The sequence below is a fragment of the Cupressus sempervirens genome, chromosome 5 (assembly GCF_028749045.1).
Source record: "Cupressus sempervirens isolate cs-2001-9-10 chromosome 5, ASM2874904v1, whole genome shotgun sequence".
NCBI classification, from domain to species: domain Eukaryota; kingdom Viridiplantae; phylum Streptophyta; class Pinopsida; order Cupressales; family Cupressaceae; genus Cupressus; species Cupressus sempervirens.
In genome coordinates, this window is record NC_143122.1 from 839,841,874 (window position 1) to 839,913,962 (window position 72,089).

Here is a 72,089-nt window from a genome sequence, read left to right on the forward strand (position 1 = left end):
CAAAGAAATAATGTTGGCCCCTACAACAACAATTTTAGTTAGAATTACAATAGGAACTTCAATGGGAGTAACAACAACAATGCATGAAACAATGGTGGAGGAAACAACTTCAATCCTCTAATCACAACAATGGCTTCCAAAGGAAAAATTGACAATAGAACACTCGTCCCAATAATAGAAGCATTCCTATTGACAACAACAACAACAACGTGCAATACACTGATAGCAATCAGTATGACAATAGCTAAAATGTGCCTAACGATGATGGTTCGTACTACAATGGTAATCAAGAGGTGAATCAAAACTCACAAGTAAATGACAATCCTCCTCCTATTCAATTCAATGCTATGCTATTGGAATCTTACGATTCTACACAGAATCCACAAGTGGAAAAACAAGCAAATGAGGAATTCTCATTCCCGTTTAGCCAAGAACTAGACCTTCAACATGATGAGATTTTTTCCTTTCGAAATGATAATTAGAATACATACAATCTTAGAAATAGAAAGGATCTCTTGATGGATGGGATTCCTCCAGGTTTGCAACCAACTCCACCTAATCTAAGAGCAAGTAACAATCTGCCACTGGTAAGACTAGTGTAGGGAGGACAACAATATTAGAACCCAGTTAATGTACTGACAATACTGAAGAACCCCACTTGGTCCACTGAAAAATACAATGTAGTAGAAGATTTGAAGAAAACTAAAGCCAATATGTCCATGTTTGAAATGTTACAAAATTGTCCACAACAATGAGAAACTCTTATGAAGAAATTAGATAATACAAAGGTTTCCCACAATATGAATACTGTCCCTCAAAAGATAGTATCTCAACAAGTAAATGCTGTAGAAGCAATGCCTACTATGTTCAAAGACAAAGTTGAGGTACCCCCATTTTTGTTGAGCGTAAGGATATATGGGAAGAATCTTCCCAATTTCCTCATTGATTTAGGAGCTTCATGTAACATAATGCCATTATCAATAGCCCAAAGGCTAGGAGTTAGTCCTCAACCCTCTAATCGAGTGGTGATTTAGTTGGATAAAACAAAGGTAAAAGTCATTGGTGTATTGAAAGATGTGCGGATACAGTTAACAATTGACCCTCAGATCCAAGATGTTATTGACATACATGTGGTAGATATCCCAAAAATGTATGGATTGCTTCTAAGTAGAGAATGGATGAAATGTCTGAGAGGATTGAACAATCAAATCAAGATAGATGCTAAGCTGAAATTGAAAACAATGATCATAGATTACAATGTCATGAATGAGATAGAATTCTTACAATCAAATTTGGGTTGATAAAAAGTGATGGTATTGGATATGGTTCCAAAAAATACACCTCAAGATCAAAAAGGAGAACCTAAGGTGCTAGTACCCAAAAGTGAAACCATGACACAGTTCATAGATAGTATGGTGACTAATTTACAATGGTTAGGAGAGGAAGCTGATCCTAGCATTCTTCTCCTTCCAGGATTTTATCGATTATACAAAGTTAGTCACTCTAAATTTGAATGTTCATCATGTCAAGAAGTAGTTGCAAAGGTATTGACCCACATGATGGAAAACAAGGATACAAAGAGCTCAACAGATGAACTCACAAAAACTCAAAATTTTGTGAAGTCATCCCATCTTGTTGAAAAGATTGAAGGAGAAAGTGAAGATCTAAATGTTTCATATAGTGATACCTCTTTAGATGGTGGAGGTCTGTCTTCTCCTCCTCCAAGGATGATCAAATTCCAAAGAAGAAGACGATATCTGAAAGGTAAAGGATGGACTTCAATAGTCATTTATCCTAAACCTAAAGTTAAGGAAATCAAAGAGATGATAGGGGAAATTCAAGATAAACAAGAAAAATGTACATTGCCTCTATCTAAAAATTATGAAGGAGATTCATCAAGTCCTCCACGAGAAAAGTTATAATGGGTTCCTAAGAAATAATAATTCAAGGCTCAAGTGAAAGAGAAATTAAGGATGAATAAGCATAAAATCAGAAAGCCCAAGGAATATGCAATTTGGACACTCCACTTTGATGGTTCTGGGTGCAAGATGGGAGTCGGTGTAGGTATCAAATTGGTCAACCCAAAAGGTAGGTCTTTCTATGCTATGTATTGGTTACAGTTTAGATGTACTAACAATGCTACATAATATGAGGCACTAATATGCGGACTCCTCTTTACACTGGAGAAAGGAGTCACAGCTCTTAAAATCGAAGGGGATTCCCAATTGGTCATACGACAAGTAAAATCCATATACTCTTGCAATGACAAATGATTACTTGCTTACAGGAAAAGGGTATGGGATATATTGGATGAATTTGAAGCCTTAAACATCAAGTCCATTCCAAGAAGAAAGAATATGGTAGCAGATGCTCTCGCCATCTCAGCTAGTACATTGCAACTAGTTGAAAGAACCAAGTTGAAAAGATTTTTAGTAGAATTGATCGTTGTTCCATCCATCCCTAATACTATCACAAAATTTTAGGTCTTTCAAGATGATCAACATATACTTGAGTTTATCATGTGTAGTCACTATTTTGAGGGACAAGAAATTGATGATACACTAGATGACAGACCTAAAGATGATGGACTTGAAGATGAAGATGGGATCCTGAATTTAAAAACTAACACTATTCCAAAAGAATGGTTAAACTTGAATGCATCTTTGATCGTAATGAATTGACACTCAATAGAAGGGAAACTCAAGAAAAGGGAATCAAAGAATGTGATTTGTACAATTTGGGTACTGATGAAGAACTAAGAATGGTATAGATAAGAAAAGCGTGCAACTCAAAAGAAAGGGATGACATGCTCAAATTACTTATTGAGTACAAGAATATCATTGATTGGAGCTATGAAAAGTTGAAGACTTATGATCCTAAGATTATCACACATGACATCCCACTAAAGCCTGATGGCAAGCCATTCCGACAAAGACAAAGATCGGTAAATCCTCTCATTGAACCACTTATCCTGAAAGAAGTAAAGAAGTTCCTAGATGCTAAGATCATATTTCCCATCTGCCATTCCACATGGGTGGTGAATTTGGTTCCTGTGCAGAAGAAGATAGGAGAGATTTGTCTTTGTGTTGACTTTTGTAACTTGAATCTAGCATCTCAGAAGGATAACTACCCTCTACCCTTACTAGATGAGGTATTGCAGATTGTTAATGGTTTGAAAATGATATCATTCTTGGATGGTTACTCGCGATATAATCAGGTGATGGTTGACAAAGAAGATAGGCTAAAGATGACTTTCACAATGAAGTGGGGAACTTTTGCCTACAAAAGGATGCCCTTTGGACTAATTAACACAGGAGCTACATTTCAACATGCAATGGATGAAGCTTTCAAAGGATTGATTAATAGGTGTATAGTTATCTACATGGATGACTTGACTATTTTCTAAAAAAATTGAAGTACTCACATTGCTGATCTAAGACATGTATTCAATAGGTATCATAAATACAACATATCTCTCAATCCCAAGAAATGTTCATTTGGCGTTACTAAAGGAAAGCTCCAGGGACATGTTATTTCTGAGGCTAGAATCTCCATTGATCTGGATAGAGTTGAGTCTATTTTAAAGCTAGCACCTCCACATAGTCGGAAGGAATTGAAGTCTTTCTTCAGAAAGATAAACTTTGTGTGAAAATTCATAAGTGGATTTGCAGGGATAGTTCGTCCCCTTAATGAATTACTAAAGAAAGGGGCTAAGACAGAATGGGTGCCTAAGATAAAGAAGTCATTTGAAGATATCAAGGTTTCCATTTCAATGGCCCCATTTTTGGTGAGTCTAGATTACGAGTTAAATCCTAATCATAATTATGAGTTACCTTTCAAGATATATTCCTTTGCTTTCGAACACTCTTGCATAGGGATCCTGACACAGAAAAGGGAAAAGGAAGATGAGAGACCAATTGCTTTTATGAGTTATCCTTTGAAGAATGTAGAATTGAAATATTCAAACCTTGATAAATAGTCCTTTGCATTGATCAAGGTAGTAAAGAAGTTTCGTCACTACATACTTAGAAGTAAGGTGTATGCAATTGTACTTGATCCAATAGTAAAGATGCTTTTGATGCAGAATGAACTTGGTGAAAGGAGAGGAAAGTGGATGGCCATACTTCAAGAATTTGATCTCGAAATTCAATCTATGAGATTAGTCACAGGTCAAGGGTTGTCAAAAATAATAGCTGATAACTAGGATGGTAATGAAATGGAATTCAAGTTTGATGATGAAACAAATGAGGCTGATAAAAAGAAGATGGTTGTATCACAAGTTGACATTAATCGGGGAGTAGTGATAGATGTTTGGTATCAAGACATTGTCTATAATCTCCTACAGGACCAATGCCCCAAGTGGATGAATAGTTCACAATGTAGGGGACTTAAAATGAAGTATGAATCTTATATGCTGCATGACAACAAGTTGTATAGAAGAAATTATGAAGGGATTTATTTGAAGTGTTTAGGCTATGAGGAAGCAAAAGAAGTCTTCGAACACTTTCATGATAAGTATGGTACAAGACATGGTTCAACAGAAGCAATAGTTCACATGATTCTAAGATTGGGTTTTTTTGGCCCTTGACATTCAAAGACACTTTCGAGCATGTACGCTCTTTTCATTTCTATCAAACCAGTGCCAACAGGGAAAGGAATTTGGAAATGCCCTTACAACCTGTGTACGAGATACGTCCCTTCACAAACTGGGGGCTAGATTTCATTGGTCTGATCAACCCACCATCATCAACTGGACATGCATTTATTCTTACAGCTATGGATTACTGCACACGATGAATGAAAGCAAAAACATTCATAAATTGTACTGCAAAGGTGGTGAGAGACTTTTTGGAAGAACACATTGTTACTAGATTTGAAATGCCATTCACTCTTGTATGCGATAACAAATTTGCTTTCACATTTGCATTCTTGACCTAATGAGCATTTGAAAACAAAGTCATTATCAAGTTCTCTTCAAACTACTACCCGTAAGGAAATGGGGTAGCAGAATCCACAAACAAGAACTTGATCATAGTAATAAAACAACTATTGAAGGAGAATCCTAGGGATTGGCATACACAACTGAAATATGCCCCATGGATAGATCGAGTGAGAGTCAAAAATGCCTTGGGTACTTCTCCATATTTGTTTGTCTACGGACAAGAATCGGTGTTCCCACTTAATCTCAAAATTTCAGTTTTGAAATTCATGAGTGGGTATGCTGAAGATACTGACAAATTACAAATCAAATTGATGAATCTTTTAGAGATGGATGAAAAATGAATAGTTGCATTGGAACACATGGCTAAACATCAGGCTATTGTGAAAAGATGGTTTGATAAGAGAGCCATGATCAAATCATTTAGGATTTTTGACCTTGTTCTACTTTAGGATAAGGCCAAAGAAAAGCTGGGTAGTCATACCAAGTTTCAACGCTTGTGGATAAGCCCTTATCAAATTGCAGAAATTCTCAAAGAAAACACTTTTAGGCTCAGTTCCTTATAGGGGGAATTTCTTCCCTTGCTTGTAAATGGGCAGTTTCTCAAGCATTATTTTGAAGCCTAAAAGACACAAAAAAAATTAAAATTAGTTAAATTTTCATTTCAGCAAGTGTTTATTTCAGTAAGTGTGTTTGCTTTCATGTTGTGTGTTTTCTTCCAAAGTTGTGTCAGTCCTGGGGGGTAAGGCGTACTTGATATTTTCTCAAATATTTCACTAACCACTCTTTGGTTCCGATTTTAGGAAGAGGTATTTCTTTGTCAAAACATTTTGACGATTGTGTGTCTTATACCAACCAAGAAACAGGTATTTCTTGTGGTAATAGGAGATTTTCAGTTCGAAAATCAGAGGCCTAGACCAACAAGTTCTCAACACTTTGCAAATATTTAAAATTTGATTGTTTTAGGTGTTGTCAATTTGAAGTCAAAGATGGCAAGAGATGATCCAAACATCAACTAGTTCGAATAGGAGGGGTCTCCTCAAAAGGTTGCTAAGATCATTGTTTGGCGTGAGAGTTTCCAAAAAGTTCTAAAAGAGGAACGCAAGGGATGTTCACAAGAGATCAAATTCAAGAAACGACGCCGATGTCTTGACTACACAGTCTAAGCATAGTTAGGATACAAAAAAGAAAAAGAAAAAGGAGGAAATGTAGTGTTAAGTCTAAAGGATTCTAAAGATCTAAAATGGCAAAAGATACGTTCTCAAAACAAAGTATCTTGTATTCAAGGAATTGTTTCATCAAAAGTAACATTTTGAATGATGTGGAGCAATTATTCAAATAGCCAAAAAAAAAAACGAAAAAAAAAAAACATGGCATCCTGTTAAGATCCCTTGAACTGATTCTCTCATCTGGTCAAGCAAGTGATTGATAAAAAGCCTTTGTCGAGATTTCAAATGATAGAGCTGGGAAGAGTGGAAGATTGTTTTCTAGTTGTTAGAAAACTTTAATTGACTACATCCTAAAATGCCAAAGAAAATAAATACATAATACACACATTGAGTTTGAAGGTTTTGAATTCTGAGGTTTTGATGGAAGAGTCCTCTGAAAGACGCTCAAGATGGTCAAAGTCTGGTTGGTGTTCAATAGACTTTGGAGGAATGTTCGCTAATGAGGAAATGCCTTGGTCATTTCTTCCTTTTTTTGGGGCTATTTTTTGTGGTGTCCACAACACACGCTCCATTCTTCACTAGGAATGGGGACCCCCTACTTTTTTTGACTCTCGAACTCATAGTTTAAGAGTCAGGAGAAGAAAATTTGGTTAAAAGTTAGAATTTTAGAGTCAAAAATTGAAAAAACAAAAAAAAATAGAAAATTGAAAAATCACAAAAAAATACAAAGTTCAAAAAATCACAAAAACATTAAATTTTTTATAAAAATTGAAATGGAAATTTCTATTTTTTTAAAAATTACAAGCGCATAACCCCTGCACGTGCGAGTGAAGTGCATGCTGTGCACCGGTGTACGCATCAAGGTGCATTGCGCATCTCACTCGACGCACGATGGGGGGATGAGTTATAAAACCCTCATTCCTTTTCCCATTTCATTCATTCTTTTTGTTTGTGTTTGTTTGGCATAACTTTCGCAGTGCCCGCGCAAGGTAGACAAACTCCCCTTCATGCTTGGCGCCCTTCAACCCTCATTGCAGGCTGCGCACCCTTGGCCGTGCACTTCTTTGATGCCACACACCTCCCCTTTCGTGCCACCCACCATTTTCTCTTTTAAAATTTTTTTTTGCAATTAAAAATAAATAAAAATAAAATAAAATGTTTTATTAAAAAAAAAAAAAAAATAAAATGTTTAAAAAATAAATAAAATAAAATAAAAAATTAAAAAATAATAAAATAAATAAAAATTCAAATATAGAAATAAATAAATCCCCGAAGGGGGACCTTTTTTTTACTTATGTTTTTGCTTTTACACTATTTTGTGACTCATAAATGCTTTTTTCGCAATGTGCAGGTAACATGATCAAATGGCATCCATATCTGGAGCAACACCCAAACCCGTAGTTTTCAAGTTCTAAGGCATACCTTCAAAATCAAGATTCCACGATGACTATGCTAAGATCAGAGATACCAACCTCAGACATACAAATTTAGGAGATTTCCTGAGAATTTGCAACAAGCCAATGAAAAGGTCAGCCTTGGTATGTGCATTGATCCATTCCAGATTAGTGAGTGCAGCATCACATCCTATATTAGTGCAATCAACTGAACTAATCATGGCTTTGTTACAACACTTTGTGCCTGATGAGAGGGTGGTCAAGAGCGTCATAGGGGAAGTGGTATTGGATTTGTGACCTGATAATATTGAGAAGGTTTTCCACCTACCAAAACTAGACCAGTTCATCCGACTTTCCGATGAAGTGGTTGAGAGATGGTACAGGGAGCATCAACAAGAGGCCATTGACATTATACAATCTTCGTACCTGATTGAGAAACCTCCTTGGGGAAGGATAACCAAAAAAGTGGATATGACTTGAGGATACATGAAGGAAGACATTGAATACTCCATTATTCTCCTAAGTACAGTCATGGGCTTACTTGTAGTGAGTCATCTCACTACATTCACAGTCAACTTCATTGAGACCAGCAAACATGCAAGGATACCATTGGATTGGGCCACCACACTAAGTGAAAACTTATGCGAGCAACTTAAGATGGTGAAGAAAAAGAAGAAGTTTTATATGACTTCTTATATGGTGTACCTACTTGCAGCGAAGGCAACGAACTATCCTAGTTTGTACAAAAAAGGTAGTATGCAGGACCCCAATGCTTGGCTATACATAGTCTACTCTTAGTTGGTGAAGAAGAAGCTCTCAGCATAATGCAAGGAGTATAGAATCGTGAATTATGCATTTATCTTTGCGATCATCCGATTCATTGAGGGAGACTATGGGAAGAGGTTATTTGATGAAGCCAAAGCACAGATCATGGTTCTCGGAGCCTACTTCATTCAGTTCAAGAGATTCATGTATCTTTGGGTAGGTGGTGCATCCATCAATCCTAAGAAGCTCCCAAGATACCCAAGTGACAAGTTGGTACTATTGGAGATCTCTAAGCAAATTGAGTTGGAATATGAGAAGATAAAGAGGCAATGAAGACCTTGCTGGGAATGGCCATTGGTCATCGGGCTGGATTAGGTGAAGCAAAAATAGGATATTCTAACCTTTGAGTGGGAATGGGAGAACTATCCTCTTGAAGAATACAACTCTCCTCGACCATACTTTGACAATGTGGGTAAAGTGGAAAGCCTGGCAGGAAAGGGCTTCCATCATGAGGATGCCATTGAAGATCATTGGATAAATACTATAAATGACTATGATGTCCACATTAGGGACTATTGTAGGATGACTTTGTATTTAGCAGAAAAGGCTCTCCATTTGAATATCCTTGATGAGATAAGGTTACAAGACTCCAAAGAATTACTGGATCCCTTATTCAATGTAGATAAAGTTAGTGAAAGACCCATTCTGAATGCAAAGGTTGATAGAGAGGAAGTAGATGGCATCAATCATCAAGTGAGACATGTCATTAGAATGATAAAGGATTGGATCAAGAAACCTTTTCCACTTGATCCAATTCCTGATACTGTAATCTTCCATGCACATGCTCGCTCAAAAAGGGGTAAAGGAAGGAAAGTCATAGTTCCTATCTTTGTGTTCCAGTCTCCTATTAGGCTAGAGACAGTCTACCAGCTTGATCACCCAGTTGGATATTATCACCCTCCCAAAAGGAAGGGAAAGAGGAAGAGAACATTACCTTAGAGGATTATATAGAATAGGTTGCAAAACATGTGTCTCCTTAGTAGCATGAATAGAGGTCACAAGAGTCTCAAGGTATTAGAGTTACTCAAATCTAGGATGAACCTCAGTTGCCTCATGTTATGCCAAGCCAACCAAAAGAGGGAGAAATTCTAGAAGCCTCCATTCCTCCTGTACAAGAAGAGCCCCCTTCTCCTTTCATTCCCAAGAAACATAAGAGGATCAAGATTAAGATGAAGAAAAGGCAAAGGATCAACAGAAGATTAGTACCTAATCCATCTATTCCTGAAACTATTCCGGAGGAAGAAGAAGATGAGGAAGAAATAGAATCAAAAGAGGAGGAGGAATAGGTACGCCTACAAAGAAGAACTCAGTTAGCAAAAGTTGCAGAGTTAGAAAGAAGAAAGAGTGCCACCAGTACCCTGCCATCCACCCAAGTAGAACCATTAGAACTCTCTTCTTCAGAAGATGAAGTGCAACACTAGGTGAATGAGCAAAGGGAAGGAGGTGAAGATGTTTTCTCCATGATGGATTTTGATTTCATGCCCATGTGTATAGAGTTGGTTGGAGATAAGATTAGAGACACCCCTACAGGTGAACTCCAACAAGAAGATTGGACGCAAATGTCGCCAGATACATAGGTTCCTGATCTTACTTCTCCATCTCCACCATAGATTACGGTGGTAGATAAGGGTTCAGTAACTCCCCCATCTCCAAGTTCAGAAGAGGAACAAGTTCAAAAGGAACCATCAACACAAGAGCAACTAGAATTGAGGGCTATTGATGAAGCATCAAAAGAGGGACATATGGTAGAATATGCACAACAACCTTCCCAAGGTGCTAAGGAGCAAGCTATAGGATCTACAAAGACTAATGTTATAGAAGGAGAGTCCTCACAATAGGAGGTGACTACAAGTAAGAGTGATAAAGGGAAGGAGGTAGTTGAACACACCCCTTCATCATCAAGAGCCAAGGTTGTAGAGAAACACATTTTGAGATGGTTTCGAAAGGAGATAATGAGGAGTGCTAAGCCTTAGTTCTATGCTTTAGAGGATGCTATTTGTGATATTGCAGAGATCTTGAACAAACCTGAGTCTCCATTACATGATGCAATGCCGTTCATGTTTATCACTACCATACAAAACTAGGATTTATTTGCACAAGTGGCTCTCCCTCCTAAAGGTACATATGTAGAAGCTATCAGTTTGGATGATTATGAAGTGAGGGATGTTATGTTGGGAAAGTCTACATGAGATTCAACCCAAAAAATGATGACTATGGGAGTCAAAGAGGTTCTTAGGCACATGGAGCAAGATGAGATTGAACTCTGAATGCTTCGAAGGCAAGTCGAGATCCTAAAGGGATATATAGCCAAAGTTGTTGGTCCTTTTGAACCTAAGCACCCCAAGAAGACTCTAAATACCATTCTTAGAGAAAGGGAAGGTGTATGACTCAATCCATTTTTTAGAGCTTGTCAAGAATGGCGAGAAAGCCTTGAGGATAGAGGTGTTACCACAATCACAGGGAATTTGAAGTTACTGCATGCTATGTAGGAGAACGTGAATAAGATTGTAGCAATTTTGAGGTAGGACTTCAGTATCATGGATGAGGTATGGGCATGGAGCAAGGATTTGTAGTCTCTACAAGCCATAAAAGGGAAAAGGTACTGTACTTCGATTGATGTATATACTAGAGAAGAGCTGGACTTGATTGATGATTGGATAGAGAAGATAGTGGATGGCAATAAAGTGATGGAAACATTACACGAGGAGATCCATTGGCTCAAGACCAAGCCCAAGAGAAAATTTTGGAAGCAAAAAAGTTGTACAGTGATGCATGCTTGGAAATTTTTGAAGATGAAGAATGAGAGAAGTTATTTCTAGTTGAGGTAGTACTAGAGAATTTCAAGAAGACATTAGATGAAGCATCTTGTGATGAAGATATCAGGCAAGCCTTTAGGACTGAAGAAACACTGTTAGAGTTGGACACCAAACTTGGGAGATTTTGTAGAAACTCGAATTGAGGTGGACAACTATAGATAGAAGGTAAAGGATAAATATAAGGCTTTAGATCTTCTAGATGTGGCCAAAATTATTGAGATGGTAGAGAAATTCAAGGGCAAACATCCAAACATAGTTTTGGGATGAAGAAGAACAAAACCCAGATGCCAGAATTTCAATTTTGACACTTAGTAAAATTTTGAAATTTTGACCTTGTCGAGGTCTGCAGCTTTACATTTTCATGTAGCTTCGTAGCTTTGCATTTTCATATAGGTCTGTAGGTGCATAGGTATGTAGGTCCATAGCTCCACATTTCAAAAGTACACTGACAGTTAACTGCCAATTCCAAAAATAGCACCTTCGATGCATCGGGAGTACATTCTGATGACAATTTAACTCTAACACACACCTAGTGAAGGACTAGCTTCTATTTTTGGAACTTCCATGCACTTCCACTTTGACTGATGGCTTCCTCCTACTTTCTCTCTAATGCTTTCTTTCTTTTTGACATGTAAAGGGATCGTGCATCCAATTAATGAATAAATATGGATGGCGTCCCTCAGAGCACTAGATTAATGGTTAGTTTGTATATATTTAGTTTGTTTTAATGTTTTAAAAAATTTTATTGCATGAAGATATCTCTCACTCTCAACACAAATTGAGGAGAAAATTTCTTATAAATACCCCATTGTAAAATGTAACAAGGGCCGCTGTTATTATGCAATAAAATTATGCTTTTGGTAATCGCATTTGGAGTGTATTTATTCTTGCCTAAATGTGTCATTGTTTTGTGAATTTTGTTCATGAGATTGTGATTGAGCCAAAGGTTTATTGCATTGTTTCTGGTAGTGTGATCTTTTAGTTCTAGTGTTTGCTACAGATTTATGAATTCTGTTGACGTATCTAGCTTGAGGAGAGATCACAAATTGTGCCTGCATAGCTCTTTGTCTTGCATGAGTGCACTTTCTGTGGCCTTGCAATTTGATGAAGAGTGAAACATCATTCGGTTATTAAAATTTCTCGTCAATGATTGCATTAGTGGATTCTAGGAAGCGCTACTCCTGTTTTCATTGGTTTCCTATCAATTTCTTTGAAAGTTTAACTCATAGTGTGTTGTTTTCTATAGCTTATGTCCATTTAGGATTTCAATTTCATGTTCTTTTCTTCCAGTTTCATTATTTTCTTTGCTAACCTCTTGTTAGAATAGGAACTCATTTTAGTTGCACTATTAGAATTGCATTCATTGAAAAAACCAAAAAATACAAAAATATTATTCTTTTATGTGTGATTTTGAGACAAAAGATAGATTTACTTCATTCTGAGATCATAATAGAACCAGCAAAGGCCTCCTCATAAAAAATCACATTTATCTTCAACTGAGCGAATTTTAGTACATCGCAAGACAAATACTGAACCTTGGAGTTGATCCCCAAAAGATTAGCTTTTCAAGAGAGGAATTGTGCAATGGATTCGTGTTGTTGACCTCGTGTAAAATGATTGCCAAACAATACTTCTATGTATTCATTATCCAATTAGTATAGTGCAAAATCGCTAAGTCAAGATAGATTGAATCTCATCAAACATTATCATGCTGGGGAGTTCTCTCTGTTCAACTTGGGTCCCTCTCTTTTGTACATGTTGATCTTTAGCTTAAGTTCCTTCAAGCTTTTTTTGCAAGCACCACAACTCCGATACCAATTATTAGAATGATTAGATTAACTGAGAGGGTGCAATAGAACTTGGTTAAGATAAAAATATCATTTATATTATTATAAATCAATTGAATAATATAATAAATATTATTGTGAATTAGTTTAAAATATGAACGATGACTAAATAATGAATAATGGTAATATTATTTTTTATTATTTATGATAATAATATTGTTCATTTATAATAAATTATCATTGATTCTAATTAGTTCCTAGGGACACTTATAAATAAAATAATTATAATTATATGTGGACTATATATATATATATATATATATATTTGGACCCACCAAATGTTTTATAATTGAAAAGACCCGATTATGGTTGTGTCACCTCATACCTATATTAATATGCAACGGTCAAAAGACAAGACACTTACATTTAAGGAAGTAGGAAAGGATTAGAGTACCCAACAATAGTCACATGAATCACATAGTCAACATCAAAAAAAGAAGGAAGTTTACCTATCCACTAGTCACAATCAACATCATTAACAACAACGTATAAGTGGATATACCACATAAGTTGCCAGTACAAGATAACTCATAAGGAGGATCCCATATGTGATTCACGATTTGAAGGGTAGACTACACTATTAAAAGGTATGAAATATTATTAATAATATCATTTAAATATTACAAGGTTATTAAATATCTTATGTTTAGGACATAAGGCTATGGTAAATATGAGTATAAAGATAAATGTTTTTTATTTATTGAAATAAAATGAAGATATTTTGTAATAATTAATTCCTTATATGAAAAATAATAGAAATCATATAATATTGTGTTAACCTATGGGGTTAACACCATGGAGATTAATGAGACTCGAAGCATGGGGTATGCAAGATATTAAGATCTCCATATGACCACCGTGGTCAGGAATCAATAGATAATCTTCATGTGACAGAATATTCAGATGTCGTCAACATATGCATATGTGGTTGGTCTTGGATAGAGGATGTCCCATCCAAGAAGAATCTTAAGAGGTGTGCTCCCAGGAACACAATGAGGTAGCTATGAGCTAGGAAGCTTGATCTGGAGATGTCCTTAAAATTGAGGTAGGTTAGAGGGTAGAGTAATGTAAATACAAATATTATTATTGTGATTCTAATAAGTTTGCTTTGTCTAATCTAGTTAACTCTAATAAGTAGGGACATTAATGGGGGGGTGGGGGTGAATCAGTTATCCTCAAGTCCATATGTACCAATTCACCTTTTAACAACTTTAAACAACTTAATCAAACTCATAAATCCAGTTGGTCAATATAGAAAATCATCAATAATTCAACTTATTCATTTCAACACCTAGGTCTCCATTTTATTGTTGGCTGAATTGTAGAAAAATATAATAGTAAATATCGTAACACATGAAAAAAAATTCATACAAGTATGACATCGAGATTTAACATGGAAACCTAATTTGGGAAAAACCACTAAGTAATATGCTACCAATTTTTCACTCTTTTGAAGTGAGCTCGGTTAAGAGCTAACCCTGTTAAAGGTTACAAAACACACTATTAGGTGTGACCTCATTAAAGGATTTAATCACCCTATTAGGAGTGGCCTTGTTAGAGGTCTTAAAAAATATCCCATCAGAATGTCACCTCGACTAAAGGGTTTACAACATGTCTGTTAGGTCAACCTTGATTAAAGGATTTTACTGCCACAATGTTTAGAAAGTAATAGCTAGGTTGATCTAAAAAATTACAACTCACTTTTCATGTTTAGATCTCCATTCAACTCAGTCCTAGTTCATTGACTGGTCTTCATCATATTCACCATCTCTGATATGCTTGGCAATACCTCAAGCATTCTCATTTTCACCAACTTTTCACTTTTCCTCTGCAACTCTTGTTCTTCCACTTATTCTTCACAAATTTTCCAACCAACTTGTAAAACATTTGATATGCCTGCTTAAGTAAAAAGATTTTATATTTTTTCACTTAAACATAACAATAGATTTTAGGGTTTGATTAGATTAATTGAATATGTTCATGATTTTTTCTTTCTTCTTCTTTCCTTGAAACTTCTAGAAACTTCTCATTGAAGCTTCACCTTATATCACTTAATAAACTTAATTCATATATTAAATATGCTAACTCATCAATCCTCATCTTTAACATGTTTTGACTATTTCATAAATTCTACTTCATCGGCCTCAAATCTTGATTCTTTCTCAAACTATTAATGTGCTAACACTCGATCACTAGGTAGCTTCGTTACTACCAATCTCTCTCATTCGGCTTGCATTGGCTGGCTCATCCATTATTTTGCTCGATCACTACTTCAATTTTCCTTCATCTTGCTCATTACCATCACCCAACTAATACTTAAGTTCCTTAATCTTCTTCTCCATAATTCTTAACTTCTTTATTGAACTAGTACATAATTCTCGATTAGACTAGTGTTTTACTTAACTTCTTGACTTGCATCATTCATATCTTCTACACTTCAAGTCATCTTTCTTCTTTACTTAATACAATGATCAAACACCATATTATCTTGTCAAATACTAACTAATCAAGTGCCCTTTGTAGTTCCATCATACTTACTCCTCTATACTCAACCACTTTACTAGTTCATCTTGCTATCTCTCTTTTCAAATCCTCTTCATCAATCAAATGATATGTCACTCTAAACTATTAGAAAATCTCTTACTAGTAAGGTCTGACATCAATGACAACATAATAATTGTTCAAATTTTAGTTCCAAAAAATCCTATCAAAACATTCTATCAATATCAATCCGACAAATTTGATCCTACTCAATCCTACCAAGCCCCAAAAAATCTAAAGTTTTAAAATTTTTCATTTATCCAACACATACTCCCCTACAAGTTCAATTTAAATTCTAATCCCTCAATTATCCCTAATAACTCCTTAAATATTTACATTCTTGTTCAAAAATTGTGCAAGTGATCTCTCCCACACCTTGGAGACACATTTGGTCAATGATATGTTGCATTTCATCATCCTACATAATGCTACATCCCATCTCATTTACATAATCCCCCTCACATGCATATAAACACATTTTTATTTATTTAAGAACAATCTTACAAATCATTACATTCATTATTCATTTTTAGATTTCATTTTTAATTACATTTCACTTTGTTGCATTCATTCATTCATAATCATCACATTACATTTATCTTCTAATAATTCATTGCATTATCATCTAACACCGTTTACATTCATCTCTTTATCATATTTTACATCATCATGTCATTATAATTTCATTGTATTTTCATTTGTCACATTATCATTTAGGAATGTTGAGCTAATTTTTTTATTATCATCATTCCACTATCATTTCATTGCATTTCCATTCATCATTTAGGTACATTAGGTTGTCTCATTTTTTACATTATCATTACAATTCATTTTCATTCATTTTGTTCTCATTTTAACATATCGGTTATCTCATCTCCTTATATATCATTGCATTCATCATTCATTTTAGATTTCATCTTAATTATATTTTCGTTATCATTTAGGTCCGTTGATTATCTCATTGCATTGCCATTATTTTTACATCAATATGCCATTATCATTTCATTACATTTTTGTTTGTCATTTAGGTACATTAGGTTATCTCATTTTTATTACATTGTTTCTCATTATCACATTTATTATGATATCATTACATTTTCATTCATCCATTCTCATTTAAATACATAGGTTATTTCATTGGATTGCATCTATCTCATCGTCATTTCATTACATTTTCATTCATTACTTTATCTTTTAGATGTATTGGTTAAAATAATTTCATTATCATTTCATTTCATTTAATTAGATATAGATCATGTACTAAGATCAACATCCTTAAACACATCTTGTAATGCCCCACCATGTGACCCAAAAGAAATTAACCTAAAGTTTTACTAAGTTAGACAAACATTTAAAAAATAAATAAAGATACAACAACAGATATGATTTAGTGGAAGCATTAACATTCACATAAACACATACCATAAAAAAATTACAATTCTTAAGGGTCCCATGATGTTGAATCACATTTAAGTTTAATTAATATTAAATCTAACACATAACAATTTCACATCATGGAATAACTACAAGTATAAATCCATTTAAATAATATACAGTCATCTCAAATGCCACTTGGCAATAAAAAAAATGCACAATCATCCACTGTACAAGTCACAAGGTATGAAAGGCTGAAATAATATACATCATGAAATAGATAACATCATCTCGTAAGATCTCTGAAATTAAATACAATACACTAGGTATAACCATCCATCATAGAAATACATGAATAGATAGAAAGGAACATCTGCAAAAACACATCTAATAGTGGTATTTGATGGTTAGATCTCAATGGTATAAGAAAAATCACTACCACCCAACCTCACAAAAACCAAAAAGGCCCACTCCCATTGCACCGAGGAGATAAACTCAAGTCCCAAACAAGGTAACAAACTCAAAAGTCAAAACCAACAGCTAGGTTGAAGGAATCACCTAAAAGCAAACTATCTCAAAGGTACCAAGATACAAATGACATCTAAATCTAGAGGCAAAAATAACATGCAGGAAATCTACTATGCATGTGGGAAAGTGTCATCATATGAACCAACTCTAGGGCTACCCAACTAGTCTTTTAATCCTTCTGCCCCCTAGTGATTCTATGCGGCACTAGTATCCTTTTGTACTAACAAGGCATACTAATGAGTCATCTCTAAGGTTACCCAACTAGTCTTTTAATCCTCTAGCCCCCTAGTGACTTTCTCTAGTACCAATATCTTGTTAATTCCTTTTAAACCCATTTAATGAAAAGTTATCACTTATTAAATAAACCTACAATGGGTTACCCATGTAGCCTCTTTAGGGCTTCGACCTCTATTGCAAGCCATTTTCCAACACGACATACATATAACCTACCCTAAGCGAGCAGTAAAATCAAAAGATCACAAAAGACCACATACCATACATCAATTCTTAAACAAGCAACTGACAAGCATTGAAATATCATTGGTCAAAGTACAAGCATCACTAAAATGATCATCCTAACAGGACTGATCCAAGAAAGTACACATAAACTAGTCCATGTCACAACATGACATCACCCAGAACTAATCATACAAACACCCTAGTCCTATATAAGTGACTGGAAAGTAATCCAAATATAACTGATTGAAGACTCAAAGGTTATATCAGATAGGTCACACCATTCACCTTAGTTTCACACAAGAATATTGGAAAGTAATAACAATTGATAGATCAAAACACCTCATAGAGCATACAAGACACATTACCATGGTTGAGTATAAAAGATTGTATACAACGCATCATCATGACATCATAGACAAAACTCCCAAGCCTCTGGTAATACAACTTGACTTGTCAAAGTTAAGTCAAACCTTGACACCCAACAATAAAATCACATGTCATAGAAAGAGTACATACAAAATTTACTTTCATAATTCATTTTGTTTTGAAAAACACACAACTTTAAACTTCACTATAGGTTTCCAGGTTTTCATTTTCATTTCCAAATATTACAGTTAATGTTTTCGATCTCCATTAGGGTTTCAATTTCCAATTTCTGTAGTTACTAGATTCACTAAGGTTTTCTTGAGTTCACTAGAATCTCAGGTGATTCAACTAATTCATATAAAGTTATTTAAACATAGTTTCATGGTTCAATTTGTTATCAAACAAACACAAGATTCAATGTTCAAAGCTAGGGTTTTAGTTTTCATCTTCTCAAAGTATTATAATTACTAAGGTTTTCGAATACTAAAATTTCCCTAGTATTATAAATCATTATCATATATCTGAACAATATAAACACATCCAAGTTTATAAAAGAAAACATTAATTCTCCCAATTAATTTCTTTGATTTTTAATTTACTTTAGAATTATATTTAAATAATAAAGTAATAAATGAAATTTTCAAATAATTAAATTTCAAATTTTAATAATACTTATTAAAATTATTAATAATAATAATTATCAATTGTTACCATAATCATTTTAAATTAATTAAACTTTGGAAAAAAACTTTCCCAAAAAGGAAACCTGCTAAAAATAAAAACTTTCAAAAATAGAAACTTGCTAAAAATAGAAACTTTCCAAAATGGAAACCTACTAAAAACATAAACTTTCCAAAAATAGGAACCTACTAAAAATAGAAACTTTCTTGAAATAGAAACCTGCTAAAAGTAAAGACTTTCTGAAAATAAAAACTTACTAAAAATAGAAACTTTCTCAAAATAAAAACCTGCTAAAAATATAGAATTTTTAAAAATAGAAACCTACTAAAAATAGAGACTTTCTAAAAATAGAAACCTGTTAAAAATAGAAACTTTCCCAAAATAGAAACATGCAAAAATAGAGAACTTCTTTCCAAAATAGCTTTGATATAGAAATCCGAACCAACTAGTCAAATTCTATAAAACGAAATTTGTTTTCTTTTCAGAACCCAAAACCCAATTTAACAATTCGATAAACAAAACCTCAATTTAACAATAAGGGTTTCAATTTAACTCTTTCACAGATGTATTCAAGAACAGAGAACAATAAATCTTAACATGAGGGTTTTCTAGTTTCCAATTTGTATACAAATGTTTCTTGAGAACGATGAACAACCAAATTCACACACAAGATTTTCAATCATTAAATTACTTACAGAAATTTTCAAAAATGAAGAACAATAAATATGCAAAACAAGGGTCTCAACCCAGAAGAATTCTGAAAACAAAAACACAATAGACATGGAGAAGACAGGAATTCAAAGGACAGAAAACCACTGTACAAATAAACCACAAGATCCTACCTAGATCTGATGTTAAAACAACAATCACGTGAAGCACACAAAACAATCCCCTTTCTCTAAAAACTTCCTTCTTCAAAAGTTACTCCTCTAAAACCTATGTAATTTCATAATGAGCTCTAGATCGTTGACAAAGAGTTCTCCCTTAATTTGGAGCTTTGATTGTGCAATCACACAATCTTTGATAAAGAGTTTTTCCTTAATTTAGGGCTTTAATTGTGCAATCATGTGAGGGAACTCGTTAATCAATTACTGTTTATTACTTGTTATTGTTGGAAATGATTGAAAAGATCATGAGGGAGATTGTTGGAAATGATTGAAAAGATCAAAAGATCATACATAAAAAGTAACGGAACTGGTAAAGAATGTTCTCAACCATTGTTTTGTCATTGATGTCAAACTTGCTACTTACAGGAATGACAATTGCTTTAGTGATCCAAATACTATCAATTGGTTGATTGACAAGGAGGAGGCAATCAATATGATGTAACTAGAACACCTAGAGAAAGGTTGAAGTTATGATGTTGTAATGAAGTACAAGGATCAACTAAGCCATTGATGAAATAGTGTATTGATGACATACTCTAAGACACAGAGAATGGGCACACTAAAACACATCAAAGATGTAAGGTTTTAGCTAAGTCATTTGTAAAACCTAACTAAGTTTATTAGAGAGAGAGCTGAGCAAGCTAGTTAGTGCCGAACAGATTCTTAATTGAAGCCGAGCAAGTTCAACTTCGGTATGTGCCAAGTAAATATCAAGTGCCGAGTGATCTTTAGATGCTGAGTAAAGAATAGATGCCGAGTGATCTTCAGGTGCCGAGTAAAGATCAGATGTCAAGCGAAGATCAGGTGCCGAGCATCAGTAAACCAATAATGCTGAGTTGCTGCATTATTTCAAAGATCAAAGATTCACCAGATCTGAGCCAACAAGGTTGTTATCTAGAATTCTGTGAATCAAATAGAAGATAAGAGTAATGAGCTGCTGGCATAGAACACCATGTAGAACATTTTTGGAGAATACAACTAGACTCTAGATGAAGTTTCTAGATAAGAGAAAGATATGGGGTAGATACATTGTATCCTACCTAATCTATTTGAAACCCTAAAGTTGGAGAGGGAGAATCAAGCGGGAAAGGCAATCCAGATTTCTATTTAAGGAGTCATAAGGCTATGAAGCAAAAGAGGAGGAGATCAAGAATGAAAGCATAAAGTGCTAAAGGAGGTGCTAAGGAGTAAGAAATCACAGTTACTCTGCTTCAACAGATGATCACAGATACGGTTGCATTGGTATGATGAGTAAGAAGACTCAAGGTGACGAAGCTTGAGATGACAAGCTATCAGCGCTGAAGTGATTAAAGCCAAGCAAAAGGATTGAACTGAAGTGTGATCTAAAATTTGCAAGATATGTTGTAAGTTGTATCAGATCAAAAAACCATTATTGTTACTCTCTAGCAATTGTAATAGTTAGTTTAAATCCTATGGACTTAGGTTGGTTTAATAGCCATGTTGTAAATCCTTTAATAGGGTGACATTCCAAGTGAATGTTTTCAAAGTCCTTTTACCAGGCCCATTCCTAATAGTATGGTGATATCCTCTAACAAGGTCACATTTAACAATGTGTTGTAAGCCTTTAATAGGGTAGGCTTTTAACATGGCATCACTTTAGAAGAGTGAGAATTAAGTAGCATGTTACTAGTGGTTTTTCCCAAATTGGATTTCCACGTAAATCACTGTGTCATGTGTTGATCTTGCATGTTTTATCCCTGCATGTTGATTTGCTGTAACTTGCTAAAATGATTGATTTAAGCTTGGATGGATGAAAAGTTTATGGGCTCACTATAATTAGAGAAAAAGTATTGTTAGGGCATTTAGACCTTGGATAACTGATTCACCCCCCCTCTCAGTTATTCTAAAGAATTCTAACAGTTATATTTTACCTTTTCATGCACAAACTTTTAGATATTTAATTAAAATATATTTATTAAATTAAGTAGCTTTCTCTCTTTAATTTAATTTATTATATTTTAATTTCATGCATACGCTTTATGCAATTTAATTAAAATAAACTTTATTAAATAATTGCTCACTCTCTCTTATTAAATCACAAGACGCTTTTAATATAATATTTATTAATTCAACTAATAATATTATTTAGAGTTTATTATTTAAAATAAAACTCCTAAATAATTATCATTAAATTAGATAAATATAACTATGCCACAATTAGAACTATAACTTTATCTTTAAATGAATTCTTTTATTTAATAAATTCACAAGATGTTTAAATAATATATTTATTAATTCAACTAATAATATCATTTAGAGTTTATTGTTAAAATAAAACTCCTAAATAATTATCATTAAATTAAATAAATATAAATACGTCAAAAATAAAACTTTAATTAATCTTTTAAATTTAATTCTTTTATTTAATTAATTTCTGAATTAATTAAATATAATAAATATCTAATTTTATTTATTAAATTTCCATTAAATTAAATCATTAAATCATTTTAAAATTTGATTTAATTATAACAAAAAATTACAACAAACCCACAAAACCAAATAATGACAACTCAACTGAATACAAAGGACAAAATCAAACTCTAGGGTCAAAATCACAATTTCATGTCACTTGACAAATTCAAACAAGTAAACTAACTCAGATACTTGTCCTACTTTTTAAGACAATTGACTTAGGGTTTAGGATTTGGACTCAAGAGTTATCTTCGTACTTATACCATGAAATACTACAATAGGGTACACTCATCCTAGCAATTCAGGGAAGTCGATATCTAGTACCTACAATCTGCATAAAATCCACACATGTACAAACACAATATATTAAACTAAATAGACAATAGTAGGAAGTGGTTCATCATGTAGATCCTGACTAGTAGGTGACTATGACTCCCATTCCTTAGCCACATCAGAAATGTCAAACATAAAGAAAACATACACGTACACCATACACATGCAAGTATGGGGTAAGTATCCATTGAAACTGCATAAAAAAATTCATCTAATTAACATCATTAAATAACTAAAAGTCACTACATGAACATATATATCATCATCGAACAATCATGAAATAACTAAATCAACATATATATCAACTAAATATGAAACAATATCCAACAATCTGGAAAACAATGTCACCAATCATCAAGCATAAACATAAAGCTGGCCTAAAAGAGTTTGGCAATATAATACAAAAATTCAACTAGGGATAGGCATTACACATCTCATATAAACATCTAGGCATAAAAAATTCACGTCTCATAAAAATACACATACAACATATGCATTTCATCCATGTAGACATAAAATATATGCATAACTCATCATTACATCACATTTGCATCATGGAGAAAATATCAAACATAGAACATCATTAAACATCACATCAACTTGCATATATCACATAGGAAAACACTACATCACATCCTGCACAAACACATTAATATCATCATAAAGCATATAAAATACATCACATCCTACAAATCACAAATGTTAGTGACATCATATAGGCATCATAGACATCCCCTAAAAATAAATGGAACACGATCCATAACATCTGTACATCCCTCCCAAAAAAATCCTCATCATGTCTATATATCACCCCACATATAATAAAAGAATGTACATCCCACCCATGAAAAAATATAGAGTCCATCAAATATCCACAAATGTCTATCGCATGGTATATCTGAGTTTGTAGCCTTAAAAATATAAAATACATCATGTACATTATATAATACATACACCTCAAAATGAAATATATCATCACTCATCTATGGGTGATTTTCCCTTTGCATATGGATTTGGCCCGAAGATAACCTGTGTAGGACTTGATGACAATGGAGGCATCACTTGTATCTCTACTCTCCTCTCTTCCTCTCCACCATGAGCTTCCTCTGATGCTCCACCACCAATCCTAGAATTCTATGCCTCATCTATCATAATCACGACATGTCTTCTCCACTGGCTCAATTATGTCCTTTGAGAATCCCTCACCACAAAACTATTGTTGCTGACAACCTCCATCCATGTCATTGTCCCAATTATTGATTGTGTTGAGCATCAATAATGCTCTATATCATCAGTGGTCATGACTACATGATATCTGCCTCTATAGAACCCTATTCTCTCATGTAAATCCTCCACCTCCCTCCATAGCCCATGGATCTCATCAATGTCAGTTTGTGATCTACCTTTACCATTGATGTTTGTATCCTTAGTGTCACCACCTTTACTAGAAACCTATCTCTCTCTACCTGCCCAACCTCCACCCTCTTCTATAATCTATCCCTCTCGAACTGTATTGCCTCAAGTCACCCCCATAAAACATCTTGCTCAGTCCAAAGTTCATCCCTCTCTAACTACATCTGATCAAAATGACCTTGCAAAAAGTCTAAATTTCTTTTTAAAATGTCTCACTCAGTACAAAATTGGTCCCTTTTGGCCTATAGTTGATCCCTATCCCTTTGTGTATCCTAAAGAAGTCACCTAGTAGCATCATATGCTAGTTGTAATGACATATATTGCACCAACCCACTATCCTCCCCTCCAAAAGATGAACCTCCTCCACCATACCCCCCATAGGCACCTATGTAGAAGGTGGTTCTTGAAGATCCTATCCTCTCTCTACATCCATCTTCTATGGTTCAATGTCCTCCTCTCTCCCTCTCAGTTGCTTTCTATGTCATCTCCTTTCCTCCTCTTCACCAATCAATCTTTGTCTAGGTTTCTTCTAAGGAGGAGCCTCCACCTATCTATCTGATCAGGCCTCTTACCGTCCCTACTTTGTTGCTGGTGCATCCTCTCTCCTCCTCCCTACCACCAATGGTGCTTGTGATCCCCAACTAGTCAAGACCTCTACCACTGTGCCAAGTAACCTTGGGGAGCCCTTGCATTAGCTAACCCTCCAAACTAGTCCCATACATGTGGCTACAGATGTTGTCACTCCCCCAACAATCCATCTCTCCTCAACTTCAGCCTAAAGACTATAGTAGGCTCATGTGTCTATTAGTATGAATTGATGATGTAATTGATAATGCTATGAATGTATGTGAAAGATTCATATAAATTATTATGTTGTCAAAGTCTTAGTTGAGTAGACATAATACTAATTCAGTAGAGTTCCATATCATTTGATTCATGAAGATGATTTGAAGAATGTATGATGATGAGAGAGTTGGTAAGTATGGTATTCAATGGGCACTTGAATGAGTTGGACAATGATAATGTAATATTGATTTTATTCTTTAACAACCATGAAATCATGTAATGTAATGATGGAGTCTATGTATTCATCAAACTATACAAGCTACATCGAGTGACAAGGTCAAAGGAGTATAGTATTTCTTGAGATACTAAAGTATAAAACAATCATTTGGAAAAGAGGAAGTCAAAGTTCAGTGCTAACAAAGTAATTCAAATGTTAACCAACTGATATATTACCTGAGTGAAATGTAATGTTCACTCAGTATGAGTTGGAAGAACACGTTAAAAAAGATGAGTTTGACACCAACTTATGCTAAAAAGAAAGAATGTTTAAGAAGTTTGAAGGTGAAAGTTAAAGTCCATGACTAGAAAAATACAATGAAGATATGGTGATGACGATTGAAATAAGATAAGGATGAGCACAAAGTTTAATGCAAGTTCTATTTTCTAAGTGACTAAATACATTGAATCTAAGATCTATAGATGTGGTTAAGAGAAAAAACCTAGAAGAATTAGGAAGTAGAGAGTTCACTATTTAAGAAGGTATTCAAGCAAGTTTTTGGTTGCTGATTGATATTGTTAAGTTGGAGATTTGTGCAAAGTAAAGAGAAGGAGATGAGAAATGTGAATTGAGCAGAGCAAAAGGAAGATCAAGAAGAGTTAGAGCAAAGTGAAAGTGTGAAGAAGAGAATTAACCAAACAAAGATCAAAGAAAGAAGAAGACAAAGAAGAAATGAGATATGGACAAGCAAGGTAGTGCTAAATCTTATAGATCATTTGACTATTACTTTCTTACCATTGTAGTAGGAAAATATTTTAAGTGGACCTAACAAGTTTGTAAAATCCTATATGGTAACATCTATTAGCAATGTTTGTAAGTCCTTTAAAGCAAGCCACTCTTTAGACAAGATCAAGGAGTGATAAGGTCTAGATGGTTTTTATGTTAAAACCTTGTAACAAGGTCACACTATAAATGTGCATGTAACCTTTAACAAGGTTGTCTCATAGTAGAGAAAACTTTAGAAGGGTGAAATTATTTGGGTTGCCAATCCCAAGTCATTTTTTCCTCTATAGGGTTTGCACGTTAAAACATGGTGTCAAATGTGTAATTGTTTTTATGCTACAAGTTGATTTTCAAGGTATTTACTTAATACTGCAAGTCAGTAAGAATAAGCTAAAAGCTAAGTTGTATTTATGAATCTTGGTAATAATAGAAATGGTAAGATAAAAATTCAAATCAAATTAATTACAAGATTGAATTGTGAAGTTAAATGAGAGTACTGAGTTATTTCTATTTATGTTTATGAAGCTATATTGGTACTAAAGTGTTTGAAAAGCCTATAGGATAACTAGACACTAGACATAACTGATTCAACCACCCTCACCTCCCATTTCTCTGTTATCTAACAATTGGCATTAGAGCATATTGCTTCGAGGAATAATTTTGAAGGAACTTCAGCTAAAGATCCTAAAGTCATACAAGAGAGAGTTACCAAATATGAACAAGGAGAATTTCTCCACATGGCAAAAAAGAACAAGGTTATGTCTGTCTAGAATTGGTGACAATGCTACATACTGGCTGGATAATGAATCTAGTAGACCACCCCTTCCCATGACCCTGGAACAAATGGTTAAGAAGAAATATCATAATAGTCTTATGATTGAAATTGCATCTGCCCTAGATGACCTTGAGTTTGATGATATCAAGAACTATGCTAATGCAAAATAAATGTGTGACAAACTAACACTTGTACATGGTGGAGATTTAAATGTGATGAAAGCTAAAGCAAATAGTATAAAAGGAAAGTATGATGAAATCATAATGAAATAAGGTGAGAATGTTGCATAGTATGTGAACTGAATCAAGGAAGTAGTAAGTGCAATCAAAGATGCTAGAGGAGTTATTAGTGATTCTGATATTGTAAGTAAAGTTCTTAGAACTCTTCTACCCATTTATGCTATAAAAGTTTATGCAATTCAAGAAGTTAGAGCTATGTCTAGTAATGATTTGACACTTGATGGTTTAGTTGGTTGGTCAATTTCATTTGAGTTGAGAAATTATGATAATAATTTGGTTGCACTTGGAAATGCTTTCAAGTCTTGACTAACCATTAGTAGTTGAAAGAAAGAGAAGAGTAGTAAAAATGAAGAAAAATCTAAATCTGAACATGATATGGATGACATTGAAGCATTTTTTGCAAGGAGATTATCAAGAAAAAAAGGTAAATTCAAAGGTAAATGAACCTTGATCCATTTTAAGTGCAATGAAGTTGGTCATTTTGTAGCTAAGTGTCCTAACAGAAGTAAGAGTGACAAAAATAATAAGAAAGATACAAGCACAAGAAGAACAAGGACTACAAAGACAAAGGAAATAAATCATGCTACATTGTTGAAGAAGAGCTCACCAAGTCCAATACTAATGATGAGAAAGAAGTAGTTGAGATGGTGTATGTTGTTATCAAGGAAGATCCCAATGGAGATATGTATGAGAGTAAAAAAGCTTTTATTTCACATGTTAGCAAGAAAGATACATGGATCATAGATAGTGGATTCTCACATCACATGATTGGTGACATAGGTAAGTTTGGAAAACTTGAAGAAATTTATGATGGTAGAACTTAGAAGTAAGGTAACGATGTTCCATGTCTAATGAAAGGTAGAGGATCATTAATGTTGAATGATAAAATCAGACATGATGATGCATAATGGGTACAACGACTAAAGTATAATCTTTTGAGTGTTTCTTAGTTGAATAGTACAGGTCACAAGCTAGAGTTTTAGAATAGAAAGTTGAGATATTTGATGATGAAGGAAATATGATTAGATTTGGAGTGCAAAAAAAAGGTAATCTATTTTATCTTGATCCCTCTATTGATACATGTTTGTTTGCTAAGGTTGAGAATGTATGATTGTGGCATAAGAGATTGTGTCATGTAAATTTTGAGAATGTGGTCAAGGTTAGTAGAAAGAAAAGAGTTAGAGCCTTACCAAATATGCATAAACCTAAGGATGCTATGTCCAAATAATGTCATCTCGGTAAGATGAAAAAAAAGGTTTTTAAACAAGTCACACACTTTTAATGACATTTTAGAGTTAGTGCATACTGATTTGTGTGGACCAATGAGAGTGTAAAGTTATTATGGTGACAAATACTTCTTATTATTTGTTGATGATTACACTAGGATGATGACTGTCATGTTCATGAAAGTAAAATCACATGCCTTTGATACATTCAAATGGTATAAGGCTAGAGTTGAGAAAGAAACTAGTAAACAATTGAAATTTCTAAGATCTAATAGAGTGGTGAATTTATGTCTATTAAATTAACTAACTTTTGTGTTGATAATGGTATTAAAAGATAGTTATATGCATCGAGGACACCACAACAAAATGGAATTGCTGAGAGAAGAAATAGATCAATTGTGGATTGTGCAAGGACATTGCTGATTGAAAAAGATGCTGTACAAATGTACTAGAGAGAGGCTATAAGCATTGCAATCTATACTCTCAACCAAATTTGGTTGAAGAAAGGAACAAACAAGACACTCTATGAACTCTAGTATGGTCATACACCTCATGTGAGTTATTTCAAAATTTTTGGAAGTAGGTGTTACTTTCATAAGGATACAAGGAATGGTAAATTTGATAAAAAAGGAGATGAAGTATTTTTCTTGGATATTCATCTAAGAGAAAAGCATATAAATGTTTGAAAAAAGCTACTAACACAATATTTAAAAGTGCAAATGTGAGAATTGATGAGTTTGTAGACAAGAAAAATGTGGAAAGTAAGAAGGAATTGAAAGATTACAACATGTTTGTATATGTTTATGAAGATGTACCTGGCACACTACCTGAGTTACAACAATGAGCTACTAAGCAACAAACTGGTTTATCTGAGCAATAGATAGTACAACCCAAATAAGAAGTTGAACCCCAACCAAGTGTACGTAATATTGAAAATCAAAGACCTAAACTTGTGTTAGCAAAATATGTTGGACAAAATCATTCACTTGAACAAATCATTGGAGAAAAGAGCGCTGAAATAATGAAAAGAAGTTAGTTGGAAGACAATACTTCTTTGATAGATAATTTTGAACCTAGAATAGTTAAGGATGTACTTGATAATGATAATTGGATAAATACTATGAATGAAGAGATTGATTAGATAGAACAAAACAACACACAAACATTACTACCAAAATTTGCAGACAAGAATGTTATAGGAACAAAGTGGATTTTTAGGAATAAGCTAAAAGAAAGTGGAGAACTAGTAGGAAATAAAGCAAGACTAGTTTGAAAAGGTTATGACCAAGAAGAAGGAATAAACTATGGTGATATTTTTGCACCTATGGAAAGATTAGAAAGAGTAAGAACATTATTGGCCTATTGTACTTACAATAAATTCAAAGTGTATCCAATGGATGTAAAATATGCATTTTTAAATGCAATACTTAAAGAAGCCTACATAGAACAACCTGAAGGATTTGTTGAACCTAATCAAAAGAACCTAGTTTGCAAGTTAAAATTATTGTTATATGGATTGAAGCAAGCACTGAGAGCATGGTATGAAAGGTTATATTCTTATTTGATAAAATTTGGATTTGCTAGAACAAGTGAGAATAACAATCTATATTTGAAAAGTGAATATGAGACTATGGTATTGATTGTTGAATTTTTTGTGGATGATATTATACTTGGTGGAAATGATTTTCTATGTAAATCATTTCCTGAGCAAATGTGTAAATAGTTTGAGATGTCAATATTTGGTGAGATCACACTTTTTATTGGCTTACAAGTTCATCAAACAAAGAATGGTATATATGACTCAGTCCAAGTATGTAAAGGAAATCTTGAAAACATTTGGAATGGATGAGTCAAGACCAGTCGGTACACCTATGGTGACTAGAGTGAAATTAACAAAAGAAGATACAATATTGATGCAAATGAAACTCAATATAGATTAATGATTGGTAAACTTCAATAAGTTGTGCATAGTAGGCAAAATATTGCACATGTTGTTGGAATTATTGCATGGTTTTCCTCTAATCCTAAGGAAATAAACTTGACTATTGTTAAGAAGATATTCTCATATCTTAAAGGGACTAAAGATTTTGGATTATGGTATAAACAAGATAGAGAATTTACTCTTAAAGTCTATATTGATGCTAATTGTGCTGGTAGAGTTGATGATAGAAAAAGCACAAGTGACTGAGATTTCTTTTTAAGAGAAAGATTGAAGAGCTTCTTTTTAGGAGATAGATTGATAACATGGTTGAGCAAGAAATAGAGCTACATTTCATAATCTACTGTTGAACATGAGTATGTTTCTACTAAAATTAATTATTCTAACATTATTTGGATTAAGAAATTGTTGGAAGGATTGTAAGAGGAGATAACTGAGATTGTTACTAATTATTGTAATAACAACAATGCAGTAAATATATTAAAGAATCTGGTGATGCATGCAAAGACAAAATATATATCAATCAAGTATCACTACTTGAGAGTATAAGTACAATATAAACAAGTAAGGCTTGAATATGTAAACTCTAAGGAGAAAATTGCAACCATATATACTAAGTCATTGCCTAAGGATGCTTTTGAGTGTTTAAGAGGTAAATTGGGGGTTCTTCCCCTATCCAAAACTAAGTGAAGATGCATGATGCATCAATTCACAGATAAACATAAATATCTTTATGGAGTTGATGCTAGAGTTCACTCTTTAGGGATTGTTTCCTGAGTTGTGAAAATGATTGTAATGAAAATAATGTAAATAGTACATGTAAGGTACAAGGTACAACTACAAGGTTTTATAAGTTTTACATTGGAACTCATAGTTACCTTTGGCATTACTGTCAAAGGGGGAGAGAACAAGTAAAGGGATAGACTAAGAAAAGGAGGAGAGAATAACCAAAGGGAGTGAATTAATGAAGATTGATTCTTGGTCGCTATCAAAGGAAGAGAATATGTGAAGAGACTAAGTAAAAGGAGAGAATGTGATGAAGATAAGAAAAATTAAAAATGAGGAAATATCAAAGGGGGAGCTGATATAGAAGAATAAAGATATTGCTAAACATAAAGAGAACATATCCTAAGGGGGAGAAATGTTGAAGATTATTGATGTTGAAGATATAGACCAAGTACACCTAATGATGAAATCTGTAGTAGAGAACTTGAATGAAGTCCAAGAGCTGAAAAATTGTATTGTTGTCAATGCATACATTTGATTATCTTATGTGATGTAAAATTATATGTTTAATTGTTGCCATCAATGCCAAAAGGGGAGATTGTTAATCCTAATTGAGGACCTAACTAAGGAACTAACTGATAATGCTATGAATGTACGTGAAAGAGTTATATTAGTTGTTATGTTGTCATTGATGTCAAAGTATTAGTTGGCTAGACATTATGCTAATTCAATAGAGTTCCATATCATTTGATTGATGAAGATGATTTGAAGAAAGTCTGATGATGAAAAAGTTGATAAGTATGATATTCAGTTGGGAACTTGAATGAATTGGGTAGTGATAATATAATATTGGTTTGACTCTTTTAAAATCATGAAATAATGTAATGTAATGATGAAGTCTATGTATTCACCGAGCTATACAAGCTACACCATGTGACAAGGTGAAAGGAGTATAGTATTGCCCGAGTTTAATAAGTATAAATTGAGTGTTTGGTGAAGACGAAGTTAAAGTTTAGTGCTAAATGAGTAATTCATATGTTAATAAGTGATATATTACCTGAGTAAAATGTAATGTTCACCAAGTATGAGCTAGAAAAATAAGTTAAGAAAGATGAGATCTAAGGCCAGCTTATGCTAAAAATAAAGAATGTTGGAGAAGTTCAAAGAAAAAAGTCAAAGTTTTGTACAAGATCTACGACTAGAAAAATACAATAAAGATCTAATGATGAATATTGAAACAAGATAAGGATGAGCACAAAGTTTAATGAAAGTTCTATTCAACAAAAATTGGAAGAATATGGAAGTAGAGAATTCACTATTTAAGGAGGCGTTCAAGAATTTTTTTGGTTGTTGATTGATATTATTATGTTGGATATTTGTACAAAGTAAAGAGAAGGAAAGGAGAAATTTGAACTGAGTAGAGCAAAAGGAAGATCAAGTAGAGTTAGAGCAAAGTGAAAGTGTGAAGAAGTGAATCAGCCTGATAGAGATTAGAGAAAGAAGAAGACAAAGTAGAAATGAGATATGAACAAGCAAGACAGTGCTAAATCTTACAGATCATTCAACTGTTACTTTCTTACCATTGTAGTAGAAAAATATCTTAGCTGAGTGAACCTAACAAGTTTGTGAAATCCTATATGGTAACATTGATTAGTGATGTTTGTAAGTCCTTTAGAGTAGGCCACTCTTTAGATAAGATCAAGGAGTGATAAGGTGTAGATGATCTTTAGGTCAAAACCCTCTAACAAGGTCACACTAAAAATGTGCATGTAACCTTTAACAAGGTTGGCTCCTAGTAGAGCTCACTTTAGAAGAGTGAAATTATTTGGGTTGTCTGTCCCATGTGGTTTTTCCCTTTACATGGTTTCTATGTTAAATCATGGTGTCAAATGTGTGGTTTTTTTTTTTGTGTTGCAAGTTAATTTTCATAGTATTTCCTTAATACTATAACTCAGTAACAATAAGGTAAAAGATAAGTTATATTTATGATACTCAGTAATAATATAAACAATGTGATAATAGTTTGAAGTAAATTGACTGTAAGATTGAATTGTGAATTTGAATGAGATTATCGAGTTATTTCTATTGATTTTTATGAAGTTATATTGGTACTAAAGTGTTTGAAAGGCCTGTATGATAACTTGACATACCTGATTCACCCCCCCTCTTAGTTATCTAACAATGTCATGTGTTGGTACCACAAAGGATCAACTAGTACATCTTGTGGCCAACCAAATTGCCAAAACACCCTATCAAGGTGTTACTGCTCCACTATGTAATCCCAATAGTTGAAAACAAACCCTAGTGTAATAGTAAAAGGAAGTTATTGCTATTCATTGAGCCATAGACCTAACCCCATATAGATCCTCCATAAAACCACTCGAATATCATCAAAAATCACTCTCCAATAGTCCAAGTCTTCTTTATTATGGTCGGCCAAGGGCTCTTCCCAACTATATGCCACAAGCTCATGTGCTCACCTATCATGACTATCATCTAGCTAGATCACTGCTATGTGCTCACATGCTCAAATCTACAAGAGCATCACAAAACTAATGCTCCTCCACAAAGATCTCTATCTATGATACATAATTTTTTGGAGGTCTTTATATAACTCTACCAACATTAGGGAGCCCCATGCTGCTAGGACACCTACATCAATGATCCACACCATGGTGAGGATCAAGCCTAGTGGAAAGGTATTGCAATACCAGATAGAAATATACCTGCCTATTCAGTTTTGCATCAAGGTGCTAATCTAAAGCAAAATGGCCCTATTAGATCCAAAATGTTATACAAGGACCGACTAGTATCCACATTGCCTACTTACCTATCATATATCTTGTCACCAAGGCCTCTATACCTCACACATGGAGTCTAAAGATACAGTATAGACCCTCAAGTATCACCATAATCTCCTCTATCAAAAGATGGCATGCGATAGTCTCTGAGTGTCATCTCCCACACAAAGCAGTAACCATGGCTATATAAGTCTTCCTGTGGGACATCCATGAAAGATAACTTAATCCAATAACATCAACCCATGCCCACTCAACTAGTCTAATGTGCTCTATGACCTGCAGCATCGCTGTATGTCTCTCCCATGATACAAGCGTATTTATAGATCACTACATTCATAAATAACATTGTGAATCCTTGGCTAAGCTATCAATACCCAACTACCTAACCCCATAATTTTTCATACCCTAACCAAACCATACTTCCTCAAACAAAATGGATTCTTGTATTCTCACATACCCATTTTTGTGATCCTACAACCACCTATATTTCAAGCGTTCCTAATAGAACACATTCTTGCATGAATGCATTCTACTAATTCTCCCACCCTAGTCAACCCAAATTAGTCCCACATTGATCAGATGCCCAAAATTACTTTTACCCATGAGAGTGCATTCCTGTGAGTGAACATATTCCTACAAAAAATCCCTTTCAAGAATGCATCCCTACATTAAATTCTTATGGAAACACAATCCTACAAAAGAGTCAAACAACCCCCATTTTTCTTCTTTCCCTTCAAATTTCTTGTAGGACCACATTCTTGCTAGTCCCACACATGATCCCTTGAGACTTGAGCCTATAGTAACATGAATATGTAACTTCAAAAATACTAAAAAGTACAAAAATAAATAACAAACAAAGAGGGTTTTAGGCCTACCACTTTGTCTGCTGACCTGTACACCCACATAGGTTGAACTATATCTACTTAGTGCTTTGAACGTCCATGTGCAACCATCTCAATAATCCAAACTAGATCTCCAAAATTGATAGACTCTATAAGAAAAATGAAGGCATATGACCCTTTTCAACCATTCTAGAACCTTAAATAGGACCCCTTCTTCAGCCCTTTGCTTCATTTCCCCTCCTGGATAACTCATTTCACCCTATCCTAGCTATTTTTTTATCTTGATCACAAATATAACTATTTATCAAACATTATACATCCTCTTTCTTGCCCTCTTTTTCATACTTTTCAAGACGATGCCAGACCACATATTCTTTCCCCATTGCCTTTTCAACAGGGCATTACATAGTCCTCTCTCTCTCTCTCTCTCTCTCTCTCTCTCTCTCTCTCTCTCTCTCTCTCTCTCTCTCTCTCTCTCTCTCTCTCTCTCTCTCTCTCTCTCTCTCTCTCTCCTTTTATTGCTTTAAAAATCTTCTTCACGTCATCTACCTTTAGAAAAGTCTTTGAAATAGTCTTGTCTCAACACTATGTCGAAGAGGGACAAAATGTAGACACCTAATCTAATCACACAATAAGTAATCATACTTAGTCATCTTCTAAGGCATTTTAAATTAATTTATGTTATCCACTAATTAGTATATTTAATTAATTAATTATAGTTTTATTAATAATCAAATGATAACCAATAGTCTAATTTATTAATTAAATCCTCATTCCTCTATTAAATTAAATAAATTGCACAAGCTATTTAATTTAATTCCAAATTCTCTCTCTCTATTTAATTGATTCAATTAATTAAATCCTTCAACCAAAAACTAGCCCTCAACCCAATAGTTAGCCTAACCCAACTAATGCACCAATAATTACCCTTTTTAATTAGACAATTCAATTTACTTAATTAACTCCTACACCTATCTTTTTTCTAACAAATACATTCACCAACCACATTGCCCCCCTTAAGTGAGCCACATCACCCCCTTATCTATGTCTAATCACCTCTCTGATATCACTTGCATAAATCAAGGCATGAATTAAGACTTCCTAACTTAAGCCCAAGTGTGCTCTCCTTTGACATCTTCCTCTCCCACCAAAGAACACTAAAGTCCATCTCACACCTCCTTCAGTTAACTATCCATTCACATATCCTATCCCCTCACACTCATTCTCCTTGTGACACTTGTTTCAAAGCTATAGATTTGAGAAAACATAATCCATGTGCTCATTTATCCTTGCATCCTAGCCCTCCCTCACAATCTCTCTGCTTTGCATCTTAGTCATCCATTTCCCTTACCCTTAGCCTATAAACTAAACCCTCTATCCTTCACAAATCATCCACCACTTCAAAAAATTTATTATGCTACTTTGAGATCTAAAAGATATCAAAGCACCATAGCTATACTTCACTTTTCATGCATCCATCGATCAAATGCATCCATTGTTGAAGCTTGAAGCAACCATTGAGCACACATAAATTATCTTTGGACCAAATCCAAAGCATTAGGGAGTCTATGAGGTTTTTGCAAGATTTTGAGTTTCTTCTATTTGGCTTTCTTTCAGTCTTATCATATTTTTTGTTGTTGAATATTGGTTTGTTAATGTTTAGTTTTTTCTTTATATTGTTTGCATCCTAAATCTATCACTGGTCTAATCACTATTATATTCTCCTATGCCCAAACCTATAGGAGTGTCTCAAATCCAATATTGTATCCCAAAGCTCCTTTTTAATGATAAATAATCTAGTGTAGATCTCTTGATACAACTACGCCAACATCAAGACAACCTATGTTGCTGGAGCACCCACATCAATGATCTAAACTATAGTAGGGATCAAGCTTAGTTTCATACTTGTCCCACAAATATCTAGGCCAAGGTACTTGACACCAATCCACATACATAGAAATATACCCACCTATTTGGTGTCAAATCAAAGTGCTAGTCTAACACAAACTACCCATTTTTGAATCCCAAAGGACACACCACATCATATAAGAATATGAACTTCTTGCTCTCCTATCATTTGTCTAGTTTCTTGGACCTTTATACCATACACAGGAAATCTAAAAATCATGTAAAAATCCTTGAGTGTCATAATCACTTCCCTTGTTGGAAGATGGAAAGTGATAGTCTTTGAGTGCCATCTCTCACACAATGTGGTAACCATGGCCATATAAGTGTGCCTATGGAGCATCCACACAAGATACCTCAACCCAATAAAATTCACCTACGACCACCCTACCAGTCCAAAGTGCTCTACGACATGCAACACTATCACATGTCTCTCTTGCAATACAAGCATGTCGATAGGCCAATGCATCCACAAATAACACTGTTAGTGTTGATCTTAGATTGGTTTTGACAAGTGAGTGTCAACACATTTAAGTTATTTACTTAGTTCATGCTGAACTAGTAATGCATGCCAAGCACAACATGTAAATATTAGACCATGCTAAGTCACAATGAGTGTCGAGCCACTCATGTGTCGAGTCACTCAAGTGTTAAGTAGATAGACCATGTCGAGTGATTCAAGAGCGGAGTAAACAATGGATACTAAGAAATGTAGGTAACACTATTAGTGTTGACCTTAGATTGGTTTTGACAAGTGAGTGTCAACACATTTAAGTTATTTACTTAGTTCATGCCAAACTAATAATGCATGCCGAGCACAACATGTAAATATTAGACCATGCTGAGTCACAGTGAGTGTCGAGCCACTCATGTGTCGAGTCACTCAAGTGTCAAGTAGATAGACCATGCCGAGTGATTCAAGAGCTGAGTAAACAATGGATACTGAGAAATGTAGGTGCTAAGTCATAGTAGGAAGATTAGTGCATGTTGAGCATCAGAGACTTTAGATGCCGAGTGACACAGTTTTGACATATTTGTTTGTAATGGCACAAACAACTATGTAAACCATTTTTGAGCCGAATTAAGGATGAATTATGATATTTTGGAGATAAAGAAGAATCTATAATTGGATTCCCTATGTAATTACATGCACTGAATCAAAAAATGGAAAGGATTAAGAGACAAAATGGATGAATCTTAGCTGTAGATTCATACCTAACCTTAAGCCACCAAAGTCTTCTTAAGGAGGATGAAACCCTAAACTCTCTATGAGTGTGTAAGAGTGTTGAAGGAGTGAAGAGGATAGTTTGCATGCACAAATAGAGAATTCATGGTGACTTAGAAGCTATGAAGTGAAAGTACATTGTAGAATCAATTAGAGCAGAACATAGGATAGAGAAAAGGATACAAAAAAGAGACATCTGATCAAGAAGGATCAAGAAAAGATTGTTCAGAGATGATTTGTTATTAGGCAAGAAAGTGCCAATTGCACGATCTATGCTGAGACATTCTAACAAGTGATTTTAGTCAAATCTCTTAATAGAGTAGTCCTTATAGGCTATATGAAATCCTTTAACATGGTGCTTACTTAGTTGTAAGTTAAAGTCCTCTAAAAAGGCACACTTCTAATAGGGTGTTGAAATCCTCTAACAAGGTGAGACCTAAAAATCTTTGTAAGCCTTTAACATGGCAAAACCTTCATAGGGTAGATCATGTTTCATCATCAAAACATTGTAACCTTCATTGGATACACTTTATTGCTATAGTAGTGAAGATTTGTGGGTGTCATCCCCACCCTAGTTTTACCTTCTAACTTGGAAGGTTTCTAGGTAATCATATCTAGTGTTATGTGTGTGAATGCTTACATGTTTACATGATTTAGATGCATATGCTTTACATGTTATTTTAGTTTATTCATTCAATGTATGAGGTAGATGTGTGGTGAAAGTTTTAGGCGTCCACATTTAAACTACTGATTCACACTCACACCCCCCCCTTAGAAGTTAACCTTTCCTATTGTAATTCCAACAATTGGTATTAGAGCCTGGTTCTCTAAAAGTGAAGCCTTGCAGCTTTGAGGAAAGATCTTGAAATGGAAGTCTACAAGTTGGGAAAGACCATTGAGAACTAGGAGATTGAAATACATCTCATTCTACATCAACTAAATCAAGCAAGAGGAGACCTAAAGAATTCCTTGAAGAGAAGGAAAGAAATTGCTATTGCAGAGAATGACACACAATACAAAGAGATAGACACTACTAAGCTATTTGTAGATGGATACTCAAATGAATTTGATGTAGCAATTGTAGATCTAATGGAAAAGAATAGAGTCCATGCTGAGAAAATTAGAAATCTCAAGTTAGAGCAAGAATCACAAGCCATACTACTATGTGAGGTAATTGAACAAAAGAAGAAAGCTATGGAAGACAAAGCCATGATTGAAGAGGACAAAAGAATTCTGGCTAACAGACTGGAAGAGAAGTCAATAGAGCTAACGAAGATTTCCAACATGCAATTGGATAGTCGAAGTCAAATCATGAATGCCAACTATGAACTAAATGTAAAGGACATTGAGATGACTACATTGAAGTTGCAAAATGAACAATTGCAAAGTGACCTAAAGAGAGAAAAGGAATTTTCTAAAAGTTTCAACAAACCAAATGAAGCCATCAAATACATTGTACAATTATTGAGATCCCCTAAATCCAAGAATGATACATCTGGACTGGGTTACACAGACATTGAAGAAGGAAAGTCATCCAAAAATGCAGAAGAAAGGAACAAAAAATGTAAGAACTCCAACTTATCATAATTGTGGTAAGAAAGGACATACTGCTAATGTGTACAGGAACAAAACTACAAATCAAAATGTTACACCCAAAAATGTGATTAATTGTCATACGTGCAACAAGAAAGGTCATCAAGCACATGAATGCTAAACCAAGACCATGCATACACAAAGATTTGTAGGATATTGCTACAACTATCAAAAGTATGGACTTAGAGCTTTTGAATGTAGATCCAAACCCATGTGGTCATCAAATAAGCAAACAAAGGTAAGAAACAATGACAACTCCTATAACTAGGATTATAATACAAGATATCGCTATCATTATTGCCAAGAATATGTACATGTTCCTAAAAATTATATAAGGACATACTTCAGTGGTAACTACCAAAGGTGGTTAAGTCAAACCACATGTTTTGACTATTTGAAGATTTTTCACATCAGTAGGTATTTCCCAACAAAGTCAAAGGCACCAAGTTGTGAATTTGATAAAGGCAAAGGCAAGGCAGATGTTGAACACATCAGAGATGAGATGAAAAAGACATGGAAGAGAAAATATGATTACAACACATCAAATGGAGAAGGGATCACTTCACCCAATGGGGCAAGTGATCGCAACTCATCAAACTAGGAAATCAAGAGGCATGTGGGACTAATATTTAAAGGCCATATCATACATTAGTTCCAAAAGGAGACAGTACTGAAAATATTGTACATTAGCATGAAAAAAGATGCAAGATGTTGATAGGAATTCAACATAAATCTTTAAGTTTTTCATGTTGTTGCTGACTATGAAATATTTCCCATGTATGCCGAGTAGAATGCTAGAAGATGTCGACCTAACAGTCTGGCTAGTTGATGCTAAGCTCGTAGTGGTTACTGAGTGATGGAAATGTAAATGGATGCTAAGTGAGCTTGAAATTGGTTGATGCTGAGCTTACAACTATGTAAGCACTCAACATTAATTGCAAGGTTTTCAAAGGGTATTTGATCAATTTTAGTTCATTTTTCATCATTTAAAATTTGAGAAAGAGTAAGCAAAGTAAAAGGCAATCTGGAAATCTATTCCAAGTACTTGTAGAAGATTCTAGCAACAATCTCACATCCATTTGTCAAATTTCACAAGGTATTTATCAAAAGCTAAGCTACATAATTTTAATTTTTGGAAACCCTAGTTTCACATTATGGCATTGAGTTCAAAGAATGTAGAGGGAAAGGAAGTTTTGAATGTTCAGTTAGTAAGTAATGAAGTCAAGCAACCTATTTTCAAAGCTATTCCTAACATTGCTTATAAGCAAGACCCTTTTGGTGATTTTTCCGAATGTAATAATGGTGTAAGACATGAGAAAATGCTACAACTATAAGATAGGAAGCATTGGGGATATGGAAATGAAGGAAGCATACAACAAACTTTATGAAAATGGTGTTTTGAAAGAAGAGTTCAAAATTGTTGAGAGGAAGGGATTAACATGAGCCCTAGATTTTCCAAATGTGTTTAAGACATAATGGATTAGAATAGTGCTTAGTTGAATTCATGACGGTTCATTATGGATGGACAATGGACCTATTAAAATTATTAAAAAAATAATTCATAGGGTTACTAGTTACCCAACCCTAGATTGGCCTAAGACACTAAGGAGTGATTCTAAGGAAGTAATTAAGAAGAATACTAGAGCTGTTTGGAATAAAAGAGGTATGAAAATAGACACAATCAATGATCCTCTTATTAACTTTTATATAAGGGTAATATCACACAAGTTCTATCAATCCAATAGATTGAATAGTGTACACTATGTAGCTATGGATGTTGGATACAAGATTATCAAGAAAGATCATACATATGATCTGGCAGAGCTACAATTACAACTAATGGAAAACCTTGGAGTAATCAAGAAAAGTAAGAGTGCACAATGCAAATTTGGCTCTATATTGATTTGTATATTCTTTTATGTACAAAATAAATTCCCCTCATTTGACACTATGGGATGTAAAAAAAATAGATCAATAGCTGTACAAATTGGTGAGTATATTGAAAAATCAGGAGAAAAATTTTGAATCTTTGATGACAAGTTATTTTGAAGACTTCAAGAAGTCAATGAAGGAAATACTAATAATACTAGTATCTTTAGTTGAAAAACATTATAATGATGTATTTTTTCTTGTGGATGCTGATTATACATTTGTACAAGCTGCTACACCAACGGTAAGATGGTTGAGACCCTTAAGTTATGAGATAAATGTGGATGAAGCCTCTACAACTATAACAACTCTACTAGCAGAAGAGGTAGAAAAGACTGCAAAAGTTTTTGGAAATTATGAGGTGGCAAAGTCCAAAATCACCATGGAACTAAAAACTACTTAATTATCATAAAAATGGATAGCTGGTGAAGAAATTGAAAGCTAAATTTGGAGAGGGTGTCGAGGAAGAAGAATAAGAAGAAGATGAAGAGGAAGAAGAAACCCAAGCACAAGAACCTCTAGCATTGACATAGGGTATGGGAGAAGATCAAGAAGAGGAGAAGACTGAATGTGCTAAGGGAGAAGAAGTTGAGGAAGCATCTGTAGATGCTTAAAATTGTCCCAAATTCCATATTAATTCATTTAATATTTCTTTTGATGTTATAATTAATTATATTTTTCATATTCTTCTACTTATTTAATTAAATAGGTTCATTTCCCTAAGGTATTTAAATCTAATTTGAATACTTCCCCTATAATGTATTAAATTCATTTAATGCATAGTGCTCCATAAATCCCTTTTAAAATAAATTTTAATTTATTTAATTCCCTCCACTTTATTAAATTATTTAATCCTATGATTAACTTAAATCCTATTTAATTTAATCCTAATCCCATCCTAAAACCTAGTCTACACCCATCACTCTCATCCTTCTAAGACTACCCATTACTTAATCTCACTTATTGATCTTATACACCTTTCTAAACACCTTTTAGCTCCTAAGTGTTTGCTCACACATGTGTGAGAAGCTCAAGATCCAATAAAGCTTCCACTTCATTTACACCTCTTACACCTTTTTCCCCCACTCCTTCCCCCAAGGTTCCTCACACATGTGTGAGCACACCTTGAGCCTCTCAACCATAAAGGCTCCTTTTGAATTTTGCATGGCTTGTCCTTTAGCCCATGTGTCTCCCTTGTGGCACCTATGTGGATTCCACATAAATGCCACCTCCCCAAGGCCTCTCTCAAACCTATAAATAGAGCCCTTGTCTCAAGCATTTTACATATCCCTCATTGCATTGTTATCATGCTAGTTTAGCTTTTGAGTTTTCTAGATATTTTATTCTTAGAGCTAACCTTTGGTAGTTGTTTGCATTGTTTGAATTTCTAGACTTTACATTAGTTTCATGGTAGTATGATATTGCTAGGTTTCTTTCTTCATTGCATTCCATTCACATTCACATCTTAGAATCCTTTGAGGATTGGCTCACTCATAGCCATTTCTTGAAGGTATTCTCTATTCATTTAGTCTAGATTCACTCATTTCATTTTGCACATCATTTATCAGTCAAGGCATTCAATAGTTGTGTTTAGGGAGAGCATATCCACATCACTTCAATTTGAAGCACACCAATAAGGCCTCTTATGGGTGCCCTTGTTGAGCTACTTTGAGGTTGCACAAGGACTTGAAATTTGTGGTTGCATAAGTTGTGAAACTCAAGCTTATTTTAGTTGTATTCTAACTTATTTCTAATCTTTCATATGCACATGTTACAATTAAAATTTTCTTGTTTAAGTGTGCTCTTGATAGGTTAGGTTTTTGTGTATACAAAATCTACTCCTGCTAAGCCAAAGAAGAGGAAGGCCAAGGCACAACCTATGGCAAGGACTAAGAAAATTGCCAAACCAAGTTAGCCAAAGCCCACTACACCTACAACAAGAGCCAACGCACATGCAACTACACAAAAGGCCAAGGAAAATTCCAAATAAGCAGACAAAGGAGGTCAAGAGATAAAGAGACCAAGAAGGAAGTATGTTGCACAAATAGATTCTGAAGAGGAGAAAACAGAGTCAGATGACATCAACCAATTTAAGGTGGTGAGTCATAACCCTCTTTCAGATCTTGAAAATTTATGTGAAAATGTTAAGAATAATGCAGATCTATTAGGATTCAGTCATGTTGATTTTGATAAATTAGGTAAAGAGGAGAAAAACCTAGTGGAGGAGGCCGTATATGCCATGATGGAAAAATTCAAGACAACACCACTAGAATTTGCCAACTTTGTACCTAAGAGTCTACATGACATAGTTGAGCAAAAATGGCATTATTATTTGAATTTGGAAAGACAAATTAGAGAGACTACACTGGCCCAAGTAATGCCTAAATTGACTAAGGGACAAATTGCTAAGGTTGTAATAAAGTAGGCAGTTAGGTTCACACCTAAATATAGAGCTTTTAACATTTTACAAAATAATATTGAGAATGTTGTCAAAAAGTCAACATAGATATGGAAATTCATTTATGGGTTAATCAAAGTAAAGAAAGAAGAACCTGAACTGTTTGAGGTCAAGGATGATGATGAAGAAGATAATGACAAAGATAATACTATTGGAGGAGGAACAAAAATGGAAGTAAATGAAAAGGCAATAGCTGAGCTTGAGTAGCTAGAAGAATAGAGTGTGCATGACACACAATTGCCAAGTGTCAATCCTCCACATGACACAACTAAGACTACTAAAAGTAACTCTCAAGGATGTTTCTGATCTATTAGCTTAGAACATCAATCCCCTTACTAAAGATGATTTGAAGAAGATCTTAGATTAGTCTACACTGTAGGCCAAACTTTGTGGCAATCTAGTTTTGGTAAGTGCAGATAAACTACAAAAGTCAGTGATTGATGTTGCAAGGGAAAAGGTGAATCCACAAGAACCACCTTCTATCATCCCTTTAGTCACTAATGTACAACCTTTGGTAAAAATGCCAAAAGCTACATTTACCAAGGTTGATACAATTGTCAAGATTGATACTATTGAGAAGGAGACAACATAAGAACAAGCCATCACAGTAGGACAATAGTAAACTAGTCAGCTAGACCTATCTACACCTACATCACAAAGACAAGGTGCAAGTCAAGTCATAGTGGCAAAACAGGGAAAGCCTAAAGAGAGTGAGTAGACACCTAAGGTGAAGGAACAAGGTGCCATTCAAGCTCTAGTAGCTTTATGAACATCTAGAACTCCTTCCACACAAACTCTTCAAAAGCTATGCACATAAGCTATTCCATCACAAATCTCAGTACCAAGCCCAAGTTCATCAAAGGTTGAAAAGGTAATTCAATATGGAGATGTAACCTTTGATGAACAAATTTTTATACCCAAATATGGTTATGATACCATGGCATTAGAAAAAAGAAGGCATATTACAACATCCCCTAGAAAGGAAAAAGCATCAAGAAATGCTTAGGAGAGAACATAGGTAGAAGTAGGCACTACAAGACATTAAGGGCATCTTTCTAGGTGCATTTAGTCTGCCAACTTCTGAAGAGACCAAGTCACTACTAGAAAAATTGATAGATATAGTGGAGAAGGTCAGTAATGAAGACCTTGATACTAATGCCAAACTATTAGAATGGTTAGAAAAGAAGCTCCAAAACAAAGTGAATGAGAAATATCTAGTGACATACACTCACACAAGTTGCATTGGAAACTAAGGTTGAGGATGTGAAGAAGATACTTGAGAACCTATTCTTACTATACACTAAATTGAGCAACCCATCACTCTTCACCCAAGAGACTAGAAGTCACATTCTGAATCTCAAGAGCCAAATTATTGCATTAGGTACAAATCTACCAATGAATCCAACTCAGAGTGAGAAGCATTTCAGGACATTGCTTCAAACACACAGTCAGTTATCTATATTGACAACAAATGAGGCTAATATAAGAGCCAAACTAACTAGCATCCAAGAAACCATCACCCCACATATGGAAATTTTTCTGAAGGAGGCAGGCTATGCTAAAACTCTACTGAAGAAAGACCGCAATATTTCTACTTTATGCTACAGTGGCAGATTAGAAAAATGCTACAGGAAGTAACATGGTGAAAAATGTGACAGAAAGTTAATGCAGACCAAACAATTTCAGCTACAGGAAGTTATGCAGAAATTTAATTTTATGTTTTAAATGTTTTCAGTTTTAATATTTGTAATAAACTCCTATGATATGGTGGCATAAATAGAATAGTGTTCATATAAGCTCTCTAATTATAGCCACTTAGGAAAAAGTGAGTTTTCATTTAAGTTTAAGTCAGTTTTCTTTAAAGAGTGTTTAATAATTAAGACAACTAAAAATCGACAGCTACATGAAACTTAAAATAGCTGGAAAAAGATAGTAGCAGATCATGATATCTAACCGATTCCAAAAATGGGTTTCAATTTTTTTGTTTTTATTATGGATGTTTCAGATTCCCAAGAGAAGAGATGGGAAAGTGTTTTAAAAGGCAGATTTTTGAATGTAGAAGGGAAGGGATTGAATATGAAGGGAATAAAAAGTTTCATGTTTTGGGTTGATTTTCTACTTTTTTAGCGTGAAGTGTGATTTTCACTTTTGCTTTCTAGTTTTGAAAGTTGATATTCTATATACTCACAAGTGTTCTAATGTTTGCAAATCGTATGTAATTCATTTATCTTCAAATCATTCAAAACTATAGAATTTTTGAATTCCATTATAGAGGAATCAACTTGTGATATTCTAAACATGGTTTTGAGAGTTGTTTTTGCTGATGAAGATTTATTAAATTCTCTGCGATCAGTTTTGAGATCGTAGAAGAGTATGTGTATAGTGTTTGTTTTCTTTTTATTCCTTTCTGTTATCTTGGTTATGGATACATGTAGTTGCACAGGTTTATGTCTATGAGTTGATTGAATATTTCATATATTCATCGATATGTGATAAAGGGAAAGATTGTTTCTATATACATAGAATGTGCAGTTGTAAGTTCCTAAACATTTCTCGGTCAGTGGTCGGTTTGTGCCCAAGCTTTAAATTCATGCAAGAAGAAAAGATGGTGTAGATTAAATATGAGTAAATGATTTTGGTATTCAGTCTTTGGTTGGAGTTATGTCAAGTTTTCTTCTCCCAAAAAATTATGTCAAATACATTGCAGAAAAGTCAGGTCGGATTTTATTGAGTTAGTTCAGAAAAATGTTGTGACAGGAGGTTATGAAAGTTCCTGTTGCATCTTAGTTTTCACTAGGTATTGAGAAAGTCAATTGTTTAACAATCTCAATGAAGTTTATTAATTGTTCTTGAAGGTGTATGTGCCCCTTGATGCAACTTAGTTGAGTGATTGATTTCCTCCTAAGTTTTCCAAGATGAGGCTCTGCATCACTTTAGATGGTCTAGTCCACCTTGCTATCGAGCTTGCAATTCAAATTAAGTCATTGGATGTTCATGTTATAACTGGGATGCAACCCTCAAGATAATATTGGATGCCCATAAATATTTTTTGGACAAACACATAATAAGTGTATATTCTATTGACTAAGTGTCAAAAAGGGGGAGATATATATTAAAAAAACAAAAAAAAAAACAAAAAGGGGAGAATAAGATAAAGATGGAGACATATTTTTGAGAATGAAATAAGAGAATGGGGGAGATATTAGCTAAGAGAGAACAAGTATACAAGAAATATCAGATGAAATATTATCAACAAAATAGTGCATTGAAGTCAAAGTGTATCAGTCGAGACACATTTACTCAGCAGGAGTATAGAATTTTGGTTTTAGAACAAACTTATCAACTTAGGGGGAGTTATCAAATTTTGAGGTATCTAAGTTATTGAAAAATTTTAATGTTTTTTTGAAGTTTTGTATATAAGCTGAGTTGAGATATGTTATGCTCATAAGATTAAGGATGATAATGTATATTCAAGTGTTTTTGACACTCACGTCAAAGGGGGAGATTGTTGATCTCAGATTGGTTTTGACAAGTGAGTGTCAACACACTTAAGTTATTTACTTAGTTCATGCCAAACTAGTAATGCATGCTAAGCACACATTGTAAATATTAGACCATGCCAAGTGATTTAGGAGTTGAGTAAATAGTGGATGCTAAGCAATGTAGGTGCCAAGTCACAATTGGAAGATTAGTGCATGCCAAGCATCGGAGACTTGAGATGTCGAGTGACACAGTTTTGACATATTTGTTTGTAATGGCACAAACAATTATGTAAACCATTTTTGAGCCAAATTAAGGATGAATTACAATATTTTGGAGATAATGATGAATCTATAATTGGATTCCCTATGAAATTACATGCAACCAATCAAAAAATGGGAAGGATTAATTAGCAAAATGGATGAATCTTAGCCATAAATTCTTACCTAACCCTAAGCCACCAAAGGCTTCTTAAGGAGGATGAAACCCTAAACTCTCTATGAGTGTGTAAGAGTGTTGAAGGAGTGAAGAGGATAGTTTTCATGCACAAAAAAATCATTCATGGTGACTTAGAAGTTATGAAGTGAAAGTAAATTGCAGAATTAGTTATGGTGGAATAGAGGATAGAGAAAAGGATACAACAAAGAGACATCCAATCAAGAAGGATCAAGAAAACATTGTTTAGAGGTGATATGTTATTAGACAAGAAAGTGCCAACTGTAGGACCTATGCTGAGACATTCTAACAGGTGATTTCAGTCAAATCTCTTAATAGAGTAGTCCTAATAGGCTGTATGAAATCCTTTAACAGGGTGCTTACTTAGGTGTAAGTTAAAGTCCTCTAACAAGGCACACTTCTAACAGAGTGTTGAAATCCTCTAACAAGGTGAGACCTAATAGTCTTTGTAAGCCTTTAATAGGGAACACCTTTCATAAGGTATCTGGCGGGTTTCTAGGTAATCATATCTGGTGTTATGTGTGTGAATGCTTACATGTTTACATGATTTAGATGTATATGCTTTACATGCTATTTCAGTTTATTCATTGAATGCATGAGATAGATGTGTGGTAAAAGTTTTATGGGTCCAAGTTTAATTCACCCCCCCTCTTAGAAGTATACCTTTCTTATTGTAATTCCAATAGTTAGTCCTTGGCTAAGTTATCAAAAACACCTAACTAACTAACCCCACAAATTCGTATGCCCTAACCAACCCATTCCCTCATCAAACCAAACTATGCCTACATTTCTACAGACCCATTTTCATGATCCCACAACCACCTATAGTTCAAGAAGATTTTCTACCAAATTTATCAACCTAGTCAAAACTTTTTTTGATCCCACATTGACCAGTAAGCCCTAAACCCCATTTCCCTATGGGAATGCATTCCATAGGTGGGATCAAAATCTCACAAATAATTCCTATTAGAAATGAGTACCCATAATAAATCCATGTAGGAACATAATCTCATAGTCTAACAACCCCTTTCTTAATCCATCCCCTTTGGTTTTCTTGTAGGACTACGGTCTTGCTGATCCTGCATGTGCTTTTGACAGACCCTAGTCCACAAGATTAAAAAATCAAGAATGCTAAAAACATGAAAAATAAAAAAATAAAAACAGAAGGTTTTAGGCCTACCACTCTATCAATTAACCCCCACACCCACACGTGTCAAACTATATCTGCTTGGTGCTTTGGAAGTCCATGTACAACTATCTCGATAATCCAAACCAGACCCACAAAATTAATGAACTCTATAAGAAAAATAAATGCAGATGACACATTTTCAGCCTATCCAAAACCTTACATAGGACCCCTTAAAACCCCTTTTCTCTGTTCCCCTACTAGAAAAACCATCCTTACCCTATGCTAGCTATTTTTGTATCCCAATCACAAATATAACAATTTATCAGCTCTTTTGCATCCTCTTTCTTGCTTTGGCTTTCATACCTTTTGAGAAGATGTTGGGCCTCATTTTTCTTCCTTCTGCCTTCTTGAGGGGGCACTACACAGTCCAATCATTCTCTCTTCTTTTCGAGACTGGGGAAACCTTATTGCTTTTAACAATATTCTTCGTGTCATCTACCTTTAGAAACATCTTAGGAATAGTGTTGTCTCAACACTATGTCGAAGAAGGGTAAAATGTAGACACATAAAATTTGACCACATAATAAGTAATCATATTTAGTCATCTTCTAAGGTATTTTAATTAAATTTTTAATTAATTCATATTTTCTCTTAATAAATTAATTTAGTTAATTGACTATAGTCCAATTAATAATAAAATGATAAATCAAACTAACCCTCAACCCAATAGTTAACCTACCCAAGTCATGCACCAATAATTACCCTTTTAAATTGAATAATTCAATTTATTTAATCAACTCCTCCACCTACCTTTTTTATAAAAAAATTCAATCACCAATCACATCACCCTTAACTAAGCCACATCAACCTCTTGTCTCCACCATATGACCTCCTTATCTATGTTTAATTACCTCTCCCAAATTACATGCACAAATCAAGGCACACTCTAAAACTTCCTAACTTAAGCCCAAGTCCACTCTCATGCTACATCTCCCTCTCCCACCAAAGAACACTAAAGTCCATCTTACACCTCTTTCAATAACTATCCATTCACAAATCCTATCTTGTCACACTCATTCTCCTTGTGACACTTGTTGCAAGGCTATGGATTAAGAAAGCATAATTCATGTGCTTATTTATCCTTTCATCCTAACCCTCCCTCACAGCCTCTTTGTTTTAAATCTTGACCATCCATTTTCCTTACCCTTGGTCTATAAATTGAATCTTCCATCCTTCACAACTCATCCACATTTTTTTAGTAGAGTTATTATGCTTTTTTGAGGGCCATAAACTATTAAAACACCCAATACAAATTTTCATACATTCATTCATCATTTGCATCCATTATCAAAGCTTGAAGCAATGTTTATTGAGCACACATTCCATCTTTTGACCAAATCCATGTAGGTATAGAATTGATTATTGATGGAGGGGGGGGGGGGGCGTGGTGGTGGTGAATTAGTAATCAACAATTTAAACAACTTGTAAGATATAAAATATGGTTATAGGTAGAGTATTAGCTCAGAGGGGGAGGAAAAAACATCCTTAGAAAAGAAAGTCAAAGGCATGAAAAATAATTCTCCTTCCTTAATTACCCCTAGCAGGAAGAGTTCTAGAGGACATGAGCATAAAATTTTAGGCTAGGCCGAAGAGGAATACAATGAGGAAGGGGAGGATATGGCCTGTGATGAAGAGGAAAAGGAGATGAAGGAAAACAAAAAGGAAGAACCAGCTGCAAAAAAAATGGAAGAGGGAAAACGATACAAAAGACGAGGGGGTTATGAGCCAAAGGCTAGATGTTCCCACTATTCCTCTTACCCTTGTCCATCCCCAAATTAAGCCCCAAGAGCAGGAAAAGGAGGATATAGGAGGTGAGGGTGGAGAAATGGTTATGAAGGAAAGGCGAATGGCATGGAGAAAATTCAATGTCAGAACTGCCAAAACGGGAATTGTAAGAGAGATAATGAACCCCTAGATCCTGGAAGAAAATTAGGGCTAGTTCCAGTTTGAAGACCTTATCAATCCTGCTATGGTAGAAATAATGGATAATGCAAGGGAGATAGGTATGAATTTGTTGAATAATGCTCATAAAAACATTATAGATAACTTTATACCTATCAAGTGGCTTTATCATGAGTTGGAGGAGTTCAGGGAGAAAATTGGACAAATGGAAAGTAAAAAGAAAGAGCTAGGTCAGGAGAACCAACAAGATTAGGAGGATAGATTCAGCTTGGCTAAGAAGAGAGTCCAAAACCTATAAAATTATAATCATAACTTGGCAAATCAAATGATCTCCATTCTCAATTTTATCAATGCCAACATTCTATCCCTAACTAGTGTGTTAAAAGCCAGAGGCCTACTGGATGTGAATGAGGAAAAGGATAGAGGAAGAGCCATAATAGAGGAGGATATGGAAACTGATATTACTTTCACTAGTATGGATTAGGATGCTTAGAAGACCCAAGATCAGATGGTAGAGGAGACATAAAGCCTATGAAACTGCTCAGACTATGCAAGGGCTCGAGCGAAAGACAAAGGAGTAATCTTGTTTTATCTTGTTCTGTCTTTTGCTATTTTTGTCTTACAGGCTTTTTGTTGTACTGGCTTTCTGATTGTAAGTTTTTTTGACCTTTGTTTTTGGTTGGGCTTATTACTTATTATCAGCCACGTGACTTGTCTTTTTTGGCTGGGCTTTAATTGCTTATTATCAGCCTTGGTTATGTAGTAACTTTTGGGTTTCAGGGTCCCTGTAAAACCTGTTTATCTTATAAGAAACAAAGTACTTAATGGAGATCCTAAGTCCACATTTTACATAATACATATGAATTGATAAAGTAAAAAAAGTAAATCTAGAAATGCTTGAAATTAGACAAGATTAAGTACTTACCTCACTATAATGCTGATCTAGAAATACCCATTTTCTAGTGTCTGTATTTAGTTTTAGGAAATTCTGCAATTGGATATGGCTTCAAAACTCTTAAATAGAGAAAAACTAGAAATTTGTGTTTTTGAAGAAGGTAAACCTTGACCCAAAGCTTGGGTAAGATCTTACCCTAGGGTACAATCTTACCCCTATATTTCTAACCTTGACCTGCACTACTTTGATGGATAGTTTGTTTGCAAATCCAAAAATTTGGCCAAAAGGGTACTTAGATATGCTCTACAACTCCCAAAATAGTGACTATAGATATCTTATAATGGTGTTTTGGGGTGGTTATATAGGGGTTTTCCTTACTCAAATCCCTATTTTGGTGATCTCCACCTCCACAAATAGCTAGATGCAATAGAATGTGTGTGTGTGTATTGAATGTGTAATGCCAAGATCTAAAAGCCTAACATGAATTGATATGAGAGAGAAATGCATCAATTTGAATATGATAAAGAAAGCATACCAAGCCCCCAAGGCTAAAGTACTCTTACCAAAATTATAATCCATAATTACTAACCCATGATTGTATCTTTGAATGCTTGAATGTTGAAAATGGAAGATCAAGGAAGAAGAGATCTTTCTTGATCCAAAGAGTTGTCAACAATAGTTTGTCCAAAAATTCTTAATAATAATAAGAACTTGATCTTCTATATCATCCTCTTGCAATCTTGCATCATCACTCCACCATCCTTGCTTGCTTGAATTGATTGTGTCTCCGCTTGATGGATACTTGGTGTTGTTGTGTGTGAATGAAGGCTAAAGAGAGTCCTTATATAGAGATTTCAAGGCGAGGCTCCTCAAGTAATGTAAGGGCCCATAATTCAAATTTTACCTTTACTTATGGTCTAATCACAATGAACAACTAAGGAGGGAAAACAAATAAATGAATTTCAAATTAAAACCCTCCCACATTTGGATTCAAAAGCCCGACATTGATTTCAGGATCCTTTAGGACCAAAATTTGAAAAGGGGGATCAAACCTGATAGAGATCAAGGATGACCTTGAATTTGACCTAGGTCAATGTTGAATTTGACCTTGACCTAGGTCAATTTTGACCTCAACCTTGACATAGGGGTCTAGATCCAATCGGTGTTGAAAATAGGAGGTCCCAAGGATACCCTGAGCTTTGAAAATGATGAAAAAACATTGTAGAGTGCTAGAGAAGGGTGCAAAGTAGTATGAAAAATATGATGAAGGCTAGGAGTACCTATACCTAGAACCTTCCTAGAAAATAGAACCATAGAGAAGGGAAATCAAGGAGAATCCTTGGGATCCTAACCCTAATTTTACCTAGAATGAAGAAATCGAGTGCAAATGCATCCTAAATGTAGGTCTATAATGATAAATGCACTAAAAGAAGGTGCTAAACCTATCAATATGGAAATGCTTCCATTTTAAGATGATACACAACTTAACAACTTTTATTATTCTTACCAACAAGATTTGGTTCTACCTATAACAACACTATCATTTAACTACATAATAAACTATTAGAATGATTATAATTTTTTTTTTTTTTTTGGGGGGGGGCAGTAATCTATTATCCTTAGGTCTAACTGTACCAATTCAACATTTAACAAGTTCAAATAACTTATTCAATTTCATAAACCCACTTGACCAATATAGAAACTCATCAATAACTTAACTTATTCATTCATCACTTAACTCTCTATTCAATATATGTCAGCTAATACAAATATAAAACAGTGAAAATTGAAAAAAACATTCACACAATTTTGACACCAACATTTAACATGGAAACCCAATTTGGAAAAAACCACCAAGTAACATGCTACCACTTTTCACTCTTCTAAAGTGAGCTCAGTTAAGAGCCAATCATGTTAAAGGTTACAAAACACACTGTTACATGTAACCCTATTAACAGATTTAAATCAATCTATTAGGAGTGTTCTAGTTAGAGGTCTTTAGATGATTCCATTAGAATGTCACCTTTATTAAAGGATTTTACAAATGACTGTTAGGTTAACCTTGATTAAAGAATTTTATTGCCATAGTGGCTAGAAAGTAACAACTAGGTTTGATATGTTAAAATACAACTCACTTTTTAAATGCAAATCTCAATTCAACTCATTCCTGGTTCATTGACTTGGCTTCATCGTATTCTCTATCTCTGATTTGTTTGGAAACTCTTCAAGCAATCACACAATCACTAACTTCTCACTTATCCCCCTGCAACTATGTTCTTCACTTTTCCTTCACAAATTCACTAATCAACCAGCGAATAACCAATGTAAAATATCTCTTGTGCCTTCTTAAATAGGTAGCTTTTTTATTTTTCCACTTAAACATTACTATAGATCTTAGGGTTTGATCAGATTTAATGACTATGTTCATCATTTTTTCCTTCTACTCCTTCCTTGTAACTTCTGAAAACTTCTTATTAAATCCTTTTCTTTGATCACTTAACAAACTCAATTTTTGCATTAAATATGCTAGCTCATCAATCCTTATCATCCATGTCTTTTGACTCTTTTGTAAATTCAACTATGTTAGCCTAAAAATTTGATTCTTTTACAAACTATTATTTTTTTGACACTCGGTCATCACTATATTCTTCAGCTTGCTCACCATTGTGTAGCTCAATATCCACCAATTTTGTCTTTGTCAGCTTTCACTGATTCACTCGGTCTTTACTATGCTCAATCACTTCTCTACCTTCATCTTGCTCAACCATAATTGTCACTCCTCTTGTACTTCTTTCCTCAACTATCTCTTAAGTTCCTTAATCATCTGCTTCATTAGTGTAGTAAAAATGATAATAAAAAATGGTATCCTCTTGACTTGCTTCAACTCTACTCTTCTATACTCCAACTCAACTGTCTTCTCCACTTAATATAATTATCAAAAAACATATCATCTTATTAAAGACTAACTAATAAATTTCCCATTGTAATTCCATCATACTCACTCTTCTTACTCATCAACTTCACTAGTTCTTCTAGTTATCTCTTCTATTCAAATTGTCTTGATCAATACATAGATATGGCACTCTACACTATTAGTAAATATCTTACTAGTAAGGTTTGATATCAATGAAAAAATAATAGCTGTTCCAATTGTAGTTTCTAACAATCTCCCTCTTTGACATTAATGGCAACACTTTTAGTTACCATACAATGGAAGAAGTATTCTTATGATTTTCACTTACAAATCCCTTTGTGCTCACTCTATCAGATCTTCAATAATATCCCTAGTTTCATTCTGATTCTTATCTATGTAGCCATATGGATCTCTGACACAATTGTAACATCAACCATATTAACTGCCTCTTTCATATATCTCTTTGATAATCATCTTCTCCCTCTTTTACTAGATTGTAACTTTCATACTTCTCCCTTTCACATATTAGATGGTAACTATTATACATCTCCTCCTTTGACAACAATGTCAAAGACATCATCCATTACATCTTGTATGCATCTCAGTCATTAACTAACACATCATCCTCTTTTATCACTTAGTGACTGATATGTGGAATATCTCTCACTTTGTCATCATGTTCCTACTTATGACCTTATCAACTCATGCTTATGTCCTTTCTTTTCACAGCTTTAAGAAGCTCCTAAAGTGTGACCTCCTGCATCAATGTGTAAGATATCCTTATCATAACAATTGATGCAATGCTACATCTTGGCTTAGCTTTCTTTAGATAGGGGAATGACCCATACTTTACCTCTTAGATACTCAAATTCATCCTTAGGTAATGCCTTAGTGAATATATCAACTATATGGTCCTTTGTGTTCACATATTCCAATCTCACTTCTTTGTCTTGTACTAGTTCCCTCAAGTAAAGCTACTTGATTACAATGTGTTTTTTCTTTGTGTGCATCATAGGATTATTGGAAATGTTTATAGCACTTGTGATGCTGGTAAGAGGTGAATAACTAGGGCCAAGGGCTCACCTAGCTATCCAAACCACTTGCAAGAGTGAACACAACAGAAGAAAACAAAAGGGACAACAACCAAAGGAGGAGAAGAATGAAATACTTTTATTGATTCAACAAAATATCTTCATACATGCCCAACTGTATGGCCTTCTAGGCTATGGCCAGATACAAAATATAACTTCCAGATCCATGATCCAACTTTAAATTCACATTTCTAGACACATATGCATTCCTTTTTTTCAATCCTCTAAATTTTTCCCTAAAACTAAGCCTAAGTACTCTATTTATACTTGCAAAAATGACTTATAGATCATTTTAGAATATTACATAAGAGCAAGGCCAACCCAACATTGGTTTGGACACATCCCAAGAAAAGATGTCGTGATCAAAATAAATCTTGCAAGTCAGCTTTGTAGAAAATCATGTCCAAATATGGGCACTCGACATACACTGGGTAACTTGGCATATGAAGAGTCACTGGACATACACTGGGTAACTCAACACATGAAGGATCACTCGACATACATAGGGTAACTCAACATATACTGGATAACTTAGCACAAACTGTACAACTCAACATATACTGGATAACTCAACACACACTGGACAACTCAGCACATACTGGAACTTGACACACATTAGAAGCTGACACTCAACAATAACTGGAAACTAGCACTTGGCAGTAATTGGAAACTGGCACTTGGTAGTAACTAGAAACTCGACAGCAACTGACACAATGAACAAAAGTGCAGGATTAAAAGGAAACTTAGGATTCTCCTACATCAACTTGTGTTATCACAATATATCACTACCAGTTTAGTAATATCTTCCTTCATACCTTTCAACAATTGCTTGATCCACACAATATTTGAACAATTGACTACTGTTGCAACATATTCAACCTCTATTATAGATTGAGAAATATAGTTTTTCTTCTTGCTTATCCATGAAATAAATCTCTTTTTTAGAAATAAAGCTCCTCCATTTGTACTTTTTCTATCATCAATATTTCTAGCCCAAACAATATCTTTGTAAAATTTCAGCTCAAACTTGTCATTTTTCTTGTACCATAAGCCATAGTCTTGTGTACCTTTAAGATATCTCAATATTATTTTCATAGACATCAGGTGATTTTCTCTAGGATTAGCAAAAAATCTTGCAACAATTCCAACAACTAATGCAATGTCAAGTTTGCTATGAATAATACATTGCAATTTTGTAATCATTGATCCATACAATATCTGATTTACTTCAATAGATTCATCATTCTTTGAAATTTTATGTCCAGTTACCATTGTTGGAAATAGTCAAGATATGATAGGTTACTGAGAGGGGAGGGGTGAATCAGTAATTTCAAAAACTTTAAAGTAATTCAACACTTTAATCATATATACTATTCACCATTCATTCATCTAATCTACTGCATGTATGAGAGATAACACATGAACACAGTAATTTGGTGACCCAAAAACCTTCCAAATAGAAAGTAAAACTGGGGTGGGGATGATACCCACAAAACTTCATTACTGCAGTATGAAGTTGGCCTATTAAGGCTTACATTGACCACTTCTGGTGATCTGCCCTATTAGGAGCACAAAGGATTGCTAGGTCCACCTTGTTAGATGATTTACAGACATACACAGAAGTATGCATTTTGTTAGGAGATTTATACAAAGACTGTTAAGTCTACCCTATTAAAGGATTTAAAAACTAATTCACCTATTAGAATGAAATAGTGGATCTACTTACAAACTTGATTGCTGATTAGATCATTGAAAGATAGATTACCTCTTGTGACTGATGAATCTTTACTACTCCTTGTAGACCTTACTGAATATTCTGCTCTTCTACTGATTCACATTTACACTTCTCAAAACATTAGATGTCTCTCTTGATACTCTCATGCATATATTGTAAATGATATAATACATTACATATATACCATTCCAATAATTACAATTGCAAGGTCAACCAAAACATAAGTGAACAAAATATTACCGAGTCAGCCAAACAATAGAAAACTTGAGTTTTTCAAGCTGACTTGGTGACCTTCTGATACTCGGCATCCACTGCATTACTTGGCATCATCATTCACTCAGTATAAGTAGAGGCTCAGTCCATACTAAGCAAACAATGTAGCTTGGAACTCGGTAACCATTAGAGACTCAGTAGATATAGTGTCACTCGGTCAAAACTGGATCCTTCGTTTACCTTGATTTCATTTGGTAAACACTATACTTTCATTACTCGGTAAACACTGCACTCTCATCACTTAGTAAACACTATACTTTCATCACTCGATAAATGCTGTGAAGTCGGTGAACACTGTAAACTCGATAGACACTGCTGGATTGCACATTCACTTGGTAGCTTTATGAGTGCTCAGTAAGTGATGAACCTACAAGGTAACCACTGAATGCTCGGTATACACTGTAGATGCTCAGTGTAAACTGTGAAGCTTGATAAGTGTAGGAAACTAAGTGCTGAGCTCAGTAGCTATACTGATATAGATAAGTGTTGTCACTAATGGCAATAATAACTTAATGCCATTAATCTCCCCCTTTGGCATTAGTGACAAAAACACTTATAAGCCAAAACATATGTACATAACCTGACTTAATGAATTTTGGTTTTTCAAAATTGATCCTTGTAGAACTGCTACATATAAATTTCAATATATATCTTCTTGATGATGTATATACAAAGATACTTAAGTACACGTGCTAACTTTATTGAGTGCTAACTCCCCCTATCACTTATAGTGATAACTCTCCTCACTTATTATGCTGAATCTCTCCCCCTTTTTGACAATAATGCCAAAGGACTACATATATATAGTTTATATGACTATACCAAAGTGAGATAGAAATTCTTGATGTACCTTGAGGATGGTGGCAAGTGTATTATCCCAAGTTTGCTGCAAGATTTGATAGGTGAAGAGAAAAAATTGAACTTCTACTGATAATTGGATCAAGTGATTAGCCACTGAGAACTTTTGATCTTGTACCAATAGTTTGTAATGAGTAATATGTTTCTACATTGTGCCCATGATAGGAAGGATCATGTTTTGGATGTCTATGAGTGTAGATCAGATCCTTGCTTCCTCTCTCAATAGTTTTTCCTGTACATCTACCAAATATCTGATTTTGGTGTGATGGGAGGGTGTGGAGGAGGAGTCCACCTTTAGCTTGGAATCACTTGATTGCATATCAATGTCAATCTTATTTAACTTATCCTTTATTTCTTTGGTAAAACTAGAAACATCACAAAGTTTGGCAAAAAGTGATGTTGCATTATTAAAAGAATTTTCAAAATTTCCCAAAGATGTTGACAATTCAACTTGCTTGATTGCTATATTTTAAGCAATATGCTCTAGCACCTTATTGTCAAATTTCTTTTCAGCTTTCTCAATAAGTTTCTCTTGTCTGGAAGAATCTTCATTAAATTTCTGTACTGCCTCATCTAACTAAATCAAAATTTGTTGAGTAGAATCTACTTCAACACCTATAGCATTTGTAATTATATTATTGGCATTTTCAATTATTCTATATTCCTTATCCCTTTTTGATCTTAACTATTTCTGTGTAGCTTTCATCTCTATGAGCTGACTGGCTAACCTCATCTCTTCAATGGTAGCATTGTCATAGTCAATCTATGGAATCACTATCTCTGTGTCTAAGTCAATGTCTTCTCCAATTTTCTTTCCAGTGATCATAAGTTTTAATGGATGCTTATGTTTCACTTCTATGATGACTGGTTTGACCTTAGGAACAAACACAATAGTGGAGATAGAAGGGCTAGTAGTGAAAACTAGGATAGGACTTGAGGATTGAATGCTAATAGAAGTACTAACTAGATCAAGAACTAAAAAAATTCCCAAAAATGGAGTCACACTCGTTAGAGTAACCATAGTAGTATTTGAACTAATTGGAGTAAAAGTGGATACAAATGATGCTAACAGAAACAAAACTATAGAACTTACTGGAATTGATGGAGAAAAAATTGTAGAACTTACTGTTACACTTACTGATGATTAAAGAGTTAAGGAGGCTGACTCGGTGGTTGAAGAAGTGATAGATAGCTCAGTAGATGAAGTGCTTAGCACATCTATTTTGGATACCTAGAGCTAGGAGGAGGTTGGTGAATATTGAGCAATTGATGTGACTATTGTGCTCACAATCTCACTTGCAAAAGCTATCTCCAAAGTAGATGTAATTGTCTTTGGTGTAGAGTGAGGAAGGGATGCAATAACTTTTGCTGTAATTTTTACTGGATCTTCTTCATCTATTTCTTCCTCATGTACTTCTTCCTCTTTTTCTTCCATTAGTGCATGCAGCTCTCCTAGAGTAACTGTGATGGATTAAGTGCTATCAAAATCATCACTGTCATTGCTATCATCATCCTTGATTTCAATAGGGTCATCACTAGGCTTGTGCAGATGATAGATGTTCTTCCACATGTTTGTTGTATCACTTACAACATGCTCAATGTCCTTAGTTAAAATCAAACATGTGTGAAATCTAATCATCATTTTACCTTCATGGTTCTTCATTGCTACCTTAATGTCTGGTTTAGTAAGACTTGGTAGAAGATTTTTTAAGGATTGCTCATATATATCTTTGGCCATTTGGGTGGTTGACTCCCACCTAGGTTACAATCTCTCCAATAGTTCTTTGGAGATTTGAGGGGCAAGCTGGTCTGGGGAGTATTTCCATTTTCCCATCTTATTGAGTACCAGTTCCTTAATTTGCATTTTCTCTGCATCTATCCTTGTTTCAAATTTCAATGCCTTGAAATTTGTGATGCCAGCTCCTTCTTCCAATTGTTTCAATCTTTCTTGGAAGGTTAGTTGGGGCTTGCTGAATACTACTTCACATTTGTTCTTACCTTTTTCTCGCCTAGTGAAAACAACCGTGGAGGCTTTGGGTGGCTTGGTAATGATTACCATGCCTTTCTTTCTGATTGGCTCTACCTCCTTCTCTATTTCTTCCTCTCTATCTTCTGGTTCCTACTCCTCTTCTTCATCTTCACCTTCTCCTTTGGTAAGCATAAGAGGGCCGGTTTTAGTTTTCAACTTTTCTATGTTTCTTTTGCCTTTGCTTATGGCCTAGGGTAGCTTGATTTCAAGCTCAATTCTAGTCTTGGCTTGATCATAAGTGCCAAAGGTAGTAAGATTAGGATCTATAGGTTCATTTACCAGTGCTTCAATAATGTCCCTGGCCTCATCAATATTCACCTCATAGGGAAGAGGTTTTTCCCATGCAAATCGAGGTCTAACTGCCTGAATGTATGCTTTATCACAATCAACCATGAAGCATACATCATCTTTGTAATCTTCAAAAAGTTTTGGTGGAATTTGAAACCTATTATTCATCCTTTCCTTGCAATCTTCAAAAAAATCATCTATGATGCTATCAAAGTTTTCACCCATTTCTGCTACAAACTTATTTATCTGATATAGAATAGAAATTTCTTTTCTCCACACTACAGTTCCTTTTGATGGAAATAATTTTTGAACATAGAAAAATAGAAAAGTCAATAAGGAACCAAATTTTTAGGGATTATTCTTTGAAGTCCTTATGCTATCCATGTTCTTGTTCAATTGTTTCAACAATAATTCTGACAGGTCAAATTCAAGGTTCTTTTTCACAATTTTGAAAGCCAAATCCATAGCCTCACAGGGCACACTATTTAGACGACTGGAGCTATAAATTTTGTGGGTAATGATGTGAATCCCAAACCTTAATTCAACATCAAAAATAGTGCTAACCTTTAAACCTCTCCCATCCCACTCAGCTAGGGTTTTCTTCTGCAACTCCTCCCGACCTAAGGTTTTGGTGGTTTTTTCTTTGCTGAGTATGGAGAGACCAGTAATCTTATGAATCATCTTCTTGGTGATTAAAATTGGCTACTCTAACCATAGTTGTCCATTGTAAACATGACTAAGTATGTACCTGATCCACTTAGTTTTAAAACTTCTTGGCATATGCAAAATGTGGGTTAACCCTTTGGTCTCCAGATGTTTATGCTAGGGTTTCAAAGAACCATCAACACTCATTTCTTCTAGGGCATTATCCATCTCTAGGTTTCCAATCTCTTGAATAGAAAATTTGAAATGATTAAAAATGTTGTTTATGAGAAGTGCCTTTGGTGGAGTTTGTGATAGAGCTCCATTGGGGTCGAGTAATTTTGCAATTGCTGGAACTAGTTTAAAATTTGACGTCTTCCACTCCACTCCTTTAACTAGCATTTTGGAACCTCATTTTTCCTTGGTGCTATTGCTACTCTTGGATGCCATTGCTACTCTAGGTGTAAAAAAATTCTAAACAAATTCTCTACTTAAAAATTGCTTGAAATCACTTCAGAATTTTCTTTGGAATCGCTGGAAATTTCTTAGCTCTGTAATCATGGTGAAAAATGAAATCAAATTCTACCCTTTTGACAAACTTTTTTCCATAAATGCTTGGTACGAAGGTAGCTAAGATGACATAGTGCTTGATAGGCTATCATTCACTTGCTTAGTAGAAGCTTGCAACTCGGTGATTGAATAAAACTTTTTTTGCTCTCGATCTAGCTTGGCAAGGTCTCCAACTGACTTTCTTCGGTAGATGCAACTCAGCAAAAGACACACTTTCTTTGATCCTTGTGTATCTAGAATATTGATTTGATCATTTATCTTTCTTTTATTTTGGAACTGCTTGAGATATCACTAGAAGATGTAGTTCAATATTCTCCTTTATGAATCTAATTGGAAATGGTGGAGTCACCCACTTCTTGAGTGACATTGCCATCATTTGAACTATCTTGCTCGGTAGATTTTGGAATCCATTGTTGCCTCATACGCTTTTGAATGTTATCAGCTTTAGTTTTCTTTTCATCTTCGACTCTTCTTATGTTCATGCAATTTTTAGCTATATGACCGAGTTCAGTGCATGTATAACGTCTTACAGTAGTGTCCTTCTTCCTTAGGTGATGTCTTGTACAATTTATACCAATATGTCCATATTCTCCATAATAATGACATCTGCACCAGGTATTGTAGTCCCATCCAAATATTTCTTTAAAAAGTTGTTTAGTTGGATTGAATGATTTTGATCTGCATTGGAATGCCTTGTGACCATGCTTCTTGCATTTGTGACAATTGCCGCCAAATTTTGGTTTCTCCTTGCTTCCATTAGCTTTATGACCATGATGATTGAAATTGTAGCATTTAACATTGAATTTATCTTTTCCATTACTCTAGCATTTTTTTGATGTATGACCTAACTTACCATAGTGATTGCAAGTAGGTCTTTGATTCCTTTGGGCACCTTGTTTGGAGGTTTTACCTTCTTCCTTATAACCAAGTCCAACTTTACCTTTTTGTTTATAAAGAATCTTCTCACTTTGTTGATTTAATTGAGTCATGTCTGTTTGAGATTTCATCATTCTCTCATTTTAATTTGTTTTTCAATATTTAGGTCATTTTCCAAACTTTCACTGATTTGTCTTTCAAATCTTAAGTCACTTTGTAAGCTTTCATTGATTTTTTTTTTAGTGATTAAATCATTCATTAGGCTTTAATTCTCAAATATCAGATTCATAATTTCTTCATTTGCATTAGATAGTTGATCTACAAGATCTTCATGCTGAAGGGATTGATTATTTCTTGCCTCTAAGTCTTCATTTTCCTTGTTTCTCTGTTCCAAAACTTCACGTAGCCTAATTGATTGCATTTCTTGTTCTCTTTTAAGCTTTCTTACCTCTTCCTGTAGAGAGCCATTCTTTGCTAGGAGTTCCTTGATAGCCTCATTTGCTTCATTTGAGCTACTTGATGGTAACACGTCTTCAATCTTCTCTTCAACATATTGATGGTCATTCATTTGTCTTGTAAGTTCCTTCCTTCTCTTTAGGGATTGATAAAGATGATCCTTAGCTTCTTTGAGTTGAGCCATGGCCATTTCCAGATCTAGCTTTTCATTTTCAATAGCTTTCTCAAGTTTGGATATCTCCATTGTCCTTGATCTTTGCTCAAGCTATCAAGCTTTGTCCTGAGAACCAAACTGCTCTGATACCAATTGTTGGAAATTATTCAAGATATGATAGGTTACTAAGAGGGGAGGGGTGAATCAGTAACTTCAAAAACTTTAAAGTAATTCAACACTTTAATCATATATACTATTCACCATTCATTCATCTAATCTACTGCATGTATGAGAGATAACACATGAACACAATAATTTGGTGACCTAGAAACCTTCCAAATAGAAAGTAAAACTGGGGTGGGGATGATACCCACAAAACTTCTTTATTGGAGTATGAAGTTGGCTTGTTAAGACTTACATTGACCACTTCTGGTGATCTACCCTATTAGGAGTCCAAAGGACTGCTAGGTCCACCTTGTTAGAAGATTTGCAAACATACATTGAAGTATTCACTCTGTTAGGAGATTTATATAAAGACTGTTAAGTCTACCCTGTTAAAAGATTTACAAAATTGATTCACCTATAAGAATGAAATAGTGGATCTACTTATAAACTTGATTGCTAATTAGATCCTTTAAAGATAGATGACCTCTTGTGACTGATGTATCTTTACTACTCCTTGTAGACCTTGCTAAATATTTTTCTCGTTTGCTGATTCACATTTACACTTCTCAAAACATTACATGTCTCTCTTGATACTCTCATGCATATATTGTAAATGATATAATACATTACATATATACCATTCCAATAATTACAATTGCAAGGTCGGCTAAAACATAAGTGAACAAAATATTACTGAGTCAACCAAATAATAGAAAACTCAGGTTCTTCAAGCTGACTTGGTGACCTTCTGATACTCGACATCCACTGCATTACTCAAAAACATCATGCACTCGGTAGAAGTAGAGGCTTGGCCCATACTAACCACACAACATAGCTTGGAACTTGGTAACCATTAGAGACTCGGTAGATATAGTGTCACTTGGTAAAAACTAGATCCTTCGTTTACCTTGATTTCATTTGGTAAACACTATACTTTCATTACTTAGTAAACACTATACTCTCATGACTTGGTAAACACTATACTTTCATCACTCGGTAAATGTTGTGAAACTCGGTGAACACTATAAATTCGGTAGATATTAATAGATTGCACATTCACTTGGTAGCTTCATGAGTGCTCGGTAAGTGATGAACCTACAAGGTAACCATTGAATGCTCGGTATGCACTATAGACGCTTGGTGTAAACTGTGAAGCTCGGTGAGTGTAGGAAACTAAGTGCTAAGCTCAGTAGCTATACTGATATAGATAAGTGTTGTCACTACTGGCAATAATAACTTAATGCCAACAATTGGTGCTCCGACTGGTCTTAAATCTTCCATTGCAAAGGTCTTTAATATCTCCTTGATATACTTAAATTATATAATGTATATACCTCTCTTCATCTAATAAAATTGCAAACCAATAGAGAATTTTATCTCTCCAAATCTTGACATCTCAAATTCTTTCTTCATCTCATTAGCAAATGGTTTGCACATTTGATCTTGTCCTCCAAATATGATATCATCAATAAATATTTTAGCTAATAATATCCTATCTTCAGATTCACTTTTCAAGTACAGATTGTTGTTATCATTAGTTCTTGCAAAACCAATTTTCACCAAATAAGCATGTAACCTTTCATACCATGCTCTAGGGGATTGTTTCAAACCATATAATGCTTTATGTAGTTTACATACTATTCTCTTCTTGTTAGGTTCAACAAATCCTTTAGGTTGTTCAATGTAAACTTCTTCTAAGATTCCATTCAGAAATGCAGATTTCACATCCATTTGATATACGTTAAATCCTTTGTAAGAAATATATGCAAGTAATGTTCTTACTCCTTCTAATCTTGCAATCAGGGAAAATGTCTCTCCATAGTCAATCCCTTCCTCTTATGCATATCCCTTACAAACTAGTCTTGCTTTATTCCTTGTGACTTCACCTTTCTCATTCAATTTTTGAATACCCACTTTGTTCCAATTGTAGACACCTAAAATCTTTTAGAAAATAAAATATTTTTATTTTCTAAAAAAAATCCCCTGATGACATCATCATTAATTAATTAATTAATTAATTAATTTTTATGCCATTAAATCCCATTCATTGCTCTTACAAGCCATTATGAGGATCTTTATGAGCTTTGAGCCTCCCTTGTTGACTCATCCTTGCCCTTTTCTCCATCCATTCACCCTGTGACATGTGTCACCCCCTGATTAGCTGTAAGAAAGCACAATCCATGTGCTCTCCTCTCATGCAATCTGAGCCCTCCATAAGCTTTCTCCCATCCTTGCATCCTAGCCCTTGATCCCTCAAGCCCTTAGCCTATAAATTGGATCCCCTCCTAAACCATTTTATCACAATCTATTTAGTAAAGTTATCATGCTAGTTTGAGAAACAAAGCCATCAACCATACCCTCATAATGCCAAATTGAGAGCTCACAAGACTACTAATTTTCCATTATCTATCTCCAACATCCATTGAAGCAAATTTGAAGCCCTTTGAACATACATACCAATCTACCAAATACTCATCTCTAAAACAAGGAAGGTCTCATTGAGAGAACCTCTTAATGGTTCATATTCTCAATTGAGAGTTTGTCTTTGTCTAACATATATGTTATGCTTTTTAAGTTTGTAAATGCTTTTGATTCCTTAATTTAGTATTTCTTGCATGCTTATTTCTCATATACATTTTGGCACACCCGGTGGGACCCCACTATGGGTCATTCATTCATCCATTTTAATCCATGTTTTGTTCTTACAAACTAACAAACTAATGTTTGTTGTTGTTTGAGTGGCTTGTAGGGTGTTTTCTTATTTTTTCTAGTTGAAGGACACATTTGGGAAGAAAACATATCCTCAAAAATCTAAAAAACACCAATTTTTTTTTTTTTTTTTGGAAAAAAACCCGTGCCCATCAATTTTGTTTACATGCAGTGTCATCTCTACAGTTTAGCGTCTCTACCTGGTTGACTTTCATCTCTACCTAGTTAACTATCATCTTTGCCTGATTAACTATCATCTCTACATTTTAGCATCTCCACCTGGTTAACTATCATCTTCACCTGGTTGACTGTCATCTCTGCCTGATTGATTGTCATCTCCATAGTTTAGCATCTCTGCCTGATCATCTGTCGCCTCTGCAGTTTAGCGTCTCCATAGTTTAGCATCTTCATAGTTTAGCATCTCCGCTTGGTTAACTATCATCTTCGCTTGGTTATTTTTGCCTCTCTGCACCATCATCAGATTTGTTTTAGCATCTCTATGGCTTGGTAGTCTCTGCACTTTTGATTTAAAAAAGAAGAAGAAAAAGAGTATAAATCAAATTTTAACTTTTGGTGGTTTCATAGAGTAGAGGTTTTTCTAAGCATTTTTACGCCTATGAAAAAGAACAAAAAAAGTTGATTTTATTTTCCCCATAGTTAAGCTTCAATTTTTGAGATTGTTGGGTGACTAATCAAATTGCCTTTTGTAGCTTTGCAGATTGGAGCATCTATGAAACCACTAACCATGTTTCTTGCATGTTCTCCTTACATGGTTTAATGCTCTTGAAAAATGAACTTGAAGTGTTAAACACTTGTCTTTGAATGCATGTTGCTAAAATGAACTTGAATGTTTAAATTTTTTTCATTGAATGAATGTCACTGAAACACAATCTTGAATGCCATAGATTAAAATCAAGTTTTTCTTGGAATGTATGCTTAAAACAACAAACACAATCTTGAATGCAAAGGATCAATTAATCATTATCATACATCACACTTCATCTTTTGGGGCATAAAAAGAATTCACATTTTAGAAACTTTCTAAGTTATAAAAATAAATAAAAACACTTTGTGTGAGTTTGTTGTTGGACTCACCCTCTTTAATCACTCATCATTCTAACCATTGGTTGCAATCTTAGTGCCATATATGGGGATGGGTCTACCTAAGAGGGTGTTAAGTGCTCCACAAAAATCAAACTCCACTCACTTGAGTTTTTACTAGTTTTCCTAAGTTAGATTTTTTTTTGAATGAACATTAGTCTAGCTAACACTTCATTTGGGAATAAAAATTGAACAAATCTTAACGTGGAGGGCCTCTGGGTGCGTGCTTGAAAATCATATTTTACACACATATTTATTTTGGGCTTAAAACAAAATCACACTCAATCTTGAATGCCTTAAAGAAAATCAATCGATACTTGACGTGGAGGGCCTCCAGGCTTGCAGATTTATTTTTTTGTTGACCCTAACTCTTCTTCTTGCTTGCATTCTTCGATCGATTTTACTTTTGTTAACGCTTCAAGTTGGAATTGAACATTTGCATCCTAAACATGTGTGTTTGCAAGGTCTAGATCATAAAACTTAAGCGTCAGTTGGAAAAGAACTCCGTCTTTTAGCCCAAGATCATCCAAGTCTTCTCTCTCCTTGTCGTCTTTCGGGGCCATCTCCAGTGCATAAGATTAGGATCCAAAATCTTGTTTAAGTTTTAGGAGGCATACTTGGGGATTTTATCACCCCTTGGGATGACCTCAACTCTAGTGTTTTGGCAAAGTATAAAGATCGGGAAGTGAATCCAAAGACACCTCTCTTGGGATCAAGATTTTGTCACTTGGGCTAAGCCTCAAGGAACTTTATACCATTGAGAAGTAAAAGAGGAGAAGTGGATTACTGCTCCTCTCGGCTGTGTGACATCTTTTTGGTTTCATCTACATATGTGGGCCTCATGTACCTCGGGTATATCGAGGACTCCCTAGCTAAAAAAACTATCAACCTTGTAGACAACCATCTAAGATGTTAATATGTTTGTAGTGACTGATTGAAACATTTGTAAAACATACACACTCCTTGGCACAAGTATCACATTCTGAGAATCACAAATTTCTATCTGGTTGTTCCTATCTATTGCTTGATTTTTTTACTTGTTGAATGAATGTTTGCCAAATTTGGTCAATCCTAGCTTAGGGCACACTTAGCGTAGTCACTACCTGTTTCAAAAGTTGAACACGTTGAAGCAAAACAACCAAGATCTCTCAAAGCCAAGCAGATTCAAGAATTTATGTCAAAACAACCCAAACCCAAACAAAAGTTTGACAAAGCCAAAATCAAGCCATCTCAGGCATACCAAGAAATTTTAGCAAAGAGAAAGGAAGTAACACCAAGCCCTTGAATTGCCAAACTCCATAAAGCAGAAGGAAAAGCGGCCGACGAAACCTGTCAAGATGCCTAGTTAGATCACACTATTAGATTTAGCAAGCATCCAAGAGTTAATCTTACTTATGTCTTACTAACTAGGCATGATTTCTATGATTAGGCCCCCTTGTTTTTCCACATCTTCTTGCATAAGTTTCACTTTAGAGTCATCTTTGTAGGAAAGCCAACCATTCTAGGTTATCCCTATAAGCATTTTAGCTTATCCATCTCATTTAGAACCAAACCATCTAGCAAGAAATCAAAAAATTCAAACCCAAGCCTTCAATATTGTTGTCACCTTGCCAAGAGTTTTCCATTCCTAACATCTTCCAAATCCACCAATCTCACCAAGTTTATCCCTTTGACAGATCTTTGTCTAGGGTAATCTAGCCTTGTCACTTGTCATCCATCATCACCTTGAGCTAAAGGTTGGGATCCACAAGTGGTCAATCTCATATTTTTCCTAAAGGATCCTCAGTCTATCCTTAAGTTGACAGAATCACCACCAGGCTTGCACATAGGAAAGAAAACCTTTCATGCTTTGGCAACATATCTTTGAAGTTAGAATCCCCAACCCAATCCTCCTTAGGTTTGTCATATAGCTTTGCCTCAACCTAAGAAATCATTTGCATAGAAAAGCCTTCCCCCTTTGCATTCATCAACATTGTTGCATCTCATCCCTAGGAACATTTTCATGCCACCCATCACTTGCTTAGCCAAGAAGAAGAAGGAAACAAATGGAGCCCTATCATTTGAATCAAACAACATTGCTCCCCTTGAGCACTCAACCATCCTTCAGCCCAGAGAAAGCTATACCATCACCTACTGACATTGGAGCTTTCATGAACCAACTAGAAAATGTAGTATTGGTGAACGCCATTATAGACAAGAAAAAAGAAACAATCATGGCTAACTATCAAAGGGACAATATAGGAGCCTTCGACTTTGGAAGACCCCCTCCCTTATCAGATCCATCCCACCCATTTTTTGGGCAACTACCACTCCCAATAGGCTCTTATGATTCAAATTATCCTCAATATGTGCCAAAAGAAGAGCCTCAAGCCAATCCTTTGAATCCAATAGACCCAAACATACCATCCTTCACCCAAGTTGAAATCTCCATTCCGCAAGCCAATCTAGCCACCACCACTCCACCCTTGGTTCATACCTCACTCGTCCAAACTATCTTTGCCCAAAACACCTCACCATTAACTCCCTTCACTATTGCTACTACTGCTCTCCAACCCAACCTTCCAAATCCACCCATTTCCCAAATTAGTGCTAGCATCTTTGGCCAACCTCAGTAATATACAACAGGGATGCCACCCATTGGGCCAAGTAATCAACCTTTCATGACCCCCATCTTGTTTACCTCATCTCAGAGCAAAATTCCATCATTTCCACTAGGTCATTGGAGCTTAGTGCCATTAGCCACAAATCCACAAGCTACTGCCCTCACTCCACAAAGCTATCAAACCCCACAAGCTACTATCAATGTTCTGCCAAGCTCTCAAGTGACCCAAGCTCCTGCCACCACTCTACCAAGCTTTCAAATCTAGCCACCAAGCTATCAAACCCCATCAGTTCCATTCCCAAGCTTTCAATTCCCACCACCTCCACCACCAACTAATCCATTACCTTCTATTACAACCTATTTTTCTATGCCACTTCTAGGAGGAAATCCACCATCACCAACCACCAAATACTTGGCCTGTTTCCCCATGCAGATACCTTCCCAAATGGGGGCACAACCCACATATATTGGTCAAACCCCTCAAAACCAAAGTCAAGTTCCACAAGCTCCCCAATCCTTCCACCAAGCTTCACAACCATCTTATACCTTACCTCCATAAAGCAATCCATTTATCCCATAGCTAGCTTATGTTCCTCAATCCCAACCTCAAATCCAATATCAGTAGCAAGCCTCACAACACATGCAGCAATATGTGCCACCTCCACCTCAGTAACCCATCATCCACCATTCAGTTGCCCAAGCCATGTACAATCCCTACCAACCCATACCTCAAAGCCATCCATATTCAATTGCACCATTTAGCGCATATCTCCCTCAGGGCACTCCTACATTGGGGGCACCCTAGCCGTCACCTATTAATTCAGAATGGGAAGCCATGAAGACATCTTTGAAGAACATCCAAGAGGGAAATGATCCAAAAACCTTCAAGTTTGATAATGTGTGTCCTTACCCATTTGATAGAGCCATTACTATGACCCCATTCCCCAAGAATTTTTAGATACCCAAGTTTGAAAAATTTAGAGCAAATGGAGACCTTGTCACACATATCAAAGAATTTTACATGCATTGCCAAGAAGTGGAATACAGTGATGTCTTCCTCTTGCACCTCTTTCCCAAAATTTTGGACTAACTAGCTCTTGAATGGTTTTATAGAATCCCATATGGCACAATTAAAAACTTTGCTGAATTCTCTGAGGCATTTGTAGCCCAATATGCCCATCTTGTTGAAATAGAGCTATCAGTAGTTGATCTTGTCCACACTAAGCAAAAAGGTGGAGAAAGCCTTCTCAAATACCTACAAAGATGGAAAACCCTTACCACCTGCATATCTTGCACCTTGCCAGAGCACCATTTGATGAAAATATTTATTGATAATGCCCATCCCAGCTTGGCTCACCACATGACCATGAACTATTTGTAGACCTATAAGGATACCAAAGAGAAAGGAATGATCCTTGAGCAAGGAATTGTTAAAGATGGTGTGGTCAAGATTTACAAGGAGGCCAACCAAAATCAATCACATTCCAATGACAAGTCTAGGTATTGGAACAAAAACAAGCACGTTGCAACAGATGGGGTTACTGATACAAGACATGTGAATATTATTGGTCCTTCCCAAAGTTAGCCCAACCCACCGTATCAACCAAACAATAACCAAGCTATCAACTACCAATAGCAGAATCACCAAAGCTATCAAAGCCACAATCCAGGACCCAACTTTCAAAGGTCTGGCAATCAAGCTAATGCCATCAATGTAGCTGTAGGACCAAAGCCCAAGTTCCAACCTGCACCTAGAAACTATACACCCCTTGGTGAGCCATTGGATGTCATTTTTGAGAAATTGACTAAAAAAAACCTCATCAAATTTCCTCCTACCCAGCAAATTGACCCAGACCAATCCAAAGCTGCTTGGTACAAAGACAATGAGTACTGCAAATTTCATATTGTAAAAGGTCACACTAGCCTCAGATGCATGAAACTGAAAGATTATGTGTAGGACCTCATTGATCGAAAAGAAATCACCGTTGGTGCCCAAACCTCTCCCAATGCAGGCTTACAGATCTATCAAAATGCTTTTCCTCCTCACAACAACCAAAATCCCAGAAAAACACCTATTCAAACCAACCACAACAACACCAACAACTGCCAACCAAACCAACAACATGGGAAGAAAAATGACCACACTTCATCCTACATAGACTATGGTAGCCTCATCGGTTGTATATCTGAAAAGGAGCCTTCTGCCAATGTTATCAATATCTAAGGCCCAAACAATGAGTGTGCAGTCATCACTA